Source organism: Coptis chinensis, chromosome 9, assembly GCF_015680905.1.
Source record: "Coptis chinensis isolate HL-2020 chromosome 9, ASM1568090v1, whole genome shotgun sequence".
Classification (NCBI taxonomy): domain Eukaryota; kingdom Viridiplantae; phylum Streptophyta; class Magnoliopsida; order Ranunculales; family Ranunculaceae; genus Coptis; species Coptis chinensis.
This window is the reverse complement of record NC_141464.1, coordinates 60851517-60923605: the sequence shown is the minus strand read 5'-3', so window position 1 is coordinate 60923605 and position 72089 is coordinate 60851517. Positions and strand designations below refer to the sequence as shown.

General features: G+C 38.1%; 2 protein-coding genes and 2 pseudogenes across 3 annotated transcripts; 2 read left to right on the top strand and 2 right to left on the bottom strand.

Moving 5' to 3' along the window:
* The first annotated feature begins 44238 nt into the window (after nt 1–44238).
* LOC147477134 (UMP-CMP kinase 3 pseudogene) lies at nt 44239–44871 on the top strand (annotated as a pseudogene).
* Nucleotides 44872–47622: 2751 nt separating this feature from the next.
* LOC147477133 (eukaryotic peptide chain release factor subunit 1-3-like) lies at nt 47623–51598 on the top strand (annotated as a pseudogene). Its single transcript, XR_015208592.1, has 4 exons — nt 47623–47735; nt 49191–49643; nt 50040–51069; nt 51178–51598. The product of XR_015208592.1 is annotated as a eukaryotic peptide chain release factor subunit 1-3-like (transcript).
* Nucleotides 51599–53082: 1484 nt separating this feature from the next.
* Nucleotides 53083–57157, bottom strand: LOC147477132 (uncharacterized). Its single transcript, XM_086583811.1, has 9 exons — nt 57002–57157; nt 56187–56939; nt 55886–56074; nt 55687–55795; nt 55513–55571; nt 55297–55435; nt 55084–55157; nt 53862–54459; nt 53083–53459 (listed from the first exon to the last, which is right to left on the bottom strand). The coding sequence occupies exons 2-9, from the start codon at nt 56553–56555 to the stop codon at nt 53350–53352; spliced, it is 1647 nt and encodes a 548-aa protein (XP_086439937.1). The 5' UTR covers nt 56556–56939; nt 57002–57157; the 3' UTR covers nt 53083–53349.
* Nucleotides 57158–67196: 10039 nt separating this feature from the next.
* On the bottom strand, nt 67197–68193 carry LOC147477131 (F-box protein At1g61340-like). The gene is made up of 3 exons (XM_086584536.1): nt 67858–68193; nt 67704–67778; nt 67197–67612 (listed from the first exon to the last, which is right to left on the bottom strand). Exons 1-3 carry the CDS (start codon nt 68044–68046, stop codon nt 67382–67384), a joined length of 495 nt encoding a protein of 164 aa, XP_086440662.1. The 5' UTR covers nt 68047–68193; the 3' UTR covers nt 67197–67381.
* Nucleotides 68194–72089: the final 3896 nt, after the last annotated feature.

Genomic DNA, 72089 nt, shown 5'->3' with positions numbered 1-72089 from the left:
GCCAAGTGGAAGTCTCCAATAGAGAGATAAAGTCCATTCTGGAGAAAACTGTCAATCCATCAAGAAAAGACTGGTCTCTCCGCTTATCGGATGCCTTGTGGGCATACCAAACAGCATTTAAGACACCTATAGGGATGTCTCCTTACTGCATTGTTTGTGGAAAACTTTGTCATCTGCCAGTTGAACTTGAGCATCGTGCCCTTTGGGCCATCAAAAGCCTCAATTACAATATCAACGAGGCAGGCGAGAAGCAAAAACTGCAATTAAATGAGCTTGAGGAGATTCGGAGTGATGCTTATGATCTCTCGAACTCCTACAAAGCTAATATGAAAAGAGTGCACGACAAGCACATTTTGCGTGCGGATTTCAAAATTGGCCAAAAAGTTTTCTTTGCATAACTCGGATTACATATTTTCCCGGTAAATTGAAAACACGATGGTCCGGTCCTTTCATTGTGTCACCGTGACACATTATGGGGCAATCTCCTTGCTTAATCCACAAGATAACAGCCAATTTCAAGTCAATGGACAACGCTTAAAAACATTACCACCTAATTACGCTCCCGGATGTTGAACGGACTCTTCTTCGGGATCCGGTCTACATAGACTAGATGTTTCGATTCGATTGTACTCAATCTTGTTTCTATAGAGGGTACGCCATTAGGGTAGTAGGGCCTTCTTCTATTTTATGATCTCAAAAGTTCTTTGAAGTGTGTGGTTGCAAGCTGGAACTGGAACCTTAGTCTACTTAAAACTCTATTTCGTAACCGAAGTATATAAATGTTCTTCGCAACGAGGAGCAAACGTGCTGCGAAGAAAATATGGGTGCCTAAAATTTCACTTCCTTCCTTCTCTTCCCTTTTCTACTCGCTGAACTTCAGCTAATCATTTGGTGTAAGTCTCACTCATCACGAATAATAGGGAATAATCGTAGTACTTTTGCTCGTAAAACGATGTCTTGCTGAAAGATGGGATGGTGTTTGCATTGTCAAACACCCTTACATCGTGTCTTGACTTCCTATCCGATACTAGCCGGTTTAAGGTATACTTTTGTCTGACACCAGCTGCGTAGGATAATCTTCGTCGCCGCGCCATTTCTCCCATTGGTTAGGAATCGTCTTGAGAATCTGACGTTAAAAGACTCACAAACGTCTTGAGAATCTAACATTAAAAGACTTGAATCGTCTTGAGAATCTGACGTTAAAAGACTCACAAACGTCTTGAGAATCTGACATTAAAATACTCAATTCGTTTTGAGGATCTGACATTAAAAGACTCGCCTTGTAGATATGTATATATTGTTGTCTTTTATAAACAAATTCCCCGTGCATTAAGTTGTGCACATAGAGATTCGTGTTCAACCTCGGATGTTGCATACTTGAAACACAAACGGGCAATGGATTCCACTAGACTAACCCTTAGAATTGGTTACTTTGAGTTCCCTTTGGGGCGGTTTGAGGATAGCCGTATGTAATAAGGGCAATATTATTAGACCGTAGCACGCACGGTCCAGGATGGTACCGTCCTACCCCTAACCCCATAATACATAGAGGTAAAGCCACAGTCTGGCTGGATTGGGTTCACTCCAGAGCCGACATGACAATTGCTTATGAAATTAGATGGTAACTCTTCTGGACATCCAGTGTTTTTCACGTAATCTCCCTTGTAGATAAATAAAACATTTGTTTATAAATAAAACAACCCTCCTTTCTTTTCAAAAACTCTTGTGACCTTTGAGAATGACTCATATAATTGGATGGCATTTTTTGTGCCGATCATTTCGATATCTCATTAATCCAATTCGGAGTCCAAACGAGTTGTGGGTGCGCGTTTAGATTTTTTAGGCTTAAATCGGGCTTTAGGCTTGATTTGGGCTTGGGAAATTTTTTTGGCCCAACCAAATCTCGAATTCTCGGTCCATTTAAACCCGACCACACGCGTCACCATCACACACTTCATCTTCCCCAATATCCGGATCTTGTCCCCTCTCGATTCAGTCTCGCACGAGACAGGCCCACGTTTTATCCAGGTCTCGCGCGTGACTCCTACAACTCCGATTCCAAATTCCCTTCCGTCAGCAAGTCCCATTTCTCCCCCTCATCATAAATCAATAGCCAGCCTCTCCCTAAGAGCAGTAATGGCCGGAAACAGGCGAATTTGTATGGAGAAAATTTTTGGAAATTTATTCAAAAATGGGATGTTTGCTCCATTCTTTGATAATGAAATTCACTCTAGAGGATGGGAGTACTTGTTATATTCTAATGGCGGGATTTACTCTAAGGATTTGGTGATGAAATTTTACGACAATGGGAGGTTTAATGGCGACCATTTTTGGGTTACCGTTGGGGGTGTGCGCCACGAAGTCACACCCATTTTGATCTCTGGGATCACGGGCATTCCTCTGGTCGACCACGTGCTGACTCAGCAGCATTCCATGTACCCACAGACTTACGACCTAATGCTCAATGACACTTCTTCTTTTTGCGTATGTGTGGTATGGTCGTTGAACAAAAGAGAAGCGTATCAAAACCTAATTATCCCTCAATAAGTAAAGGATGAGTAGGGTATCATTCCACTTTTAAGTGTATGTTTATATGAAGAACAGGACTGGAAAGGGGGTTTGAGGGATTAAAAACTAATATAGTAGAGATTGTAGATTCTAATGCTAAACTAAACTAAACTAACTAAACTTATACTAAAGTTAAGAATTGGAAATAAGGAGAGAATATGAGAGAGATAGATTCAAGAGATTCAAATCCACCATTGCTTTTTATTCAATGACCTTTTGCTTCATGTTGTTCTCCAAGTAGACTACAATCGGGCAATCGAAAGCGAAAGTGCCGATGCCTTTTGGGTGAAACATCGTTAAACAATTAACTCTACTTAAGGTTGTTCCTATGTTCATGTTACTAGTATCTTCTTTCCTTTTATGTGAGCTTGGGCAGCTATTCAATGAATCACCATCTAAGGCAAACACAAGGAATACTTCCCTTTACTAAAAAACACTACACAACTAGAAGAAAAGTAGAGAATAATAGTATAATATTCAATTACAATAAATAAAATCCTATTCTAGCATTATATTCAATTGCAATAAATAAAAGAATGTTACTAGCAAATATTCAATTGCAATAAATAAAACCCTACTAGCATGATATTCAATTGTAATAAATAAAAACCTTAATCTATACTTCCATCCCCTGGTGTGGGCAATGGAACTAATAACTAAAAACATAAAGAACTAACCTGATTGAACACCATAAACCGAAGAATCATTAAACCTTAAGATCGGGCTTCATCTCCTCCCTTGAAGGAGAAGATTAGCCTTCCATAAAGAAGGAAGAACACGAAGAGCGAGAAGAAGAAGAGTTGAAGAACATAAGACTAGAAAGACTAATTTATTAAGACTCGACTAGTTAAAACCGATCTTTTATTATTAATCTCGCCTCAAGTTCGAGACAAGAATATAAGTGAATTGGCCAATTACATGAGGCACTTAGGTCCTCTATTTATAGGGGTTACAATGAGTTCTAGAAGCATTCCAAACCGTCATTTGTTTCCTAATACAAATAGGTTTCTTTCAGAGTCCAACTTCATGTCCAAAACCGAGAAGGAATTGGCTGTGATGTCGATTCAGACGCGATTATCCATGCGTGCCGGACGCATTATCCATGCGTCTCAGACTCAATCAATGCGTCGACGGGCCGCTCGATCTATCGTCCCAGACTCAATCAATCGCCCGGGACTTTCGATCCCATCGTCCCAGACGATAAGCGATTTTTCTCTTCCGCTTCTATCCTTCTATCCTCTTTGCGGGCTTTGGTCCAAGCAACGAATCCTTTGGCCTTGGGCTTCCAAATAGACTTTAATATAGGTCCAAGTCGCATCTTTAACAGCTCCAATTCTTTGGCCTTCTCCATGATTGTCCACGGACCTCCCATGTGATCATTAATGCTCAATTGCTTCGTTTTACCCCATTTTCTCTAATATTCTACAAAACTCTCTTTTTCACCTGTAGAATCTTAAAACACAACTTATAAATACTATTAGTCCACTAAGATGGCTAAACAAGAGGCATAATCGAGGGTTAAATAGCACTTTTTGAGCACTTATCACTCAACACGCTAATCGAGGGCGAGTACAATATAGATGGGAAATGCGGTATCGGTATTTCGGTATAATGGAACCAAATTTAACCGTGACTCAATGGCTGGGACTGAACGTCATTAGCACCTCGAATCCCTCGGACATCAACAAGACTTTCCTCCACCTTCTCTGGATCCTCTAGGAGCGAAAGGGTAACTTCTACATAGTTACCTTTCTTTTTTATATTATTACGCATGTCACTCTCAGGTCAGCTTTTCTTGCCGTTCTTGTAATGCAAGTTATGATTAATTTGGGTTTCCTATCTGCCACCCCGCTACTCCCTATACCACTATATGAGAATATTCTTGTCTTCAAGAAATGCATCCCGCCCCGGGGAACCCACAAAGACCAATGGCTATCGAAAGCACGCTTAACGTAGGCCCATCTCACCCACCCTACTTTGATGAGACTGCTATGAGTAAGATGAGCCACCCTATGGATGCCTTACGTGCTATGAATAGTGGCATGAGAGACATGTACACTCGCCAGGTATCGATGAAACATGCCTTGGGCGAGTTAAGGACGGATATGACCACTCGCCACGGTCACTGACAGACAGCATGGGCGAATTTCAGCAGGAAATGCGAAGCTTCCATGAATGCATTTCAGGACCAAATGACTACTCGCCAGAACAAGTTCCAGCGAATGTTCATGGCAAACCAGCATCAGTTTTAGGCCCAGGTGTTGGATACTCTAGGTGATATCCAGGAGCAGTTAGCCTCCACAGGAGCTCGTCCCCGCGACGACGTCGCGCAGACTCCGGTTCTTCTTCTTCGAGCCCTCGAGGATTCTCCCACGCCTGAACATTCTCAGTAGACAGTTTATTTTCACCGTTCTTGTATATTAATTATGTCGGATATTTTATTTAGGTGTTTGCATTTTTATTTTCGAACTTAGGATGTCTGTCAATTCCTACATTCTCCAAAATTTCTGCCTTGTTAAATAGTATATTAGTTATCTCCAAATTATATAGGTAGAAACATACATAATAATATTAGTAATAAAATTATATACATATATTTTTAAAGTCACAATTAACGGCAAAATTTTACCGTAAACCAACGTTTTGCAAAACAGTTAGAAAACGGTCATGAAATCACATCTAAAAACGGTCATAAAATCGCATCTACAAACGGTCAGAAAACGGCTCAATTTTTTTCTATAAATAAGTTCAACACATCCTTCACATTCGCTCTCATCTTCTCCCCTCTACACTTCTTATTCTAAAAATTGTTTTTAGATCACTCCAATTTCAAGATTCATGGATGCACTAGAAAAGTTTGAGTAGCAGCAGATTGAATATGATACTCAAGTCTTCGTGCTCGGTTGCTTTATTATAGTAATGTTGTTAATATGGCATATAGTTCTATCTAATATTTAAGTTTGCATTTTATTTCCCATGTCATTATGGTGTGTTTTCACATCTCTGTACGTTGTTACATCTTATTGTGATATTATATCTACATTTTCCTTTGCCTTCTACTTACGCTATTTGTTTACGTCAAAAAAAAATGGGCACTCCTTGTAGTCACATGCCCCATTCTTCTCATCCACACTACATCTTTTGCGCCAAAATTTAGAAGATACACATGGTCTAACTACCCTGTGACACCTCGATCCGTATTTTTTACATCTTCGCATTGGTGCCTATTTATAACAAGGCTAGACACCTCTAAACACCAACTTCCCTTTTTCTGCTAAATTTTCTTCACCACTCCATTTTTAATGGCCCTCACTCAAATTTTCGTGCCTGAGCAAAATTTTATAGAAAATTTCCAAAACGGTCTTTTTCATCGATTTTTTGACATAGAAATTTTACGTCGAGGATGGTACCCTCTTTTACATCATAAGCAGGCATTTTTTTTTTCCAGAGAATTGGTCATGTTGTTCTATAAACACGGTTATTTCCAAAACGGGGAATTCTTTTTCCGTGCAAACGGATGCGAGCGTGAATTGACTATGGAAATTATCTCCGAGGTACTTCAAATTCCCATTACAAACCAAGGGGTACACCTTCAGGATTCACCATTCGACAATATCAGGCATCTGATGTTTGCAACTAACCTTCACGGTGAATACAACCGAAAAAAACGTGTTGTTTATCAGCGATCCTTGCAAAAGAACCAATTATCTGTGATCCAATGGCTAGCTCATAATGTGCTTGGCACATCTAAAAGTTTCGAAATAACAAAACCCCTCCTCCATCTACTCTGGGTCTTACAGACTAACTGCAATGATTTTTGCATTATTAAATTTCTCTGGAATGCTATCACACGTGCCAGGAAAAAGGCAACTCCTTTGCCAACCATTGTGACACTTATCATGATGGGATAGGGTTTTTCTAGTACTTCTCCTAATACACCTCTCAGAATAGCTAACATTCTTACCATTCACTCAGTTTGTAGGAACGGTTTCTGGAATCCCGACGTTGCAAAGAACCATGTCAATACAGAATCCGAAGAAGCTTGTTCCGCTAACAACATCTTCACTGAAAATGCATTAAGCAATGTATTTAATCCTATGGAAGGCCTTCATTTAATTCAACAAGGACTTATGACATTATACAAACGTCAAAACATTATCATCACCAGTCTTCTTGAATTTCAAGACCTACGGACAATATAGGAAGAGAAACAAGCACAATTCTTGCACAGTCACAACCTGTTCTCGGCAAATCACACTCTCATAATGGAGACCACGCCAAAATTTACCAGACACAAAGTGAAATTATGCAACGAGCTGTTGCCAGGATTGATGGCATCGAAGATCTTATAAATGGATTCCTTTCACAAAAGGATCCTCGCCGTTACTTGGGCCCATGACACAATTTAAATTTTGCAATTTTATGTTCTTTGTTATTTTCTTTTTAGTTTTTTTTTAAACTATAGTGAAATTTCCCTATAGTAATTTCCTTTTACTTAATTATTCTCATCATATTCTAATATTTGTTTATCTTTGTCTAACAGGTAGCATCTTTCTTCACACATCTTCTACAATGGAAGCTCCAAAGATGATTCCAAAACAATCCTTCCATTCGTTGCTGAATTCTCCTGCATATGGACATCTTTTCAGAGACTACATCACTCGAGTCGGTTGGAACTCCCTTATTCTACACCCGGAGCAGACATACTCCCCAGGTTTGGCAACTTATTTTTACGATCATATGGAAGATCTACCTGCTGTATAGGGTTTCCCTTAGAACAGATTTACAATCGGTATTGGTAACACCCGACACTCTTTTTACGAGCCAATAGTTGCTATGGCTCTAGACCTTCCTCCTTTACAGCCAGACATCCCCATCTAATACATGATAGAAAACAACTTTAACGACTATTCTTGGGAAAAATTTGTCGCCCGTTATGGCGATGGTGGCCTTGCCCAGGTCAATGAACGTGCCGTAGCTAGCCAATGGCCAGACTTTACTATTCCACTTTGTAAGATGACCATGAATGTTGGAACTGCCATGTTATTTATTCTTCTGAACATCATGGGGGATTGGTATTTTTCCACTGCATCAAAGTCAGCTTGTAAGATGTTCCATGCACTAGCCCAGCAACATACCGCCTTCGACATCACAGACCTAGTAATTGAGAACCTAAAGAGGGATCGGTCTTTTCGGTAGCACTATATCACCTTGCCAGTCACAGCATGCAGGATAGTGAGGACGGACTTCCCAAGTTTGCGGCCACTTTTCAGGACTGGGTTAAGGTTGACTCTATGTGTCCAACCAACAAGATCATTCGTTCTTTGTGATTTCGGACATGCCCTGTAAGGTATCTGATAAAACATAAAAATGATAGTTTTCCTACGAAATGAACGATGAACTCAAAACGTAAGTAAACTAAAACTATTTATGATGCTATAATTATCAAAGTTTCTACTCTCAATTCTATCGAAATAGAGTGGAGTAACAAATTCGTTCCACTCCTAGTTCTCTAGCATGGAATGTTTTCTAATCTAATTAATCAGTCTTAAGTCTAATGAGAGCTTTACGAAGGGTGTTATACTATGATACCTATATGAAATTGATTATGTTGAATTTAACTACGAATGCTATGGAATTATGATGGTTTTTGAATCTAGATAAAGGATTAGAGGGGAATTGAATGCACCTCGAATCCAACTTAATAACCTAGCATAGATTCTTGTATCTCGATTCTTACGTTCTTACGGCAAGAAATTCGAGTTCTAATCCCTAGTGTTCATGGCATTTCTACCGAATACTAACTAGCATGTGAGGTCGTCCACCCATTCTCATGGCGAATCACGACCTTCTAGAGTGGAATAGATTCTACAATGCTCCTACACTATACCACTAAGTTTTCATCAAGGCTTCATCAACCCCTCTAATGGAGGTTTTAGCCTTGAGTCATCAAACCATCATTTCCCATTGAATTATAACTACACATCATCTTAAAATTCTAACTTAACTAAATTAACTAACAATGTTTCAATCTATTTAAACTACGAAATGATAATCAACAAGAATTAAAACTAGATCTATAAATTGAAATGACAAAAATTGAAATTGACAAAATAACTATTTTATTTATCTAATCAATTAAGAACAATGATTCAAAGACTTAATCTAAAACAAGAATTGAAAATGGAACTTAAACTTAATTATTCTACTGAAAACTAGATCTAGAATTCTATCTATTTTTAGGTCTAACTAGCTACCCTTAACAAAGAGCTAAGCTTTTGTTTTTATATGTCCAGATCCAAAAATCGTGCATGGGCTTGGAGCCATGTTTTGGGCCAGAGAATCAGGCCCAAAACCCAATTCTTTCAGTCCAAAAAGGCCTCTTCAGCTATAGTTGTCTTCAATAGACTTTTCGTCCACTTCTGCTCCTCTGATTGGATCAAGGCTTAGACCATTGGAAATCTCTTTTCGAGCCGGTCGTTTTGACATAAGGTAGGCCCCATTCTGAGGTATGAGTCCAAAGATACGGCCTTCGGAAGTTCTCATTGACTTGGTCCGCTTCAGCCGTCGACTTTTCAGCTTTTGACCGGGCTTTAGAAAGACTTTGTCTTCTTGAATCTTGGCCTTTAATTACGGAACTCCTTAATAACCGACCTTAGCTCCTTTATCTCGCTAAAGTGGCACATTTATGCACATAATGGACTTTGAAACCTGAAATGCATAAAACACGTGAATCGGTGTTAACTCTTAATTATTACTCACATAAATTGGTCTAAAGGTATGATTCATATGGGTTAAAACTACAGTTTTGGGCTCTTATCAAACCACCCCAAACAGCATTTTGCTTGTCCTCAAGCAAAGATGAGAAATTAGAATAAGTGACCAAAATGGAGTTCTATCTACTCGCTTTGAGTCGCGATTGCATTGACCATATCATATGCAAGGCGCTTAAACCACTAGGAATTCCTAGTGGACGAAGTTATAGCCCGTGAGAGTTTTTCCAGTGAAGGTACTCACAAACTTCATCTATACTACAACGACTAAGAAATAAAACTATTGTTTCCTCATTCATGTCTCAACTATCTATACATCTCACTAGCAATTGAATAAGAATAACCAAGTCAAAACCTAAACTAATATATGCATAATAATCAATCATCTATGATACAAATATATATACTATGAGTAATACTATGAAATGCCTAGCGAGGGTTCGTTTTGAAAACTTCGAATAGCATCCTTAAGTAGGTCCTCACATAAATGTCAAGACAAAAACCACTCGATTTTTCTCGCTCAAGTTTTTACTCTCGGTAAATGCGGTGGGCACACTTTACCTTACAATCTCAATGACAAACAAGAAAGCGAAGTCGATCAAACACATCTGCCACTTACTATCACACTAACCTATTCCTAATTGAGCTAGAGGTCTTTATTAGGTGTTGCGGGGATTAGGAGATGGTTTAAGAAAGAAGGAAATGGATATTCAAAAGGACAAGTCCGAGATAATAGAGTATTTATATTATGTAACTTAGAAAAACCTTGTTATTTTCTTTTTGCTTCTATACTTTGTTTCCATCCTTAGCCATATTTTTCTTTTTCTTTTCTTTGGCTTTTGACTCCCTTTTATTCTATTTTTGGAGTTTTTATTTATTTATTTTTTTCTTTTCCTTGGATGGAAACTTCTTTTCTTTTCCTCAAGCAACTAACTAATTTTTGTTTCATAATGTGTTTTCTCTTCTTCTTTCTTCACTCATTCTATTCTCGGACTTATTCTAGATTGGGTAAGTTGAATTTTTTTATTTTGTTTTTTTTTGTAACATGGTAAAGGAATTGTGGTTTATGGAAGGCTAAAAAAGGCTCAGAGGGGCTTACTAGCGGAAAATAATTCATAGGTTTGAATTTACGGCTATATCGATCCAAAGAGGGCCTAAATTCTCGCTTAGGATATGACATAGTGATCAAGCAAGTGGACGTGTGATTTCTCTATCCGGATTTTACTTCTCCCTTGTGTCATTTCTCAAATGCTTGGCTCATATAAGGCTTTAGGGCTATATTCTCACAGGATTTGTAGAATAAGTACTCTAGCCTAGATTTCATAAACTTTCTTGCTAACAATCATAGATACTCATGTAATATATTTATAGATAGATGCAAAGATTATTACCTACATATTAACCTAAGTTTCTAACAATTATTCTGATGCAAAAGCTATGTGAGACTTCTAGATTGTTAAGAGCATAGAGAAAGAAAACAATACCAATATTCCTAAGTGTATAGCATAAACTTATTTATTTATATTTTTGAAATTTTTAACTTGAAAACAAATGCATATTATACATATCTATATCCTAACAGATGCCTTAATTACACGTGTTTCTATGCCCCCCCAAACAAGAAGCATGCTTTGTCCTCAAACCATTTAAATAAAGAGGGTAGAAAAATACCATGGAAACGCGTGAAATTCTGGCACATCTGCATAACAAGGTTAGAACATACTAATATAGGGAATTAAAAAAAACTGACGCAACTCTATAAGAGTTCCACCCATTATGGGGTTAGCCGAATTAAATTGCTTGGGACATAAGCAGACACTAACAAAACTAAAAACTTACCTTATCTCCCGCTTAAGCATCCTCCTCCTCGTTAGTGAGACGAGGTTCCTTCGCATCCTGCCAGTCCATTATAATTTGCCAAGCTTGCCGCCATTTATCATCTACTAATGCTAACCTGTTAAGTGTTATCATGTCTGATGGGATGTACGGGGCGACCAAATGAGGGTGCACCTGCCATCCCGGCCAAGTCATTATTCGCAACGAGCGAACCACCTGATTGGTGGGTCTCATGACTTCAACCCTTTTCCAATATGTGAATTGTGCACAGAATACAGGTAAACAACTACGCATGATGCGGCTTACCAGAACAGGCATAAGAAGATACTTATGCTTCATGCTTTGGGCTCTCTTAAGACTAGTGACTAAAACTCGGGGGATGTCATATCGGCGACATCCCTCAGCTAAAGCGAGGAAAATGTCACCAGCAGATCTTTGTTTTGCAGAAATGAATCGCCATTCCCCAAAATATTCATCAGGATGAATAACATGGTGGTGCCTACGTTTAGGGAAAAGCTACCAAGGGCAATGCTATATCGGCCCTGGTCCATTACTCAAAATACCCCTCCCCCATAATACTCGTGGAAATATGTATAATCATAAAGGTATGCATTATCAGTCATATATGCCCATGTGTGAACGAGGATCGGTATTGGTAATCCCGAAACTAAAGCGACCATTTTTTTTATTGAATTTATGTGTCGTGTCATCGATCACGACGGAGAATAATTGTTCTCCATCCTGATTACAATAGAATTTAACGTGGTCGTAGAAATAAGCAGTAAGCTGTGGTGAATATGAATCGTCATCACTTACTAGTAGATGACGCCATCCTAACTGCAGGATCCTGTGTCGGAACCAATGTCCATAGGTCCCGGTGCCCAACACATCTTCGAAAGACTGTTCAGGCATGACTATAGGGGATGTCATCTCAACTACTCTTTGAACAGGTTCCAAAAATCCGGAATGACCCTCACGAAAATTGGAATTTTCCGCTGACGTAGGCGTGGGTGCAGCGTATAGGGTGGCGCCGGGGGTTCGTGGGTTTTGCTATTACAGTGTTTGAGCGAAGAAGCGCAAGGAGGGAGCGGTGGTCGCGCTCGACTAAACTTTGTGAAATTGTATGTAGGCGCAGCGCTTCGTAGAATCTTGAAACAGAGTTTAGAGAAAAAAGAAGGAAAAGCTTGGAGTGGAAGGTGCGGGATGATGGTGGGGTGTAGTGTGGTTTGTTAGTGTAGAAAGAAGGGAGTTTAAATAGGTTCTGAACTTCCAAAACGAATCGGCAAGTTCCCAAATTGTTTAAAGGCAATTTCCGGAAATAGCAAGATTCCAAACCCGAAAATAGAAACAAACCATCTTCTTGATTTTCTAAAAATCCTGGTATCTTTTATACTGGATTTAGAATAGTAACTTCTAAACTCTCCTAGATTTCATGCTACCACCACACAAATCATAGATATGCCGATATTGGCCAAATTATCAACCTTTCCTCCAAGACAACTTTACCAAGAGATGATCATATAAACTAATTATGTTTCAGATAAATATTACCACCCCCAAACAAGTCTGGAAGGTGGGATTAATGATAAAACAAGCAGAACTCGAAAATAACCAATTATCTGAAAACTAAAATTTAAAACCAAACAACATAAAACAAACACCTTAATATTTAAATTTAACAACTGAATTAAAATCCAACTAATAAAACAAAATCATGAAAATAGCAAATAACACAAACCGATGGTGAACACCTAGTTATGTGATGAAGATGGACCCCGAGATGGAGATTGGCTTGAACCATTCGTTCCCGGCGACGACGCCCATGCTGTCGGACTCAAATTGAAACAGAGTCCTCCACGGGTGGCATGCGTCGTAGCATCTCTATTCGGAACAAGCGCTGTGCTTCCATCTCAGTCCTGAGTACTGCATACTGGGCTTGTTGATGCTGGTGGATAGTCTCCATGTTAGACAAGATATCGCCCCTGAACCCCTTCGAAAGCATTTCAAATCTCGTCGAAGGTTCGCTTGCTTCTTTTGAACTACAATCTGTCTATCTCGGATATTTTCACAAATACCATAAACGCACCGCAAGGCAGTTTGCAACACTTGCATGCGTTCTAAATTAGAACTACATTTATCTAATGCATCTTCATCCAAACATGTCATATCCTCCCTTTCATCCTCCGACTCAACCATTTTTTCTTCAGACAACGGCCAAGTCTCTTGGATGCAATCCGTATAGATACTTGCATTAGAATGCAATTTGATCTTAATAGGAGCAGATCTTGCGATAGCTCTAAAGGAGAGCATGATCTTAGTGATCAATATGAGAAGAGGCGCCAAGCTCTTCCCCACTCCTCGAATCACATTAAACATTAAATCGATGATGCAGAAATTATACTTATTTGTTTGCAAAATCCAGAGAACGTGCGGACATTGCAGCCGATATCATCGACTTTGTCTTTCAAGGGCGTTCCTACCAATCCACCGAGCTCTGGCCGGTTGATTGGTTCTCATGGTGGATCGGATGACGAATGAGATGTCGGATTGTATTCACCCTCCACGACGCGGTATCTTTCATCAAAGCAGAACTCCGAAGATAATCGATTCCTGAATTGTCGCTACTGTGTTGCTTTCAAAGCCGTAATTCCTAACAGATTTGACCAACAACCGCCTCGTTACTTCCCTCCTCGTTCCTGCTACATTTATGAAAATCCTATCCCCTTCCAATTCTCGCTTCTTGTAAAACTGTTCTACCAAATCATAGTGATAGCACTCCTCAGTCGAGTACCACAGTCCGTTCCAATGCCTCCTAATCATCTCCACATCGTAAAATGGCGCGAAGCTGTCGGAAGCAAACGCGTGCTCCGGCAAAATTCGTCGTCGTAGCGCCATTGAAGTTTCTGAGACAACTAATGGTTTTGTAGATTGTGGGGGAGGCGAGTTTGAAGAAAAACTACTAAAAACAACGGTGGTGGCGGTGGTTACTTGAATTGGTGGCTGTTTTTTCGGAGTTGAGGTGGTGGTGGTAATGGTTTAGAGAAGATTATAGTTGGATTTGATTATCTTGGTGTGGGTGTAGTTAGGTTTTCTTCTCTCTCTCTTTTTTTTTTTTTTATTTGGTGTTCAAGGTTTGATTTAAACTTGGTAACCGGCGGGATTGAAAAGGGAAAGAACTGTGCATTTTTGGGAAGGAAGGAGACGCACAGTTGTGCGGCGGTTTGGGCCCAAGCCCAATTTGAATTCCAAAATTTTCCGATTTTTCGCGCAATTTCAAATTCAATTTGCCGCTTCGTTACTAGCCCGATTTTGGCGAATGAGTTATGGAAATGATCAATAGAGAATTTCCAATCCAATGATCCATAAAACACTCAATTCTAACCATGGGTGACATATAAGAGGGTGGAAAAAAAACGCCTCGAAGTGCGTGTGTGACGTAAGTTATGCGAATGAAGGAAATCTAAGTTTAGATTACGTCAACCCAATTGAACTACAAGTAATGGGCCTACGCAACACAAATGGAAAGTTCGAGCAATCCAGATGGAAAGACCGATTGCCCACCCCCAAACAAATTTTTAAACACAAAATTTGTTCTAACGCGGGTCGTTGAAAGTCAGCTTCCCAAGACTTGTTGGATTGCTATTTCTATGATTAAGAATATTTTTATTATTATTTTTTTTATTAGTTTATTATAAGAAAAACGAAAACAATAAATACATAATTCACCCCATAGAAGAACATGACTCAAAAACCGAGAAAACATGCAAAAGTGGAAAACGTGAATTATGTTAACCGTAGACTTAGGATCCGATACTTACAGCCACACACTCCATAGGGAGGGACCGGTTACCTGAATCGTGCACTTACCACTATATGGAAGTGAAAGGAAGTACACCAATGACAAAGGTCAATCCTCATAGATAGGGTCCTGTAAAAGGACTTCCTCTACATTAGGGGATAGAAGTTTGTGAAAATGTTTTAACCGTTGACCATTAACTTGAAAGGTACTATTGTCATTTGGATTTACCAAGGTGATTGCCCCGTAAGGGTGACTTGATAACTGAAAAGAGCGGACCAACGGGTTTTTAGTTTTCCTGGGAAAATATGTAGACGGGAGTTGTAAAGCAAGACCTTTTGACCGACCACAAACTCTTTGCGCAAGATTTGCTTATCATGAACATGTTTCATGTTAGCTTTATAATCCTTTCGAGATCGTAGAAGAATCGCCACGGATTTCTTCAAGCTCATTCAATTGCAATTTCGTTTGACACTGCCTCATCAATATTGAAGTTAAGGTTTTTATAGCCCACGAGCCGCGGTGCTCTAATTCAACGGGCAAATGACATGGTTTCCCAAATACAAGTCTAAAGGGAGACATACCTATAGGAGTTTTGAAAGCAGTTCTATCGCCCATAAGGCATCCGATAGACGCTTTGACCGATCTTTCCTATCGGGGTTTTACAGTTGTTTCTAAAATCTTTTGATTTCCTATTAGAAACTTCTACTTGTCCGCTAGTTTGTGGATGATAAGGAGTTGCTACTTTGTGTGTAACTCCATACTTTTTCACTAGGGATGCAACAACTCATTTGCAAAATGTGTTCCACCATCACTAATGATGGCTTTAGGAATGCCAAACCCGACAGAAAATATATTCTTTAATAAAAAATACAACGGTCTTATGGTCATTGCTACGGCAAGCTAGGGCCTCTATCCATTTTAGACACGAGTCCACGGCAACTAGAATATAAATGAAACCGGGAAACCGGAAAGGACCCATGAAATCAATGCCCCAAATGTCAAAAAATTTCTACTATTAAGATTAGATTTAATGGCATCATATTACGCCGTGATTAAGCCCAAATTGTTGGCAACGAATACATGTCTTGCAATGCACTTGGGCATCCTTAAAAAGGGTAGGCCAATAAAATCCCATTGAAGAACTTTAGTGGTTGTTTTCATCCCACTAAAATGGCCACCACACTCTTTGTCATGGCGAACGATAGAACTTCATTATATTCCCACACCGGGGAATACAACGACGAATAATCTGATCCAAGACAATGCTAAAAAGGTAGGGCTCATCCCAAAGAAGTAATATAACTTAACTCTAGCCAAAAAACTTCTTACGTTCATTTCGGACCAATTATAAGGCATAACATCAGCCGCTAAATAATTTACAATGTCAGCATACCATGGTGCTGAAAAAATGGCATACAGATGCTCATCAGGAAAAGAGTCCGGTATGGACTCAGAATCACTCTGATCGTCGTTTGTGAGTCTAGATAAGTGGTCGGCAACTATGTTTTCGACCCCTCTTTTATCCTTTATTTCTAATGTGAACTCTTGCAGGAGAAGGATCCATCGGATTAATCTCTGCTTAGCATCCTTCTTTGCAAGAAGGTACTTGTTCTGGCCCCCACAAATGTGGCCCAATATAAGCCCAATTCAATACAAGCCCATGCTCAGAGCCCAACTATAAACAAGCCCATGCTCAGAGCCCAACTATAAACAAGCCCACGCTCAGAGCCTAACTATAAACAAGCCCATGCTCAGAGCCCAACTATAAACAAGCCCACGCTCAGAGCCCAACTATAAACAAGCCCACGCTCAGAGCCCAACTATAAACAAGCCCACGCTCAGAGCCCAACTATAAACAAGCCCACACTCAGAGCCCATGCTCAGAGCTTAACTATAAACAAGCCCACGCTCAGAGCCCAACTATAAACAAGCCCACACTCAGAGCTTATCTATGAAAAAGCCCATGCTCAAAGCCCACATTCCACGAGCTGACAGATGTCCCGCCAGTTCTCCAACTTCATCCCACGAAGTGCCAGTTCTTAGTTTCATCCCGCCCGGTTCTCCCCCAGATTCTCAACTTCATCCCACGGTGACAGTTCTCCCGCGGTTCTCAACTTCATCCCACAAGCCGACAATTCTCCCACCCGTTCTCTAACTTCATCCTACGGTGCCGACAGATGTCCCGCCAGTTCTCAACTTCATCCCACGAAATGACACAGTTCTCCCGCGGTTCTCCAACTTCATCCCACGAAATGGACGGATGTCCCGCCAATTCTCAACTTCATCCCACGGTGGACAGTTCTCCCGCCCGATTCTCAACTTCATTCCACGAAAGCCGACAGATGTCCCGGGTTCTTCAACTTCATCCCACGAAGATGTTCCGGTTGTCCCCCCAACTCTCAACTTCATCCCATGATTGGGCAGTTCTCCCGCCAGTTCTCAACTTCATCCCACGATTGGAATATTGGATCCAGGAAGTAACTATCACCAATGCTACCTATAAAATCCAACCTTCGTCATTTTTCCAGAACTACACAATCGAGACTTGATCCCAAGCAATATCTTTGGGTACGTAGGCAACTTCAAAACCGAAGTCCAGTCTCATCTTTCCCCAATCACCATCTCCTTCACCATCTCCAAAAAACATTACTTCCAACCCTCAACTGGTTTGTTTTGGCAAATCTTGCTGAAACATATTTGGCGCCGTCTGTGGGGATACTCTCAACCACAAAAAAGTTGCGTCAATAGCTTCATAAAGAACAAACAACTGTGAAGGCTCTCCTCTTGCCGCTCAAGTTCAACACTTAACTTCTGCCGAATGAGAATTCCCTTTCCAAGTCTGATGGTTCTCAGCCATCTGCGACTGGGAGAGTGAGTATTCATATTGCAGATCTAATAACTCAAGTCGACCGTCGTCTCCGAAAATTGAAGAAACATATACATGTATAGTTGTCGGGCGAAGTAACTACAGAATCAAAGCACTTCCTCATGCACCAAAAAGAATCGTGCGATTAAAGGAAGCAAACAAAACTACAATATGAAGACGCATAGTTTCAAGTGTGATCGTGAGTGAGTTCAAAAACTCTTCTGCTAACTTTAATGTCGACCACTCATGGAGGGGTAGACAACTCATCGAAGATATGAAAAAAAAAATGTTAGTGTAGCCAATCCTAGCCAAAAGGCTATAAGAGATCGGCTCTTTCCTAGAAGAAATTATCTGTATGTATCACTTACCATGCTTTAGTAGTCCAACCTCTTTGAAAGGTCCCTCTCCAAGTCGTGGTCCCAACCCTCGAGCTCATTATCGACCAATGCATGTTTCACAGTTCATTGTCGACCAATACATGTTTAACATTACATGGTCAAATGACAGTAGTAGTTCTGTAGATGGTGACTCACTTACAAAGGACTACAAAAAGAGTGATTGGATCCCAACCTTCCGTCCATATACTCCAAATGTTCACCCTAGGCAAAGAAAGAACCAATCTTCATAATTGGCTCGGTCTTTTCCATTGCCAATTTGCAATATCTAATTTTACCTACCTTAAAAAAAAAAAAAAAATCTATCAATTTTTTTTCAATTTTGGCGCTCCAAGAATTTTATTTCTAAAAGCTCTTTGAATTTGGGCATCAAGCAAAAAGATTCAATTTGATGACCAGTACACTAGTTCAACAATTCCGATCTATTTGCCATCAATTCATATTTAGCTCGATCATCAAGATATAACTACGAGAAATTGGTATACAACAAGGACAGTAGTTGACCTCGTCATGGAACTCACACAGTTGATAGTAGCCCAAACATTAGGGCTCATCGACGTGGCTGATCTGTTCCATATGATGATGTCGATAGCATTCTAATTGTAGCCTCACTAAAGAATGGATCGGCATATAACAAGGAGTGGTTGACTTGTCATGGAACTCGCACAGTTGATAGTAGCCCAAACCTTAGGGCTCATCAACATGCTGATCTGTCCATATGATGGTTAATAACCCTTCTATTTGTTGCCTCATTGAAGAATGGATTGGAATATAACAAGGAGTGGTTGACTTGTCATGGAACTCGCACAGTTGATAGTAGCTCAAACCTTAGGGCTTATCAACATGCTGATCTGTCCATATGATGGTCGATAATCCTTCTAGTTGTTGCCTCACTGAAGAATGGATCGACATATAACAAGGAGTGGTTGACTTGTCATAGAACTCGCACAGTCGATAGTAGCCCAAACCTTAGGGCTGATCGACATGTTGATATGTCCATATGATAATGTTGATAACTTTCTATTTGTTGCCTCACTAAAGAAGGGATCAACATATAACAAGGAGTGTTTGACATCATAATGGAACTCGCACAGTCGATAGTAGCCCAAATCTTAGGACTGATCGACATGCTGATATGTCCATATGATGATGTCGATAACTTTCTATTTGTTGCCTCACTAAAGAAGGGATCGACATATAACAAGGAGTGTTTGACCTCATAATGGAACTTGCACAGTCGATAGTAGCCCAAATCTTAGGACTGATCGACATGCTGATATGTCCATATGATGATGTCGATAACTTTCTATTTGTTGCCTCACTAAAGAAGGGATCGACATATAACAAAGAGTGTTTGACCTTATAATGGAACTCACAAAGTTGATAGTAGCCCAAACCTTAGGGCTCATCGACATGCTGATATGTCCATATGATGATGTCGATAACTTTATATTTGTTGTCTCCCTGAAGAATGGATCAACCATACGACAAGAAGCGCTTTACCAATTGCTGATACTTACAATCATTCTGCCTCAAAGTCATATTGATTCACTAAAAAAAAAAAAAAAAAAAAAAAAAAAATCTTGCAATAACAAGTATCACTTTGTCATCAAATAAAAGACCTTCCATTCATACATGGGGCGTCTTAAATATCTTTTACATTTATAATTCATTTGTCATTCATACATACATGCATACATTTAAATTAGCATTCATAACATTTCATTATATTCATACATTTTAACCATTAAATTAAATCATTATATTATCATTACACTTTGGGGGCGGCGATACCCCAAATTTCATTACGTTATCATTATACTTTGGGGGCGGCAATACTCCAAATTTCATTACGTTATCATTACACTATGGGGGCGGCAATACTCCAAATTTCATTACGTTATCTTGGGGGCGGCGACCCCCCAAAATTCATTACGTTATCATTACACTATGGGGGCGGCGACACCCTAAATTTCATTACGTTATCTTGGGGGCGGCAACCCTCCAAATTTCATTACGTTATCATTACACTATAGGGGCGACGACACCCCAAATTTCATTACATTATCTTGGGGGCGGCTACCCCCCAAATTTCATTACATTATCTTGGGGGCGGCTACCCCCAAATTTCATTACGTTATCATTGCACTATGGGGGCGGCGACACCCCAAATTTCATTATGTTATCATTACACTTTGGGAGCGGCGACACCCCAAATTTCATTAAGTTATTATTATATTATGGGGGCGGCGACACCCAATTACGTTATCTTTAATTCTTATATCTCTTTTGCCGATCTACCTCAAGGCCAGATTACCAGACACTTATATCTTTTGACCGACCCCTTATATTTCGATCTATTTTGATTACCAATCTAATAAAAAATAAAATAAATAAAAAATAAATAAAATCCAAATATCATGAATACAGTGGAAAAAATAATCATAATCGGGAAATAAAAAATCGTAACCTAACGTCACATCATCCTAACAATAAACAAAAACTTCACTCAAGAAGTTGCGGCATAATGCTATCCTCCAATGGAACTAGAACACCTTTTAGATCCGACGGAGATACATCTTCCAACTTCCTATAACACATAGTATAATAATCTAACAGCTGTTGCAATTTTTCCCGTTTCTCAGAATCTCTCGATTTCCAAAGTCCAGCACTTGCCGATGCTTCACGTAACAACGGCCCAGATTTCTTAGTTTCAACTGCATGCTTCTCAATCATATCATCATTCTCTTCACACCCAACCCTAAAATAATCCACCTTTTCATGATATTCATCTAATATATGTAACAAGAAGCTGGTCTTGGAGGCAAGCCGGATCTAGTATATGTAACAATTTGAACCACCTTCTATATCAAATACCTTCTCCACATCCAATTAGTATTGTTAAACTCGGACCAAATTTATTCAAAAATTGACCGACCGCTTCAAGTTGCCGACCAACAACGCATTCAAAAACCCAACCTACTTTATGGCCTTGTTTGCCGATCAAAGATAATGATCTAATGTGAATACCCAATTCCTAACAGATTTTGGAAACCACTTCTGCCCCGATCACTTTGAATTACCACCATCAGATTTAAATGAATGGCCGCTACTCGATTTGCTGCTGGCTATAGTTAAATTTGCCGCTGGCTGTACTTGACTTACCGCTGCTTTATTTGCCCTCTGGAAATCTTATAGCATTCTCTTGAAAATCGGTGTCAGTCACCTCTGAAAATTGTAGAAGTTTAATCATTGTACTATGGGGGATATAGCATTTCATTCAAAGTATTTTAATCATTGTACTATGGGGGCGGCGGCACCCCAAATTTCATTACATTATCAATACATTATGGGGGCGGCGACACCCCAAATTTTATTACGTTATCATTACATCATGGTGGCGGAGACACCCCAAATTTTATTCCGTTATCAATACATTATGGGGGGCGACACCCCAAATTCCATTACGTTATCATAACAATACTATGGAGGCGAAGACCCCCCAAATTCCATTACGTTATTGTTACATTATGGGGGCAACATCACCCCAACTTTCAATATATAATCATTACAATCTGGGGGCGTCACCTCAAATTTCATTATCATTACAATATGGGGGTGGTGACACCCCAAATTTCATTATATTATCATTACACTTTGGGGGCGGCGACACACCCAAATTTAATTACGTTATCATTACACTATAGGGGCACCGACACCCCAAATTTCATTACGTTATTATTACACTTTGGGGGCGGCGACACCCTAAATTTTATTACGTTATCATTACACTTTTAGGGCGGCGACACCCTAAATTTCATTATGTTATCATTACACTATGGGGGCGGCGACACCCCAAATTTCATTACGTTATCATTATATTATGGGGGTGGCGATACCCCAAATTTCATTATATTATCATTACACTATGGGGGCGGCGACACCCCAAATTTCATTACGTTATCATTATATTATGGGGGTGGCGATACCCCAAATTTCATTATATTATCACTACACTATGGGGGCGGCGACACCCCAAATTTTATTATGTTATCACTACATTATGGGGGCAGCGACACCCTAGATTTAATTACGTTATCAATACATCAAACTAGCCGAACAAAATTAATGGCCCATCAATACAATTACATGCCCAATCAAATTACTTGCCGATCAAATAATTTTCAAACTAATCACTATTGACCGATGAATTCAATTTTGGTAACTCAACTTCCTATTCCAATTGGTAGCCAGAAAATTTTAGCCGATCAATAATATACAACTGATCAATTTGATTACTTGCCAATCAAATTCAAATCCAACAAATCAAATTCATCTTGCCTATCAAACTCAACTTGCCGATCAATCACTACACACTTAATCATCAACTCAAATAGCCGATCCCGATTAAAAAAAAAAAAAAAAAACACCCACGTCACTATTTCAATCAATCTTTTCAAATTGAATTTGAATTCCAATTCTTTGTTTTCTACCCGATCACCTTTGGTTGGTTGCCTCTATATCTCTCGACCAAAGCGGCAGAGTCAGAGAATTGAACTTTTCTTTTTGAGCCTTGCAATTTATATAACTCATTTTTGCCGATCAATTAATTTTCTGCCGATCCTGTTTCTCCCTTTCTTCATTGCGGAATTTTGTCTAGCAAAAACACCGATCCTTCAATATATTTAGGCTACCAATCTTTGTATGATAAAGCCCATTAACAAAAAGCCCATTTGGCGACCCCTTTGATTTTAAAGGACCATTTCTAATTCTCTATTACACCCCCTTAAATTATTTACAAAACTGTCATAAAATTTTACTCATCCAAAAGAGTCTAAAACCCACCTTTGCTTCTTTAACGTGCCCAACATCTAAATTTCCTATCATTTAATCTAATAACTCAAATAGCCCTTGTCATTTCTATCAAATTACCCGACTCTTCTATCTTTTGGCCGCCCCTATTTTTCAACAGACCCTATTAAACAAATCACTACACATAATTAACTTACCACTCAATTTGCCAATTCAAGAGTTTCCTATCCAATAACTTTTCGAACTATTAAAAAAGCTAAATAACCCCAAGTCCCAACTGATACAACACTGATCAATTATAAACAGCCGATCCACTCAATTCAATTCGAAATGGTCGATCAATTAAATATGGCCGATCCTCTTTGATATTAATCCTATCTCGATCGTTTGCGCAAACAATTTGAGTATGCTGGTCAATCCTTAAATAGCCCGATCTATATAATGCCGATCCTTATGCCAATTAAATCTGAAATTCTTGCCGATGGTTATTCCTTTTCCATTTTAACTTCAGTTAGCTGCATAAAGTATTATTAAACTTTATATACAAATCAGCTTGAAACTTGGCTTTAATACAAGCTAAATTCCGAAGCTTTGAACTGCCGAACCCTTTGAACCGTTGTGCATTTAATTAATGAGTGTCGATCCTTTAAAATTGCCGCTCGAGTTACCGATCCTTTGATTTGCCGCTCGCGATCACATAAATGCCGCTCGTATTGCCGATTCAATAAATGCCAATCCAATTTTGTCAACCCTATTCTACAATAAAAGAACAAGAAAATCTATTCTAGCAGATTTGAATTGCCCTGTTGCCGATCTTCTAGCCTCGTACTGTTGCCGATCCCTTTGAACCGCAGCTCGATAATGTTGCAAATCACTTTGAATGCTCAATTTTGAACTTTCAAAAGTAAATTTGCCGATCGATCAACTTACCAATCAAGTTAGCTTACCCGAGACCCAATTGGGAATTTATCAATCTCGATGGAAACTGATTCCAACCCGATCCTACACTCTATATTGCCCAAACCCGACCTACCTTATGGGCTTGTTTGTCGATCAAGTTGCAAATTAAACTGATCTTTGGTAACTAGCTCACTTTAATTTGCCGATCAATTTTCTGCCTGCTCCTGCCTTTTCTCCTTTGCCAGAATTAAGAACTGTCGATCCTTGTGTTATGACTACCGATGCTCTTATTCTTTACATCATATCAAAACCGATCAAAGGCCTATCAAGTTACCGCACACAACCACCTACTTCTTTCAAAATAAATACCATTTTCATTAAGGTATTGAATACCCAGGCAGTTATCCCGATCAATAATTCATTAACCCACCTATATTCAGTTTATAACCGATTGAAAAATCGAACAAGTTTTATACATACCTCAATCAGTTTTAATATTGCCGATCACTAAAGTCATAACCCGATCATCAGCTTGAATGGAATCTTACATTACCAATTAATAACATATTTCTTGCCTGCAACACGAAACTTGATACTAAAAACTACAACCGATCTAATTTAATTACACAATTCCCTACTATTTTGAGAACCAGTAAGGCATTTGCCGATCCTTTCGCCGCCCAGTCCTGTGATATTCTTTCATTTCTTTTTTGCCGATCCTCTAAATAAGCCGATCAACAAATCCAAAGGCCCATTAGCAAAGCCCAATATACCATTTTCTTTTCTTTGATATTTACCAAACTACCATCACTAGCCTAGCCAATATTGAAAAAAAAAAAAACCTACCGATCCTTTGATATTTTCTTACCCACAATTTACCCAACTGTTAATTACATTTTATTAACCAACTTTGATTTCACATATCAATTAATATCCAACTGTTCAGATGTTTGTTTACCATTTCTACTTCACTAATCAATTTAATAAAAAACCTACCATTTACCAAAAAAAAACCAATACTTTCTTTGCCACACAGGCTGTGCCCATGTAACAAAGAGAGGGCGATGTTCTGGCCCCCACAAATGTGGCCCAATATAAGCCCAATTCAATACAAGCCCATGCTCAGAGCCCAACTATAAATAAGCCCACGCTCAGAGCCCAACTATAAACAAGCCCATGCTCATAGCCTAACTATAAACAAGCCCACGCTCAGAGCCCAACTATAAACAAGCCCACGCTCAGAGCCCATGCTCAGAGCTTAACTATAAACAAGCCCACGCTCAGAGCCCAACTATAAACAAGCCCACGCTCAAAGCTTATCTATGAAAAAGCCCATGCTCAAAGCCTACATTCCACGAGCTGACAGATGTCCCGCCAGTTCTCCAACTTCATCCCACGAGCTGACAAAGATAGCTAGTAATTAGCCGAATTATTTCTCAACTTCATTATAAGGTTTGGCTTAATAAAACTAATAATTCGAATTTTTCCCGGTTTCCAGTCGGGCTTATAACTATCATCCCTTTAATTATAAGGTTTGGCGAATAAAATGACATTTGTATTATTTTTTCATGAATAAAATTGTAAAAATAAAAAATAAAACGTTATATACTTATATATTAAAATTTTCTGTAAAATTCATCCGAATTTTAAAGAAATATACATATGTCACGATATCGAGATTTTTTACCGGTTTTCGAATATTTCATATTATTGTTGAAAATTTCAATCTTAGGCTTAATGTCCGAATTTACTAGCTATCTGAGTTCTCCAACTTCATCCCACAGATTCTCCGAAGTTCTCCACTTCATCCCCAAGCCGGTTCTCAACTTCATCCCACGAAGCCGACAATTCTTCTCCAACTTCATCCCACGAGCCGATGGATGTCCCGTTCTCAATTCATCCAACTTCATCCCGGTTCTCAACTTCATCCCACAAGTTGATTCCCGCCCAGTTCTCCAACTTCATTCCACAGATGTCCCGCCAATTCTCGATGTCATCCCACGGTTCTAACTTCTCCAACTTCATTCCATGAGCCGACAGATGTCGCCCGGTTCTCAACTTCATCCCATGATTGGGCCTCTTCAACTTCATCCCATGATTGGACAGTTCTCCGCCCGGTTCTCCAACTTCATCCCACGATTGGAATATTGGAGAACGAGGAAGTAACTATCACCAATGCTACCTATAAAATCCAACCTTCGTCATTTTTCGAGAACTCATTTAATCGAGACTTGATCCCAAGCAATATCTTTTGGGTACGTAGGCAACTTCAAAACCGAAGTCCATTCTCATCTTTCCCCAATCACCATCTCCTTCACCATCTCCAAAAAACATTACTTCCAACCCTCAACTGGTGTGTTTTGGCAAATCTTGAAAAAAAGATTTTAAGGCTGCATGGATGGTCCGTGTAAACTAAAGTTTTAGAACCAACCAAATAAGGACGAAACTTATCTAAAGCATAAATGACGGCTAAGAATTCTTTTTCGGTAGTTGAATAATTCCGTTGAGCATCGTTTAAGGTTTTACTAGCATAATAAATAACAGTGGACTTATTATCTAGTTTTTGTCCCAAAGGCGCACCAACTACATAGTCACTAGCATCACACATGAGTTCGAAGGTTTAGACCAATCGAGAGGTCTGTATAATTGGTGCAGAGGTGAGGGCGGCTTTTAAAGTTTCAAAAGCCTGCTTACAGTTAAAATTAAAATCAAATATTGCATCTTTCAAAAGCAGATTAGTTAAAGGCCTAGCTATTTTTGAGAAGTCTTTAATAAACCGCCTATAAAACCTCGCATGGTCTAGAAAGGCTCTAATATCGCGGACAGTCCGTGGTTTTAGGTAGGGTCGCTATCTTATCTAGTTTGGCTTTATCTGCCGATGCCATCACTAGATCTGATGTGACCTAGTCTTATGCCCTTTTCACCATGAAATGACATTTTTCCCAGTTTAAAACGAGGCTCTTTTCTTCACACCGTGTCAAAACCTTAGACAGGTTAGACAAGCGATGCGTGAAGGAATCTCCATAGATAGAAAAATCATCCATGAAAACTTCCATAAAGCACTCTACCATGTCACTAAATATATGAAGCATACATTTGGAAGGTTATTAAAAGGCCAAAAGGGTTTTTCGGAAGGTTCGGGGAGATTACAAAGGCCAAAAGGCATTTTTTATTACGTTCCAAAGGGACATGTGAAGGTAGTCTTTTTTTTTTTCTTGGTCATCAATATCATCTGAAAATCTTTTCTTGGTCATCAATATCAATAATAATCTGAAAATAGCTGAGTAGCCATCGAGAAAACAATAAAAAAGCATGACCCGGCGCGTTCGAGCATTTGATCTATAAAAGGTAAAGGAAATGAATAATCAATCTGAGATCCTCCATTTCATAGGACCTTGTGTGACAACATAGTCACCCTTTCCGTTACATACCATGGTAACTCCCGATTTCTTAGGAACTACATGAATGGGGCTTACCCATTCGCTATCAGAAATTGGGTATATGATACCCGCATCGAGTAATCTTAAAACTTTTTCCCTAACCACCTCTTTCATGGCAGGGTTCAAGCGACGCTGAGGGTTTGCGAGAAGTCTTGGCGTTATCCTCCAAATGGATATGATGAGTGCAAACATTAGGGTCAATTCCTTAATGTCGGCTAGGGACCAACCAATCGCCGACCGATGTTCCCTAATCACCCGGATTAAGCGTGTCTCTTCATTCTTAGATACTTGAGAGAAGATATAATTACCGGATGACTACCATCGGATCAAGTTGAATATATTTTAACTCCGGGGAAGAGGTTTGCTAATGGGGTGGAAGGAAAATTAATAGATGTTTCGTCGGGGTCCTCATTTTGCATTATGAATACTTGCTTAGGTAGCAAGTCTTCATACTGAGTATATGAAGCAACCGAAGGGTCTATAATTGCTGTGGACTCAAGGATGGTGTTGACTTCCTCTAAGTAGGAGTCATTTACAAAATCTGAAGTTCCAAAAGAAATGAATTTGTACATATTGTTTTCGGGAAACGTGTTGTTAAAATAATCTTGAGCTAAACTCTCGATCATGCTAACCTCCCCATCTATAGACGAATCTGGTAACTGTTTCACCATTTTAAAAACATTTACCTCAACTGTAAGATGGCCAAAAGATAAGGACATCTTACCATCGCGGCAATTTATAAGTGCGTTGGCAGTTGCCAAGAAGGGGCGCCCTAAGATGATCGGTACAGAGTCGTTGGCGACTTCTGTATCGAGGATAACAAAATCAGCAGGATAGTAAAAATCACGAACCTTAACAAGCACGTTTTTCCACTACATCCTTAGGATACTTAATTGACTCGTCCGCTAATTGCAACGTTATTTTTGTAGGTTGCATTTCACGTAGACCTATTTGTTTATACAAGTAATATGGGAGTAAGTTAACACTTTCGCCCGTGTCTAATAAAGCGGTCGTCGTGTGGGAATCTCCTAAGGTGCATTTTCTGATGGGGCGACCGGGGTCCTTGTACTTAACAATTCCATTATTTTAAGATAAAGTTGGGAACCATTCGGTTAAAAAGCGTCTTTAGGTATGTTGGTCTTCGCCTAGTAGTGCACAACTCTTTAAGAAACTTAGCGTGGTTAGGGAGCTTTTAATAGCTTCGAGAAAAGGAAGGTTTATCGTTAGATTCTTGAAAACGTTCCTAATCTCCTCAAAGTTGGTATCCCGGTTAGCATGGCTAATTTTTGAGGAACGGTGGTTTCGCTCTATATTTAGCGTAGGGGCTCGACTTGATGTGTAACCTTGGCTTTCGTTTCTTAGGTTGTGGTTTAACTGGTACCTCTACGGTGGTAGGCTCTTCGGTTTCTATTTCGTATCTAGTTCGATATCCGGTGTAGGGAGTATCTTGATGGGGTAACTATAGGCATAGTTACTTTGTTATCAACCACTCTTCGTAAGCGGAGGGTGGTGATGGCATTTAGATCACCTACGATTGTAGTTTCGTACTAGTATTACCGTTTACCTCAAAGGTGTGTTTGTTGTTTTAGGGTTTGGTATCGCTTGTCCCCGAAACACGCCCTTTTGGTTGGGCTTTCTCTTGGGCTAACCGTTGTATGCCCCGATTTATGGATTGTAAGATCTGTTGGTTTGGTGAGTCATTGATTGGAAAAGTTGTTGGGTAACCTGTATAAAGGCGTCTATACGATCCGGATGTGATGGTGTAGTAGTCACAGGTGGTGCGACTAGAACTATCTCACGTTGATTATTTATGGGTGGGTTGTGATAGTTACTATTGTTAACCGGAATGATACCTCTGTTGGTATTATAACTATTATAATTACCCTGACCTTGTGCTAAACCTTGTCGTGGTTGCGCTTGGTTGTTATAATTATTATAATTTTCCTGACTTAGTCCCTGTCCTTGCCTAGGTGGAGCTTGATTATAGTTGTTCGCTTGCCTAACATTTTGGTTATTAAACCCTGGAGGTGAAACTTGTTGATTGTTTCGCCAACTAAAGTTGGGATGTTGTCTCCATGGGGCATTAGGAATAGGATAGTTATTAATGGAGTAAACATTATCTTGCTCTAATTGTTGTTGTTCATAGGCGAGAGGACAATAGGAGTTAGGGTGCTCAGGACTCAAACAGACATTACATGGGTTGGAGTTAACATTCATGACAGGGGTAGGCTTTTGTTGCACAGAAATAGCCTCAACCTTTTTAGTTAGAGATTCGATTAAATTTTTAAGTTCTAGATCGGGTTTCATCTCAAACATACCGGCGGCCTTAACTGTTGAAGAAGAACTAACAAATGGCGGGGATATCATCACTACCCCCAATTGTTATTACGTTTAGTTTGATCTTCTAAAAATTTGTAAGCCTCCGAGGCTCCTTTACTTAGGAAACTACCCCCATTCATTATGTCAAGGACTTCTTTATGGTGATGTTGAAGTCCTTTGAAAAAGGCACGAACTAACGTGTCTTTTGCTAGGTTATGGTGTGGACACTCAATAAGCAGATCGGTGAAATGGTTCCAAGTCTCAGAAAATGATTCATGAGGATTTTGTCGGAAAAAATGAATCTTGGAAAGCATCTCATCCGTCTTTAGGGGTGGGTAAAAATGTTCCATAAACAGCTGAACAAGTTTAGCCCACGAGTCCACAGAGTTAGGCGCTTGGGCAGTTAACCAAGACGCTGCCTTATCGGCTAAGGTGAAAGGAAATACCCACAGTTTAATCTGTTCCGTACCAACCGTAGGATGATGGAATGTTGTAAGGACTTGTTCAATCCTACACATGTGTTGATAAGGTTTTTCATGGTCTAAACCATGGAAAACGGGTAACAAATTAAATATGTTTGGGGGAATTCAAAAATCCCCCACTGGGTCTGCTAGAACGATGCAAGATTTAGGGCTATCGCTCAAGGCTTTGTAAAAAGCCGGAGAGAGGAGTCTCTCTTTTCTTCACCATTATGTCGGTGTGGTTGGTGGGATAGTAGTTAGAGGTGTAGTGATTGGTATACTCGATAGATTTGTTTGTTGACGTTGACGGTTAATTACGTTCGGTGTTTTTCTCCGACCAGACCTTAATCTCATGCAAGTCTAAGTCTAAACACGAAATCAATCCAAACAATCTTGATATATTAGTATGAACCTCTAACTGGAGATGCGAGGTATGGAAGAAAGGAATACCTGATAGCGTCCTTGCTTCGCTTATGAATAGCGTCTTGTTTACGTGTGTTCAGTGTATATAACAAGTTAGAACACTGAAAAACTTGAAAAATCGAAGTTCGAAACAAACCTGTAGAAATCTGGAAAAGTTGGCTTAGGGCGCGGGTGCGCTCGTATAGGGCGTGGTCGCTCTCCGTGTAACTTGAAATTCCAGTGTTTTAGGGCGGGTCGCGCTCAAGATGGGGGCGGGTCGTGCTCAAGGGTTCCAGCTATAGAGTAGCAGCGCTCCTTATAAGCCTTGGTCGCTTCGAGTGTAATTTTGTCGCGGAATTTTTCAACGCTGAAACGGATAACCACAGTATGAATCAAACAAGGGTGGGTGGGTTTAATGGGACTTAAAAATGACTAATTCTACTATGAAAACAATGCTAAAGTGCAACTAAGATGGCAGCGGCGCCATTTGATAAAACATAAAAATGATAGTTTTCCTACGAAATGAACGATAAACTCAAAACGTAAGTAAACTAAAACTATTTATGATGCTATAATTATCAACGTTTCTACTCTCAATTCTATCGAAATAGAGTTGAGTAACAAATTCGTTCCACTCCTAGTTCTCTAGCATGGAATGTTTTCTAATCTCTTACGGCAAGAAATTCGAGTTCTAATCCCTAGTGTTCATGGCATTTCTACCGAATACTAACTAGCATGTGAGGTCGTCCACCCATTCTCATGGAAAATCACGACCTTCTAGAGTGGAATAGATTCTACAATGCTCCTACACTATATCACTAAGTTTTCATCAAGGCTTCATCAACCCCTCTAATGGAGGTTTTGGCCTTGAGTCATCAAACCATCATTTCCCATTGAATTATAACTACACATCATCTTAAAATTCTAACTTAACTAAATTAACTAACAATGTTTCAATCTATTTAAACTACGAAATGATAATCAACAAGAATTAAAACTAGATCTATAAATTGAAATGACAAAAATCGAAATTGACAAAATAACTATTTTATTTATCTAATCAATTAAGAATAATGATTCAAAGACTTAATCTAAAACAAGAATTGAAAATGGAACTTAAACTTAATTATTCTACTGAAAACTAGATCTAGAATTCTATCTATTTTTAGGTCTAACTAGCTACCCTTAACAAAGAGCTAAGCTTTTGTTTTTATATGTCCAGATCCAAAAATCGTGCATGGGTTTGGAGCCATGTTTTGGGCCAGAGAATCAGGCCCAAAACCCAATTCTTTCAGTCCAAAAAGGCCTCTTCAGCTGCAGTTGGCTTCAACAGACTTTTCGTCCACTTTTGCTCCTCTGATTGGATCAAGGCTTAGACCATTGGAAAGCTCTTTTTGAGCCGGTCGTTTTGACATAAGGTAGGCCCCATTCCAAGGTCTGAGTCCAAAGATACGGCCTCCGGAAGTTCTGCTAACTTGTGTGTTGTTTCAGCCCGCGTCGACTTTTCAGCTTTTGACTGGGCTTTAGAAAGGCTTTGTCTTCTTGAATCTTGGCCTTTAATCACGGAACTCCTTAATAACCAACCTTAGCTCCTTTATCTCACTAAAGTGGCACATTTTCGCACATAATGGACTTTGAAACCGAAATGCATAAAACACGTAATCGGTGTTAACTCTTTAATTATTACTCACATAATTGGTCTAAAAGTATGGTATTCTGAGGGTTAAAACTACAGTTTTTGGGCTCTTATCATTATCTAAAGAAAGATCGTTCCTTCCACGATGATGATAAAATGATAGCTCATCTGGACACTGCAAAGAAGAGGAAGTGGAACGAAGTCTGGAAAGCTATGATAGATTGGCGGGACGCAAAGGAATGGCATTTCTACAAGGACGAAGCAAGGATGGACCATCCCCCAGTTCGTGGTTGGGGCAATGTGAGTTGATGCATGTACATATTTGTTTTACGTTTTGATGTGAGATAAATAAATAACCTAACAGTGTGCCAATCTAACAGTGTGCTTTCACTTTTATGATGTATAATATATAGTGTGTTACAATAAATTTCTATGAAAGATATCAGCTATATTTTTGCTCAAAGCCTCTCAGGTATACTCTTTCTTCCTCTTAACACTTTGAGGACACAGCGTCCGACTAGTTGGGGGTGGTGAGAACCTTTCGCAAAAATTAAGCATGCATAGTTTACTTTATGTCTAAATAAACATATTTAGTGAGAAATTCTTGTTTCCTTTTCGGTGATGAAAAATATTTAGAAATCTCACCCTAGCATTAGAATTAGAACTTGTTCTTAGAAACTTAATTTAATACGTATGCAATAGTTTTTACATCTTTTCATGAGCATTCATGCACTAACTATCATTAAATGTACACAGCAGTAAGTTTTTGGGACCCACGGTTAGACAACTTAGTTTTCATATCCTGTAAGAATCTAACCAAAAAGCCTCAAAATGTGTGATATGTGAGTAATGATAACAGAGGAGTAGTTTTTCCGAATAGAAAAGTTCACACGTCTACTTACTTGATCACTACCCAAATCCTAGGCAAGAATTTAGGTCTTCTTTAGATCGATATAACCAAAAATTCACACATGTAAAAAAAATTTACCACTAGTCGCCCCACTAAACCTTTCATTAACCCTTACTATTTCACCAAAAATTCATTACCCATCTATTAACCACAACCAAATAAGCCTACCTAGATGATGAGTATGAAAAATAGGATGAAGTGCGGAAAAATGAAGAGAAAAACTTGTCACAATTCAAAATCAGTTACCTATTTCAAAAGAAAAGAAAAAGAAAAATAGAATTATGTTTCCAAAAATCAAAAGAAATATCAAAGTTAGAATTTTTTCCCCCAAAATCAAATCAAAGGGGAATACAAAAGCTTGAAAAAACCAAGTATGGAAACCCATGTTAGAAGCAGGAAAGAAAATAAGGATTTCTCTAGTATAAATATCTCGAAGACCTTATTCTCTCATACTTATCATTTTTTGAATTTTCTATTCCATTTTCTTCTACACTACCTCCTAAGCCCCATAACACCTAATAAAGACCTCTAGCTCAATTAGGAGTAGGATAGTGTGATAATAAGTAGTAGTTGTGACTGCTCGACCTTGACTCCTCTGATTGTCATTGAGTATGTGAGGAAACGTATGCCCACTACATACTAGAGATAGCAAAACTTGAGTGGAAAAATAAGAGAGAAATTGTGTTTCGACACATACCTGTGAGAACCTACTTAAGGACGCCATCCAAAGGATCTGGAAACGGCCCTGCTCGTACATTTCATTATAAAATCACTGCATGCATGCTCATACATAGATGTTTTGATTATTGTATATATATTAACTTGAATTTCGAAAGAATTAAATCCTTGTTTCTCCCCAGTGAGATGTCTAGATACCTGAAATTAATTAAGAAAATAGGCCTTTGTTACTGAGTCATTGTAGTATAAACGAAGTTTGTGAGTATCTTCTCTGAAAAACTCTCACAAGGCTATAACTCGTCCACTAGGGAAGTCCTAGTGGTTCAGGGCCTTGTTGCATACGGTCAATGCAACCGCACTCGGCGAAATAAGATTTAACTTAGGCAACACATTTTTTACCACTTATCCTTTTAATGTATCTTCTTCGCTTGAGGACAAGCAAAGTACTGTTTGGGGGTGGTGTGATAAGCGCCCAAAACTGTAATATTAAACCCTGAGAGACATAGCATTTTGATCAATTACGTGTTTAATAATCATGTAATAATTATATTTTCGTACTTTTGCAGGTTTCTGTAGTTAACATGAATATAATGATAAAACATGCATCAAAGTACGGGAATACTAGAATATTTGAAGTTCCCCACTCAACCTCAGTGAAGCCCAACAAAGCCTGACTAGAGCCTAAGTTTCCAAAAGAACAAAACCAGTGCAGAACGGGCCTACATATAAAGAAGCAGTAAACTTCCGAAGCTCACATCTAATAAATCTGGATGTCGATGTTGGCTAGTGAACTGCCAGAGCGACCAAGGCAACGAACTCTACACAAAGACAGAAAGTTGTAAAAATGCCAAAATCAGCGCCGCCAGTGGACACACTAAATGGATACACTCTGCGGGCCCAAAAGGCATGACGAGTCAGCATAGGCAGGTGGCAAATGATGGTCACAATTTTGTATCACCTCGCAATATGGAAGACACGTACCAATTCAAAGCAGGTGATTTGAATTGAAATTGGCTAAAAGACAAAACCTTAATACGGAAAAGACAAGGCAAATTAAACAAGGTAAAGACAAAACTTTGATTTTCAAAGTTTTGAACGTCTAAATTTACTAAAAGACAAAACCAAATAATATCCCTTCATGAGGGTCTCCATCCGATATATATGAGGGGGTCTTCAGATATTCTTCCTTCAGCATTTTTATGCTTTAGCTTCCGCTAAGTAGTTAGTTAGTTTTCATTCCAACAGCTTAAATTCTATCCTTTTCATTTCAGCAGCTTAAATACTGCAAGTCATTTCTTCTTAATAATAGTCATTTCTTTTCAAGTTTAATTCCTATCCTGCATTTATTTATTTAATGTATACAACAAGTTTAATTATTCCTTCAATGACCATGAGCTAATCCCCCCCCCCCCTCAGGGGGAGGGTTATGCTGCTCATGTGAGAATTCGGATTGACTCTTTAATATTCTAGAATCACTGCTTAGGAATTAGGTGTAGATTAGACATCCGGTTCCAAAATGACTGAGACTGTACAAATTTGGAGTGCTGATGCTCCAAAACAGTCTCGCAAGAGACCCAAAATGTCTCGCGCGCGACTCTCTGGTGTCAGACAGCTCTTTAATTTGTCGAGCTGATGTATAATCGAGCCAGGAGCTGAAATCATATTCCAGAGATAAAATATTAGTTCAACTTTTTATGCTAGTGCGATGCAACTCAGATATATGCACGTTTCGCTAGGGATCAATACTCGACGTCGTCTCGGGTTTGTCTATGAACTCGAGACGAATTAGAGTTGTAGTGATGTGGTAATATAAACTGTTAAAAAATTATTCTTGTATGAGTAGGATTAACCCTCTTCCTGTTTCTCTATCTTTGTTTATTCACATCGAAATCATCGTTAGTAATTTACATTATTTACATTACTGTTACTTTAATTAAACCAACTAAAAAACTTAAAATCCTACTCACTAAAAGTTGTAATTCCAGTTGTGAACCTTGTCGAGCCCTAAGGTTTGGACGATCCCTTACTCGACCTATCTTACCAAACCCACGTGAGTAAGGTAACTTGACTAAACGGACGACTATACGGACTTTGGACTTTGGTCTTCGGACTTCGAACTTTGGACTTCGGACTTAAGTATAAAAAAGCAAAAACGTACAAATTTAACGTTTTATCAGAGGTCAAAGGCAAGGAGCACCTAGTATGCAAGCTAATAAATAGCTTGTATGGGTTGAAGCAAGCACCGAGGCAGTGGTACATAAAGTTTGATTCCTTTATAGCGAAGCAAGGATACAAGAAGTCTACTTCCAATCATTATGTGTTTATTTAGAGATTTCCAAATGGGGATTTCATAGTGTTATTGTTGTATGTGGATGATATGTTGATAGTTGTCCCAAACATCAACAAGATATCCAAACTAAAGAAAGACTTTAGTAAGTCCTTTGAGATGAAAGATTTGGGTCAAGCAAAACAGATACTTGGGATGTGGATCACTCGTGATAGAAAGAGTGAAAAGTTGTAGCTTTCTCAAGAAAGCTACATTGAGAAGGTGTTGAAGAGATTCAACATGGATCAAGCGAAGCCAGTCAGTTGTCCGCTTGGTGGCCAGTTCCGCATGACCAAAGAGATGTGTCCAAAGGGTCAGCATGAGCATAGTCAGATGGAAAAGATTCCTTATGCATCCGCAGTGGGCAGTTTGATTGATGTACGCAATGGTGTGTACAAGACCGGATATAGCTTTCGTCGTGGGCGTTGTAAGCCGATTTCTGTCAAATCCGGGGAAAGAGCATTGGGAAGGTGTTAAGTAGATATTGAGATATCTCAAAGGCACTTCCAAATCGTGTTTGTGCTTTGGTGGAAGTAAGCCCTTACTTGAAGGCTACACTGATGCAGACATGGCAGGTGATGTTGACTCGATGAAGTCCACCTCCGGTTATCTGGTTACTTTTGCAGGGGGAGCAGTTTCTTGGCAATCAAAGTTGCAAAAATGTGTTGCCCTCTCCACTACAGAAGTTGAGTATATTGCAGCCACTGAGTGTTGCAAAGAGTTGCTATGGATGAAGAGGTTCTTCGACGAACTAGGGCTAAAGCAGAAACAGTTTGTAGTTCTTTGTGACAGTCAGAGCTCCATCCATTTGAGCAAGAATCCGAGTTTCCATTCTAGATCCAAGCACATACACATGCGTTATCATTGGATTAGAGAAGTACTCGAAGACAAGCATTTGTGTATCGAAAAGATCCATACTGACAAAAATGGATCGGATATGATGACCAAAGTCTTACCGAAAGGTAAGTTTGATGTTTGTTGTGCTATTGCCGAAATGGCAGCACACTCCTCCTGTTGATTTGGAAATTGCATGGAGGAAGCCCCCCTCACTGTTCAGGAGGGGGAGATTGTTGGCTTTATCCCTCACATGAGGAGGAAAGGAATTCATTCTGCGTTGAGATGTCAGAGCGTGACCCGCGCCCAGATTGGCTTTAACCAAGGCGCGACCCGCGCCCATGCCGTAAAAGACCTCCAGTACTTTCAGCGCGACCTGCGCTCAGATTGGTCTTGACCCGAGCGCGACCCGCGCCCAAGTCTAATTTCGTGGGCTTCGCTGCAATAACCGCGAAATTTGTTTTTTCCTATAAAAACAAAATCAAGGTTTTGGAAAACCAGGACTAATGTAAGCAAGCAACCAGAGAGAGAAAACCCAATCTTGAAAGCTATCAAGATTGAGAGAGATAACCTTTACAGAGAGATAACCCTGTAAAGATATAAGAGTGATTTAGTAAGGTGAGAGACTGAAAGGAGAGATTGTAATCTTTCTTCCCACTTTATAAAGAACTAGATCTTGTGGAAGTAGGCATCATTAGCCGAACCACGGTAAATCTTTGTGTTGTGGTTTGCTTTTACTGCTTTACATTATTATCTGTTGTTAATAGTTGTTTAGCGTTTTGGGCATGTTAGTATAGGTTGTAGTTGATATTTAGAATTTGTCTGGAGTTGGATTGTGTTCAAATACAAGTTATCTGTGTAGTGGGGGAATCGATTGGCATTGGTATAAACCCCAACAGATGCTGCAGCCACAGTGGTCCTGAGTGAACAGTTCAACGATAAATCAATTCAGATTTGTTTGTTTGTCATGTTGTGTTTGTGATATTTTGCAGGCAGCTTGTCTAATTCATGATATTCTTATTTATTATACCCTGTGGTACTATTGTGGTGTTACCTTCACAGGAGTATCTTCTCAGTAGTATACTTTATCAAATACTAGTATTGTACTATTTTTTCTTTTACTTTAGTCGAATTCAATCCATTCCTGGTCTGGTAATGCCTTTCACTACACCATATCTGTTGAAAAAAGACACTTTTGGATGTCATTTTTCCAAAAAAAATACACTTTTGGGTGTTGTATGGTGACCCGTTTTTTTTGCAGTCTTTTTTTTTATACAACACTTGACAAGTGTCGTTTTTTGTTTTTCATTTTTTTTAAAAAAAATGCCGAATCAGGGCCAAAAAATGCCCCTACAGTTTTGTAGCATTAATAGCATCAGTAATAAATAGATACTTGTGCCTTTTGAAGTGTGTAGTAATAGACTAAGCCCAGTCCTCATCCATCATCAAATGGCTAATAGTAACAATTGTATAGCCTACTCAGCGTCTCAGCCTAATAGCAACAGTTAAAGGTTCCCATCAAGAAGTTACTCAGCTCCTACTAACAAACCATTGCAGCTTTTTTTAGTACTTTTACAACCCACTAACACTACCACCGATTCTCATAACATATTCAAGTTGAGGGTATTCCATCCATAGAAACTCAACCAAAACTCAAAACAGAAAACTCAACCAAAACATCTAGTCATTAAATGGTACTAAGTTCCTAAAAAGTCCAGGATATCCATCCATAGAAACAAAACAGAAAATAGTGACACTCCTCCAATAGGTGAATCTTACTGCTGTCCAACTTCGAGCTTTTTTTTTTGCCAAAGCCTATCAACTGCACTATCAGCATCTCCCTGGAACAAAATCAAAATCAATCATTTCAGAAACAAACTCTTCCTCATTGTTTTAAAGGCCTCTAGAAAAACAATTTCTTTGGCAGCATGCCAGAATGACCATATGGAAACAAAAACAAAGTAAAAACAGGTCTGAAACTTTATTGTTACTAGTACTTTTTATTATGGTAAAGCAATTGGTAGACCAGACAAGGATGGAAAGAATTGAATGCAGCCCATTTGCCGTTCATAATTAGCCACAGATTGTACTGTTCAACATATCAACGAAACTACTAATATAAAAATCACTACTCACAAAGAAAAGCATATCTAGATTGATTACATTACTGATCACTCTTTAGAACCTCAAGAAAACTAATGATATCTAGCATGTAAAATAAAGCAAATTAGACCTAAAAAGAAGCAGCTAGACAAGCAGGGCATTCTGATTGGGAATTACCAGATAATGTAGGGGTGTGCAATGACAAGCTTGATTCCACGGGGTTCTTCAAATCAACTGGGACATATCTCACTGACAAAGGGAAGCTCTTCCTGACATGGTATTCAAACAAACTGCTATTCCATGGTGATCAGATACTTGATGAAGCCAACAAAATTTCACATGCATTGAGATGAGAAACTCTGAACAAAGTGCAGATGCTAAGAGTGGACCTGAGGAACTTGTACAGCAGGTAAGAATCTTGACTTTTGTGAACAGCTGTCATATGCCAAATCAGCAGACAACACATATGTCAAAAAATTTAATAAATTCTCTCCCTGGCATCACTGTGGATGTTCTCACATAATATTACAGTAAACGAACCATGATGGGACAAAATCCAAGTCGACTTCTCCCTCAAGAATTGTGGAGAGTTCCAAGTACACACGCTCAGCATCCAAAAGAATACATAGCCGATGGATTATCAACGCACCACGCCTGAAAAAAAATTAAAGCCTTACATTAGAAATAGAAACATGTGTAAACTCATAAAGGGAAATAACGTTATCCAAACCGATTGGTAAACATAAAAGGAAATTAACTCACTTCTCGAGAAGCGAGTGGTTAACCCATAATTTATGCACTAGGAAAACAACAAGTTGGCGGAATTAAGGTGCATCCCTCGCTATGCATGCATGCACATCAAGCACCAGGAGAACTACCTGTGAATGATAATCTCATTTTAACTTACTCCTTAATTCAATAGGGAAGTAAGCCTTAAAGGAGCAAATAACACATAAAAATTCAAACACGAAAAAAGAACCTTATCAATAATAATAAGATGAAAGACATGAAAATCTATAAAACAAATAAAAATTTTCAGACATGCGTCTATATATACAGTCTATAGTAGCAGTATCTGTCAATTCAATTATCAATGCTAGATACTGAGTCAAAGGCATACACACTCATATATTCCGGACATAAAAAGGTTCCTTCTTCGTTTCCATATTGAGTAGAAAGGGCATGGAAAGACATAAAAAAATAATCATTTCTCAGGAAGATAAGTAATGTCATTTCATATTATAACACTATCTACTGGTTTCAGAATCTAATGAACTTGCAATTTCAACCCAAGATTACCTGAACATGTTTTTTATAAACAAATAATATCCCTACACCATCTTTACAAGCAATCACAATCCCTGAGCGCAAATTGATGGCTACAATCTTACTTTTACAAAGAAGAAAACTGTATAGGACCTCCACAACTCCTCGCAAGTTATATATCAGGCCAACTTACACAGTTCAGTTCAGAGAGATTAAACTGAATTTTCGCCTCTAACGAAGAAGGAGGTCATGCTATCCATTTCTTAAAACAGTCATACCAAACTTAAACTAGATATATCAATATCCCTCGAACATAAGTAGATTGGCCATAGGCGAGATATGCTTCGATGTTGTTCATGCTTACAGTTCTAACACATGAATGGAAGCATTGATTGCCGCTTAATATATCCTTCTACCCTATCTTTTTACGCTCAAAGAAAGAATGTCATCCTCAATTGGAGGGAAAACATGACTTCCATAAAAAGCACATTGAAATAAGTAAATAACGATGGACCATATCAAATGAATATAACAGCCCTTCAATTTTACGAGGGAAATCTACAAATTCATCGCAAAGACTATGAATGTGGGATATAAAGAAGAAAACACTTACATAATGGTCAATTAGCTGTGGAAAAGAGAAATACAATTTGGGCCTTTGGGGGCATACTGAATTTTGAAGTAATGAAGTTGGGACTTCTTGAAGGCTATTCTAGAACATTAATTATAAAAGTATTAATTGCAGTTGAAATTCCCACATACGTAATGGACCTGCCCTTTTCGAGAAAAATGAACATATATTAAGAGAATATCCTCACAAGAAAATTTAAGTGTATATATAACATGTTAGTGGTTGAGTGAACCAACCTCCACCATCTGTTCTTAATGCGGCCGAACATAATCTAGAAGCTACAAGTGTTGCTGGGCCTGAGGAGGATCCACCATTATAACGTTCCAGAGCATGTGGATTTCTCGTTGTTCTGTTATACAATTAGGTTTCATAAATGTTAGCACACCAAAAACAACAGCTCCAGAAAAATGAGCATTCAATGCTATAATTGTCCAATCAAACACGTGTTTCATCATACCCTGATGCCATCACTATCTAACAACATATCAAATCATACATTCAAATTTTCAACAACATTAAACTCAAATTACATAGAATAACAAGATATTAAACCTATTTTACCAGACTACAAGCTTTCTCTCGTGAATATTCCATAATCGATATTCCACTGTGAGATTCAACTTAGTATGTGTATTAATTCTTCTAGGTCTTATATAAAAACTTGAAAATTTGATTTCATTGAGTTCCATTCAATCACAAAATTTGATTTGTAATTCTGAAAATGAGACAAATAAATTTAAACCAAACTAAAGGTTATAATTAGGATATATTATGCGATTCTTCGTTCTAAATAATATCTTAACTAACATTACTTGAACAAATAGGTGAATTGACGAAATTGATTGAAAGAAAACAACCATGGAAAGAAGAACACTTACCAGAATCGAGAGAAAACAACGCAGTTCAGAGAGAAAGAGTTTGGGAGTTTGGGAGAGAAGATGAAGAATTGAGCAGAGGGAAAATAAGTGAATCAAAACCCTAGGGTTTTCGCCATTTAAATCTCAGAGAAACTTGGAAAATGAAAACGAGGAGGAAGAAACCGTATTTCCTCTTTTTGACTACTTTTGAGTAAATTCCAAACATATCTTCTAGATGTACAATCGACGGTTTTAGACAGGACACACGCTTATTTGTGTTGGAACCGCTCGATAGATGATAAGTGTCGTTTGGGGTTAAAAAGATTGTCGTATTTTAACAGTTCTGGTGTAGTGTTTGTGCTTTCTAGTATCTTATGGCAAATAGCCAGTGAATAAGGTATTTGAAGGCTATGTTGACTGCCTGATTTCTGCATGTGGTGATTGCTCGGTGAATCTTACACATATTTTTATAATGGTAAAATCATTGATTTATATGGAAGTTGATGTGGCACCAATTTGCTTACAAGATTACTGATTCATGTTGTCCTAATTGAGTTGGTTCGGTACAGGCTGCATATTGTGTTTGAAATATATTCCATATATGTTTGATGTCTCTTTGCAATATGAATGATCTTTGAAATTGTAGCCTGCCACCGGGTCTATCCCTCCATTCCAATACAGAGGATCACATGCAATCATAGACGGATGACAACTTTGATGTAGGTAATACCCTGCTTCAGAGGGCAGATAGTTTTAAGGAGCTGAGTCATAACAATTCATCAACTTGAGCTACGTACATGCCGTGAAATATAAACAATGATAAGCACAACATTCTTCTTCAACTTCTCAACCAAAAAGATTATCAGTGCTTTTGTAGTTTGGAAACCAGAAAGATATTTAGAAAGTTTTACTAGTTGGGATAGCGTCTTGGTAAAGATATAACCACATTGACATGGTCTTCAGTAGGACAACTTTCCAGCTGCAAATGTTTAAGGCCAGTAGGCCACCACATGCCGTAGGAACTAGGAATATAGGCTGATAAATCTGAATCCATACACAGCAACTGGGTGCAAATCTCATAAGTATAAAGTCCCAATACAAACACAGATTGTTTTTTGAATATTTATGATCTAGAGGAGATTGAATGAACAATACTGTACCTTCGTAAAGGAACCACCTAGGCATAGTGTGGACACATTTTACAACACCATCAGAACCCTACTGGTCGCATTTGTCAGGAGTATAAACTGCCCAAAAGTTTGTAAAACGTGCATTGATCGAAGAGGAAAGGGTCTCCGAACTAATGCTTGGGTATGAACACTGTTCCATTCGATTTGGGGAATAAATATTGATTTCACTGGAATCAAAAACTTCAAAAAGCATCAAGTTCTTAAAGGTTCAGAGCTGAAATAATTGAGGCTCTAAGATGATTCAAGAAACAACCAGAGAGGATCAAGTCTTCAATAGCGGGGCGGCTTGAAAAAAGATTTTCAGCTACATTGTCATTGCGAAGTTCGACAAGATCTAGCTTCAAAGTTTTGAGCATAGGCAATGGAAAACATTAGTCAAACTTAACATATGATTGTTAGCTCTAATTTTACCATTATTTTAAAAACGGAGATTGAACCTTTGTATGTCAGAACCATCATGATTACCATCTTTAGAAGTTACTGGCTTAATAAGCTTCTTTGCAAAACTAAATTGATCTAAATCGAAATTGGTGAGAGAAAAGCATACGTCTCTATTGTGTTGAAAGGATGCTGGTCCAGACAGCATCATCTATCCAGGGGAAGGAAGGATACTAAGTGGTTACAAATTGGTTCCGGCAGGTAGCTAATCCAGTCCATCCTCCTATTTGATGAGCAGCACTTCTTCCTGAGCAAAATGAGGTGCAAAAATTTGATGAAGGGCGCCCACAATTCAATCCATATATCTCACACATTTTACTGAATAAGGAGAAACTAGTTGTTGCAAAACAGTTGCAGATAATATGGTGCTGCTTAATAGAGTGTCAGAATAGTTCACAACCACAACAGTTCAATCAGATATTAATGAAATAACCGCAGGTCTAAAGTCCTAAACTGTGCATGTAGTCTGAGTCATGGCGCTCCAGAGATATATTTTCTACTTTGGGTCATGCACATCTGTTTGTCTACCAGGAGTCCAGGACTACTGGTAAACATATTTTAATAAGAAGTGCTGATAAGCAATGGAATTCCTCTGTCCCAAGGTAACCAAGTTCAAATAGGATTCATTGTTTTCGACTTCTATTACGACTTGAGTATGTTTGCTTTTGGAATATAAGATATCCTTGGATTTTGGATTTGAGTACTAGTTTCTATATATACATATACTGGATCTCAGAAATCTCTTCTTCTGTAAAGTTTTGAAGTTGTTGGTTCTCATCATAAAGCTATTGTTGAACCATGGAAAAAGGCAAGCATGTTGCTCCTACTGACGACAAGGAGATGAATGTAGGCGTGTCAACTATGAACAAGGTCAGTGCTATCTTTGTTTTGGGTCCTCCTGGCAGTGGAAAGAGCACCCAAAGTCGACTCATCGCTGAACAATTTGGATTATTTCATATCAGTGCAGGGGACATTCTAAGAGCAGAAGTTGAATCGGGATCCGAAGATAGTATCATGATTAAAGCCAAGATAGCTAATGGAAAGCTTGTACCTTCAGATTTTATGACTAGGCTTTTGCTACGCGATATCCAGAAAAGTGGAAAGAAAAAATTTGTGATTGATGGTTTCCCTCGTAGCATGGACAATCTCAATGCACTAAGTTCAACTGCTATTGAAACAGAGTTTGTACTACACTTGGTGTGTTCAAAGGAGGTTGCGATAGAACGTCTTTCTAATAGGAACGAAGGAAGAGACGATGATAACATTAAGACCATTGTTAAGAGATTTGAGTGTTTTGAATCTGTTTTTCCAGTTCTTGAGTGTTATGAATTCAAGGGTAAAGTATACAAGATTGACGCTGAAAAATCTAAAGAAGGGGTCATGCAGGATATCAAATCTGCTTTTACCATGCACCCGAGATTGTGTTCTTAGAAGTTTCAAGTTCCAGCACCATTAGTACCTAGGGAGATGATATGCGTTATATGAAGTCAGAAGTCTAGGGTATAAATTTCAATTTTGGTTGATTGTCTAATATTTTGCTGATTCTGTTGAATACTATTATGAAGAGTGTGAAGGTGCAAGTGTATATGATGTAGAACACTAGTCGAGTCTGTCAGTGTCATAGGTATGCGCCTATGTTCCCTCTACATGTTATGGGCATGAGCCCCTTAGTTGAGTCCAAGCCTATGGTTGAGTCCATTAGTTAGTTGGACGCATGTCGTATGTGTTCCTATTGGTTTATGCTTTCTAGGTTTACTTTAAATAACGGGCTTGTAGTTAGGGTTTTAGTAGTTGTGTTTATGTGTGTGATTTGTGATTGAGAGATTCAATAAAAGAGTGATTTTTAGGTCGTCTTTTAATTGTGTTTCAATTAAAGTGTAGATTCAATCATTGTCACCAAGTACGGTACGGGTTTAAAACAGTGTACTTGAAAAAAAAACTTAGTTCGTGTTTTAAACGGAACATCTCGGGAAAAAAACGTAAAAAAACGTGGGGCAGGTGTTGAAGCCCCCCTATTGGGCGCTCCACCAATCTTTGATAAGTATGAAGATGAGTCTCTTTTTTATAAGTACGAAGATCTGATTTGGGAAAATTTTGTGACTCACTTTGACAAACGAAGTGATTTGTTTTTCAAAAAAGCACGATTGCAGATTTGGATTTTCTTAAAGAAAGTCACATATGTTGGTGAAGTTACAAGCTTTCAAGATGAGCCATTGGTACCGAAATTTTTTGGTGCATCTTCTGGTTATTGTTTTCATAATCTGTGTGCAAGTGCATATTGTGGGTTACTGATTTTAAGCCAGGGAAACTGCTACAAAAGAAAAATTCATGGTCAAATTCCTTTCAGCTGGGGTATTGGCCGATTTCCTAAAGCTTGTGGATGTGGTTCTCTTTACCTGAAGTTTTTGTTGATTAGAAATTCGATAACGAATTTTTTTCGGTTGGGGAGAGTGATGTAGAACATTAGTCGAGTTTGTTAGTGTCATAGGTGTGTGCCTATGTTCCCTCTACATGTTATGGGATTGTAGTTAGGGTTTCGGTAGTTGTGTTTATGTGTGTGATTTGTAATTGAGAGATTCAATAAAAGAGTGATTTTTAGGTCATCTTTTAATTGTGTTTCAATTAAAGTGTAGATTCAATTAAACTGAAACTTCTACCAGTAAGATCTACATTAGTATAACTAACAATAACATAAAAAGAAGAGTTAAAAGTGCGTTCATGAGTCTGTCTTTGTGCATTGTGCTAACCATTAACTAATTTAAGATCCTAAATCCGCCACTCCTATGATACAAACCAAAGTAAATGCACTTTGTTCTTCTCTTGGTAATCCATGTCCTCGCATTGTTTTTTCAATGCCTCCGATTTTTAACTCGATATTGACACACTACTACCTTTTACAAGGTCTTTTCTGAAACGATTGTGATTCAAAGTTGTTAAATGTCTTTATATACCCTACAGCTTATATTCTCACTTCAGATTTGAGAAAGATGCGTTCCTTACACAGCTAAAAACTTACAAATAGTAAAGAAACTAATTTATAAAATAAAAATGTTTGGTTTGGGGGATGTGAGGGTTCTAACCTCGTGTACCTATCTATACACTATATGATAGTTGGGTATTTAGAAATCCCTCTCCATTGTTCAATTTCGAAACACCTCCCTCACAAAAATTAGAACAAATCCTCTATTTATTAATAATTTAGAAAAGCCTCCCTAATATCACTTAAATTATATAATTATTCTCAATTTCCCTTTCTAATATTAGAACAAGTTCTCTTTTATTAATAATTTAGAAAAACCTTTGTAATGTCACTTAAATAACATAATTATTCCCTATTGAAAAAATAGATAAGCCTTTCCTATATAATTACAATTACCAATTAGAATTAGAATTCAAAAAAATCATGTTAACTATCAACTCGAGGGACAGGTTTTAAGACTCTAAGACTTTTGGAAAAAAAAAACCCAATGCCCAGCACAGTTTGCATACTTGTATTGAATAGGTGGGTGGTTGAGCTCCCACGTAGAATTACAAATTAAATTAGGTAAACGGTAAACCCCATACTTCATTGCACGTATAAGATATTAATTAAAAGCCTTCTATAGTTCTATCTTACGTGGTTTCAGGATATTAAACTGATCATAATAACAGATACTACCCTTGATCATAGCCCAAACCAAAAGGCCACGACTTTATATGTGGTTTTAAGATGATTAATTCAAGAGAGTGATTTCTCCAATTGACCAATTCACAACTTCAAGGTGAATACCATCGAAATAACATCTGGTCTAGGACTACCAGCTCCAAGCTTTACCATTCTAAATTCTAATTGTCACTTTAATTTGGGTGTTTAACTTGATTCATTGTGAACTTATGCACCCTTTTTTCAATAGCTGAAATTGAATTTTACCAGTCTAAAGTCTAAACGTATTTGACCAGATTTCATTCTCTTAAATTTGAGAGTTATCAACTTGTTCAAGTAACTTCTAAATCTCACGACACTTTCAACAATTTATCAAATCTCACCTTGCCAAATGCCAATGCATTTAAAAATATATATCTGCCAAAAATATCGGATTTTTCAGCAATCCGGTATATTACCCGGGCACGATATTTTGTCATGCGACAAGATAAGAAAAAGTCGGTAGATATTATTAGAATTGATTTCCTATAAATGCTCCACTTGGCACACCTAGGAAAACTGTTATACACACACCTATAAACCTGGTCTCTACATCTCATTAACTGCCATCGAGCTTGCACCTTTACCCTATCGAGGATTTCTCCTCGAACCTGTAAGTTTCCACTTTTCTTTATTGTTCTATTTATATGGTTTAAATTGTGAATACTGAATATTATATTAGTTTGTATATTCATGGTTTCTGGCGATGCTTGGTGAACTTACCTTAGAAAATACTTACCAGTTTATAGGCACCACAATTCTCTGTCTAGGGAACATGATCTGTTAGCTGAATTGATCACAGTCCCAAGTTCTAATAGATTTGATCCTGTTATTAACTGTTCACTGATGTTACACCAAGAAATGCCAGCTCTCAGAGCAGTTCGAAGTCCGCTGATGTAGCCATCTTATGTGAAGTACATTTGACAGTTTTTCCTAATAATGTGTAAACAATCACCTAAACCTCACCCCATTCTGATTACACAAAGTGGATTAATCATTTCAACTGAACCTTAATATCAATCATTATTTGGAATAGTGCATATTACACGTACAGATTTGAACCTATGGATATATAAGCAAAGAATCATAGCGCTAAGCCTGGAGATAGTGGGATGGGATCCATGTCTATCTTGATTGTTTTTCCAGATACTACTTGCTTATTGACCTAATTCGCAAGCGGTGTAGTATAGTTCCATTTAGTCCTGTGCTTGTTGGTTTCAAGATCAGTCTTGCTCCATCACTTGCTTGCATAATGAATTAAACCACTCCCGGCCGACTATCATACCGAGCAGAAATTGCTCTGTACACAGAAATGACATCAACTTATGACAACAAAAGGAGTTCTTGAAAAGAGAGTAGGAAAGAGCCAAAGAGTTTTCTTCTCTTATATGTCAGTATAAAAGCTTACAATGAACAAGTCAGGTGAACACAAAGAGCTGAACTTGTTGCGCCTTCAAGCTCATGTGACCTAACATCATTCGCTTGCAGTTAGTCATGTGTATTTCCAAAGGCTTGTCCAATGTATGACAGAGAAATGAATTTGAAGGCGTCAAAATCTGCTCAACCTTAAAGATGCCAGTTATTTTTTATTTAATTTTTTTACAGAACCACTAGATCATGTAGTCCATCGGTCCATCCCCATCCTCCCGTTTCTATTAGAAATGCAATTCTATCACTTTCACCTAAACGTCTAGGGTCAGCTAATTCTGTGTTACAGTTAAGATATTCCCAAGCCATAGCTCATTATAGTTCAGCTTTTTCGAATATTTCCTCACCAGTGATGTTCATTATCTTTCCTCTGTTCATAATTCATTCTTCTTATCAATACATGTTTGCTCTTTCGATAATGGGCATACGACTAAGATCATTATTTCACAAGTTATGTTCATTATCTTTTATGTTCACTGTTGTTATTCTGTTTACAATTATGTGTTAAAAAATGGCAGCATGTAGTATTTTCAGAATTTATTTATCACCGTTAAACGTGACTACTGCTGTGATCGTAGTTTGTGGTTAAAAGAACATAAACAATCCTTGTTCTGGTTTGACTATATATTCCTTTTTGCAGGTTGGTGAATTGCTTTTCTTCTTGTGCTTTTTACTGTGCCTCTCACAATGTCAGACGCTCACGAAACTGACAAGAACATTGAAATATGGAAGATCAAGAAATTGATCAAAGCTCTGGAAGCTGCCAGAGGCAATGGTACTAGCATGATTTCTCTTATCATGCCTCCACGTGATCAGATAGCTCGAGTCACTAAGATGCTGGGCGACGAATTTGGTACTGCTTCAAATATCAAAAGTAGAGTTAATCGTCAATCTGTGTTGGGTGCCATTACATCAGCTCAGCAGAGGCTGAAGCTTTACAATAAGGTTCCTCCCAATGGTTTGGTTCTATACACCGGAACCATTTTGACTGATGATGGAAAGGAGAAGAAGGTTATGATTGACTTTGATCCTTTCAGGCCAATTAATGTGTCACTATACCTCTGTGATAACAAATTCCATACAGAGGCCTTGAATGAACTGTTGGAATCTCTATGAGTATTTCGAAATACTAGTGTGTGTGCAAAGTGGAGGAGATGAACTAAGTGTGTTCTCTCCACTTTAGTGCATTGTGGATAGTCCCACATTGGTTAACCACCACTAGCAAGTGAGGTATATGAGGAATTCCTCTACCATAAGGGCGTCCCCTTAGAGTACAAATGCTTTTGGCTCTCTATATAAATCGTGCCTTTCTGCACTATTGGAAGGGGCGAAATCTTTCCTTAAGGACAGCCTAATCCGCGCCTTGGTTATTACCTTTTATTCTGTCCTTGTCTCTCTTATTGTTTTCTTTATTCGCATACAACATGAACTATTGGAATCTTTTATTCTGTCCTTGTCTCTCTTATTGTTTTCTTTATTCGCATACAACATGAACTATTGGAATCTGACGATAAATTTGGCTTCATAATTATGGATGGGAACGGAACTCTTTTTGGGACGTTAAGTGGCAACACTCGTGAAGTCCTCCATAAGTTCAGTGTAGATCTCCCCAAGAAACATGGAAGAGGAGGGCAGTCCGCTCTGAGGTTTGCTAGGCTTCGGATGGAGAAGCGTCACAAGTATGTGAGGAAGACAGCTGAGCTGGCATCACAGTTTTACATCAATGCTACCACCAGCCGGCCCAATGTCCGGGATTGATTCTTGCTGGATCTGCAGACTTTAAGACTGAGTTAAGCCAATCTGATATGTTTGACCCTCGTCTCCAAGCTATAATACTAAATGTTGTTGATGTTTCTTATGGAGGTGAGAACGGTTTCAATCAGGCCATTGAGTTGTCCGCTGAGATTTTATCCAATGTGAAGTTTGTTCAGGAGAAGCGTTTGATTGGGAAGTACTTTGAGGAAATTAGTCAGGACATAGGGAAGTATGTGTTTGGCATAGACGATACTCTGAAAGCGCTGGAAATGGGAGCTGTGGAGATACTTATTGTCTGGGAAAATCTGGATATCAACCGGTAGTTATTGAAGAATAATGTAACAGGTGAGACGGTCATAAAACACTTTAACAAAGTGCAGGAGGCGAATCAGAGCAACTTTCGTGATTCTGACACCTCCGCAGACTTGGAAGTTCAGGAGAAGACTTCTCTTCTGGAGTGGTTTGCTAACGAGTACCGCAAATTTGGGTGCAGTCTTGAGTTTGTCACCAATAAGTCCCAAGAGGGCTCCCAGTTTTGCAGAGGGTTTGGCGGAATTGGAGGTATCCTCCGCTACCAGCTTGATATGAGGTCGTTTGATGAGCTCTCTGATGAAGATGTTTATGAGGACTCTGAATAGCAATCAACCAATATTTTCTCAGTGCCGGTGGAGAGGGAAGAATCCTGCACTGCTGAAGCACAGGGTCGTGCTGCTTGTGCTGCCCGAGAGGTGCTGCCTGAACAGTTCGAGGAAGAATTAATTAGGGTACGTTTACTTGTCCTTTGTGTGGGTGTTCTTGTGTCTGTGTGTGTGTCTTTTCTGTTACAGCTAATCTAATCTATTATTCTTTTCTTTCTTTTATCTTGTGAACAGAGCAGCGTATTAAGGATGGGTTTGTCGATTTCCCACGGAAAAATGTTTATGAGTGAAGACCAGGAATGTCTTCCTTGTGCTCAAGGAAGATAAGCTTGCTACTCGTATTGTCCAAGACGAATGCAGTTGGCAATATCTCGAGCACACCACGTCACCACTGGTAATATATTAGCTACTATGGTGTAGCGTAGCAGGAGTATCTACTCAGTGATATACTTGGTTACATTTTAGTATCATCCTTTTACATTAGGCACAATGGATTCAGTCCTGTCTGGTTACGCATTTGTGGTTTCTAGTAATTATGTTCTGGCATATAGCCACTGAATAAAGTTTCTGAAAGCTGTTTAAACCTCGTACTTTCTGCCTGTGGTGGTTGTTTGGATGATCATAAACATTTGATAATAATAAAATTCTTGTTTTATTGATGTTGAAAATTCTAGTTTTATTGATGTTTTTTTTTTTTTTTGAAAAAGTTATGGGGTTAAGGCAGACCCCACCGGTTTATATTGCAAAAGGGTAAACCTTACAAGCCTCCCTAAGAGTTAGATCATTAAAAGGAGGCACACAAAGACGCAAATCGACATACTATAAGCCTAACATACCTGAGATCACTAGACATGCTACAATCGAACCCTAAGAAAGTAGAGCTAGGAATCCCACTTCCTAGTCATGATTTCCTTTACAATCTTAGGATGATCTTTCTTAAAATGAGTCTACGTTTTCTCATAGTTACAAAAGAAACATTCGCAAGCACAACACACATAAGTAAGTCCCGAAGTGTCATCCCAAAACTCTTTTGTGTAGTCCTCAAGATGTCTCATCTTTTTGTTTTTGGTTAACGACTTAACCTTCTTCATCATTGCAAGTGTAGGCTCTATTTCTCCTTAAGAACGCCTTTGGATCCTTTTGCTTCTTTTTGGCTTCACAGTAGTCCATTGATTCTCAGAAGACGCTGATCTCAGGGTTAACGACTTATTGATGTTGATCTGCCATTTATTTGTTTACCTAAATCGCTGATTCATTTTGTTGTGCTGGCTCTGTTGTGATGTACCGCACATATCATCGTGTTTGAAAATAATTTTCAACTTTAATGTCTCTCCGCAATATTGATTTGTCTTTGAAGGCCAAATAGTAGCGTGCTACTAGGTCTCATCGAACTAGTGAACAAATGTAACTTTGAAGCGCTCCAGCTTCAGCGAGCTGGTACTTCTAAGGCACCATTAAAATAAAAACTTGAACATAGGGTGTTTTATTTGGACTTGCCTGATCATTCAGGTAGGACTGATGATATAAACGCATACAAATGAAAGAATTAATATCTTCTGCGTATTACAACACAATCATTATGGAAGACAATCCACAAAGAACTGATTGGAAGAGTAAATTTGAAGCGTACTTGTTCGACTGTATGAGGAAATTTGTTTGTTAATCAACTTTTTTGTGGAGAATCTTCCCGATTCATATAGCAGCACATGTAGCCATACTGTAACACCCACAAAGAGCGTTCTCAAGTGCATTCTCAATTAGACACTGCCTTTCCACAGGAAAAGGAAAAACAAAACCTTCTCGACTCGTTTTGAAAATCAGTCAGGAGAGAACAAGATACTGTGAGTTTGTGACACTGCATCTGATAATTCCGAAGTTAAATGGCTAACTTGGAAAGGTCTGGACTTGTGGAGTCTTCTGTAACCAAGTAAGAGGAATGCTAGCTTCTGAGTTGCCTACATGCCACTCGCTAAAAACACTCAAATGAGTTGCTTGCTAGCATTCCTCAACTAAATACACGAGGGACAAATGCATTGAACAGTGGATCAAAAGCTACAGTAAGCATCAGGTGACGTTCATCAACATTACGAAAACAAAACAAAAGGAAATTAAACGAACAAAAAAATATAAAGAAAAACTTGAGAAAAGTACATCAAATATCTAATGATGATATAAGAAACTTCAGTTTGTTGTTACATCCAACAGAAACACACAAGGTTCCATTGTTAGTTAGTCCAATAAAACATCACAAACTCCAAGCGTATTAAAACCAAATGCCCTTGTTTATATAGAGATCTTGGCATGTCCATGTGAACCAGATTTGCTTGCGACCAAACATTAAGGTATAGCTGCTTCAGAGAGTGACATTTACATTCTCAGTACAGGCATGAAGATTCTAGTCTGCTCTCAGTGGTACCTCGGACCAGGAGGAGTAAAGAATCCTCCAGATTGTTGCGTTCCAGTTGGTGGAACATTTCCAGGCGGAAGTCTGGGATATGGAGTTCCACAATATGAGCCTGATGAGAAGATTTTGACATGAGTGATGCGATATCATCAAACACAATGAAAGGAGAGAGAGAGGTAGGGAAACACACACACACATGAACAAATAGAGAATCTATGGCTGAAGATACTATCTCCACATAGCCACATAGAGAAAAATTAACATCCTACTAGGGTCAGAGGATAAGTATAATGTACATTTAACATCTTCAAAATGTGAAATCACATTTGAATATTTGATGAATATCACATATTTAAAAGATACCTAGCAAAAATATGCTCTAAGATTGACTTTGTTGGTTCATGTTTTCAAAACACACATACCACACAAATAATCTGGAGTGTATAAACCTAACAAACTAACAGGAAAATTTGATATAAAATAAAACATATGGATGGAGGCTAGAATATCGTACCAGAAGTGCTTGACAGGTGACCATGTGGGTTGTAACCAGATTCTCTTGGTACTTGCAGAGCAACTGGAGGATGCACAGGGTTGCCATATGGGAAGGGATCCCTTGGGCTACTGTAGTTAGAACTGAAGGCACATGACGGCTGAGGATGTATGTTAATGGCAGGATTTCCTGGGACTTGTACAGCATAACGAGGATCTCCAGGATTACTGCATGACAAGGGAGTACTTGGGCTACCAAAACTAGATGCATAGGAACTTGATGTCTCAGGTGTGTTATAGTATGAGTGAACCACTCCATTGTTCCAACCAGTGCTGCTTCCAGTAGAGGGAATCCTACTTTCATAGTTTGGTCTCTCAGAACTAACAATTCCATGGGTCTGATAAGGTCCGCCATAGGGATAAACCTCTCCAGAGTTTGGATACACGCCAGTAGTACCTCCAGGAAAAGGAGGACTCCTGCCATCTGAACTAATTTTAATATTTTGATTATTCACACCATAATTGCCATAAGATGCAGGGACTGCTCCAGAATGGTACTGTCCAGATGCATATTGTGGTTGCCCCTGTAATCCCCCACCTGGATATGCTGAGCCCATGACCTGCAATGTCAAAAATGCCGTTGAGTTTTCACTTCCCTCCATTTATTCAGTCAAGTAAAACGCCCAACTAGAACACACAAAAGTGTCATACAACAACAAATTTTAAAATTTATTATTGGGAGTTAGGATTATTGAGGTGGACAATACTCGAAATGGTACATCTACTAATTTAAAAGTACAACTATCTCCGAATTCTCCAATTAAAATATATTGTATCTCTATGAAAGGAAGATGCATATTGAGGATTCAGAAGAGTAAGATGAAAAGCAAAGAGGATTGATTGAACAGAGGAAACTGTGTCTTATTGAGTTGCATGGTTTGAGACAAAATTTGAACGGGAAGCAAATCATTCATTCAGGTAATCTCAACAGTTAGTGATATTCCAAATTGTTCCATGGAAATTTACCAAGTTTTTGCACAACTCATATGGAAGAGATTAATTACCAATGTCTGCAATATAAATGCCTATACATACAGATTTAAATCCAACCAAAGACCCTGGAACCACAATGGTGCTTGACACTTGAAAATGCTATAAAGGGAGCAAGTATACAAAGCAAACAACGTACCTAGCTCATCCTAATGATACAGTGAAAAAATAAGATGAGCTCAAATAACACTTACAAGTTGTGGTCTCAAATAACCATAGGCCACTTGCGGAGCAGGTGAATTAGGATTCTGCTGCAGTCCAACATTGGCTGTAACATGAGGAGGACAACACCATCAGAATATAAATATGCACGAACTGTAGCAAGGTCATACAAGGACTAAGCATCACTTATATATCCTCTAAACAACTTTTAACACAGCCTAGTAGCTAAATATGGGAAGCCTCGCCTTTTTGTATTAAAGGGCTAGCAAATGACTGGACAGAACTTTTGCTAGAATAAGGCAAACTAGATGCAGACTGTAGTGTGAGCTTCATCTCCTCCAAATACCTCTGTGAGTCTTCCCTGTTCAGCTCGGGAAACCACACCTTGAAAATGACAGATATGGCCATCACTAACTGCTATATTACAATACTAAAATTCGAGGCCTCTCCAATGTTACTACCTGGTCGAAAAATTCATCTGAAGCAGGCATGTCCTTGCTTGTAGGCAAGACATAATTGGCTGGCAATGACAAAAAAAAGGACAGGAAACAACCATTAGTAATCATCTAAAATCAGAGACATCACAATAGGCAATTACTACACTACTTCAAATGATGTTTGTGGTTGATAAATACCTAACATTTCATTTACTGCTTCTACAGGCACCTCCTTCCCCATTTCTTTAAACCGCTTTTCAGCACGGAGCTTCACCACATCTGGTCTTGGAAATACGACAACTGCAATCTGATTTTTTCCATGTAACAATATAAAGAATTAGCAGAGACTTCTTCATTTAATTCGGTTATAAAGGAACTATTAAAGCAGTAAAGCTACCTTGCGATATTGAATAAATGGTCTCAGTTTACGTTTACGGGAACTCTTGTAAACATTTGTTTGATCAATAATGCTATTACGTGGTATCTTAGCAGCCCTAGCTAACAGCGTGTTGAAAATCTCTGTTGCTCGGTCCATTAAACGGTCAAAACGTTCACCATAGTTCTGCTTTCTTAGGAGCCCTTGTACCTGCATTAAGCACCACCAATCATTCAGTAGTGTTACACAAAATACTAATATCTGCCACATGTCCAATTAAGATTTGTTATTTACTATTAAGCAATAAATGAGTACTGCGTACCTTCATTTGATCAAGAGCAAGGTTCGTTCCAAGCAAAAGATACCGCTTTTCAGGATGCTCCTTCACCCATTTCTCAGCCCACATCGTCTTTCCAGAAGCCGGCAATCCGACCATCATCATCAATTCGCAATCCTTAGTATTGCCAAAAGCAGGTCCCATAACAGCATTTCCATGCTCAAATGCACAGTCCCAAACCTTAAACCCTTCATCAGGAACCAAACCATCTTCAACACCAAACTGCATTTCAACCACAACATTCTTCAACAAAACATGCGGAAATATAGCAGACTCCCATTCTCTCCCTCCTCCCACTGGAGAATCCACCACCACCAGCATAAAACTCCTTCGCAATACCCAACCATTTCCCATTCTTACTAAACCCAATCGAAGCCAATGGCTTACTCTCAAGATTAACCACACAAACAATCGTATCCCCAACACCAAACGTCTCACCGTAATTCATAAACTTCCCCGCATTCGAAATCTTCCCAGTTCCTCCGTACCCGAAACTACACCACGTCTCACCAAGATTCCCAACAGCATCATCTCCTCTCGAAACGCCAAGTCGACACACATGTTGCTGATCTAGTGGAGTATCTTCCATCTCAACAGGTTGCGCCGATATAATCTTACACCCAAAAATATACTTCCCCTTTTTAATTCCAACATTTGCTCTTGCCCCAGACCAACAATACGCAAACCCTTTCTCATATAATGCTTGCCCTCCTTTCCCATTTTCTTCTATATCAAAATCTAGTACAACAAATCAAGAAATGGTGAAATATTAAAAGAATGTAATTAAAAAGAGAGGATACCTAAGTTGCAATCAGCGGGGTTGAGTGTGACGTGTTGCATTGTGATTGGTTGTGTTAGTTTTGTTTTCTTTGAGTTTGGTGAAAGTTGGCGCTTAATTGATGCCATTGAAAATAATGAGTGGGTGGGTTTGGGGTTTATATATAGTTTTGGTTTATGGCGCGATCAGAGGGAAAATGAGGTCGGTTGTTTTTTTTTTGCGTGGTGTGAAAGAAAATCTAATGGTGGAGATTTAGTGATGACACGTGGAATGATCTGGTGAGGAGGATTGTTTGATGGATTTTAGAGGACTGTGAGTCTAGATTGGGCCTAGTAGTGATATTGTATGGGCTCTCTTATTAAGTTTCAGAAGACGCAATAACAGGTAAAAAAAGGTGATTTAATCGGGAACTCATCAAATTGCATTGGGCAGCTTTCGATCCAAACCCGACAACTAAGTCCAACAACAATAGCCCAATACACCCATCCATCTCAACTCATACCAGCTATCTTTTTTTTCAAACCTTTTGTAGCCGATATCATCTCTCTCGCGAGATTGCACCCCAAAAAAAAAAAAAAAAAAAAAAAAAATCGAGTTTTCTATCGTGTTCATACTTTGAGTGTTGAGTTGTGAATCAACAATGGGAATTGAAGTTGGCGACTTCACCCAATTCGAGTCATGTCTCATTTGAGTATATACTCAAACTTAGTTGGGTTGATTAAACTTGATTAGGTTGATTAAATTTGATTGGGTGGAAGATTGGGTTGATTAAACTTGATGATTTTAACTCATGGAAAGGAAAGGAAAGGAAATGGGTGGTCCACTATGGAATGGAATGGAAAGGAAATAATTTTAAATGGTATGTGTTTGGTAAACTGGGAAAAGGAAAGTAAAAACTGAGGAAAGGAATAATCATGTTTGTTTGCAAAAGCTATGGAAAGGAATAATTGTATTGTTGAGTGGAGTGTATTAGTAGTAAGTCCCTATCTATCTATTTCCTTTCTTTTTCATTTCCACAAAATTTTCAGGGGTTAGCTAAGGACATAAAACATTTTCCATTTGTTTCCATATGGAAAAGCTCATTTCCTTTCCATTGGTAAACAAACGCCTTAAAAACTATGGAAAAGGTGGACACTCTTATTTTCCTTTCCTTTCCATAGTGTTTCCATCATAACAAACACACCCTTGATGTTTTTTTAGAGTTTGGGTGGAAGATTGGGTTGATTAAACTTGAGTTCGAGTTTGCCAAAGCTTGATGAAGTCATTTTCGAGTTTGAGTTCGAGTTTGGGTTGATTAAGTGGAAGTTGATTTTTAAAATGAATATCGTGACAAACAAATCGAATTTTTTAAGTTCAAACGACCCAATCATGTCGCCCAAGAGAGTCCCCAAACGACCCCGCCATGTCGTCCAAGAGAGTGCCCAAACGACCCGCCATGTCGTCCAAGAAAGTCCCCAAACGACCGCCATGTAGTTTAGCAAAAAACCAAAAATTTTGTCTCAAACAACACACGCAGACCACTTGAGTGTACACTCAAACTACGCGACTGAGGTCGTTTCAGTGTACACTCAAACTACGTGGTGAGGTTGTTTCAGTGAAAACCAAAAGTTTTGTCTCAAAGTTTTGTCTCAAAGCGACGTGGTGAGGTCGTTTGAGTGTATACTCAAACGACCCGAGAGGTTCGATATGGGGAGACCAGTTGGATTGGTTGTTGGGCTTGGGCTTTGATGGCAAACTTGTAATATGGCAAATTTATAATATTTCTTTTTTTTTTTGGAGGTTGCCCAATCCAATTTCATGAGTGCCCAGTACTGGACCCGGTAAAAACTTGCCAATTTTGAAACCATAGCAAAAAAATGCAGTCGAATTGCTTCTATATTCTTAGTGTTTTTTAGTGGTGGCCTACTGGGCTTGATGCTATACTTTTGGAGAAACCAGCAGAGCGGCAGAGCCAATACTTCACAATCAACAGAGCTCATGAGTTGTGAGACCAGACTCCTAATCTCCAACACAATAATTTTGCAGTTGTTTATTGGATTACTTTTCATAGTTCATTAGTTCTCTTTGCTCAACTTCTACAGAGTACTCAACAAGCTAGTTACAATAATCTGTCTAGTCTAGTAAACAAATGGCCCGTTCAACTTGGATATACATGTATTCCCTATGGCTGAGTACATACAAATGGATAATTTCACCAATAACATATATTATACTCCCTCTAATGGAGTTCAACTTGCTTCTTTAATTAAGATAACTTCTACTAAGTAGATATAATTACAAACCAAAAATCACCTACCAAAGTGCCAACGCAATATTCCATAGGGAAGAAAGAAAAGGTTCCTTCTTTCAAAAGAATGCAAAGTCATCATAATTCAGAAATGAAACACTAGTCAACAAAACAGAAGGCAGAAAATCCTTCGAACTTTTCATTAATTTTGGTATTCGCCTACGGGTAATTTCCATTTTGGGTTGGGCAGACATAAAAAATAAAATATTTAGGTAGTTTAATTGGGCACTTATCAAATTGGATTGGGCAACCCCCAAAAAAAAAAAATATTACAAATTTGCCATAGTACAAGTTTGTCATTAAAACCCAGGCCTAACAACCAATTCAACCGGTGCATCGATATGTTCATAAATCTCATAGCACTAAACTCTCGGATCGTTTCCGTAAGTTTTATAGGCGATGTACACTCAAATGGTCTCATTAAGTTTTGATTCTAAAATGTCGTTATTTTGAGTTATACACTCAAGCAATCTTGCCATGTCGTTTTAGTGTACATTGAAACGGTCTCGTCATGTCGTTTGAGACAAAACTCTTGAGTTTTTAGCTAGATGATATGCTTCAAGAATCACCGCGATGGGTTTCGAAAAGGAACTAGTGCAATAGCTTGATCGCTTCTCCATGATGACATGATGAGGTCGTTTGGACTTAAAAAATTCGATTTGTTTGTCATGAGTTCATTTTAAAAATCAACTTCCACTTAATCAACCCAAACTCGAACACAAACTCAAAACGACTTCATCAAGCTTGGGCAAACTCAAACTCAAGTTTAATTAACCCAATCTTCTATTCAAACTCCAAAAAAACATCAAGTTTGAAGTCATCAAGTTTAATTAACCTAATCTTCTACCCAAACTCGAACTCATCAAGTTTGTATTGAGTTTGGTATGAAGTCATCATGTTTGTAATATTTGGGTTGAAGTCATCCAAAAAAACACTTTGTATTGAGTTTGAAATCATCAAGTCTAATCAAATCAATCTTCCACCCAAACTCGAATTCAAATTTTGTATTAAAGTGGTTAGATTGGGCAGCCAAACTCGAAATTTCTTTGGATGCAAACTCAAATTTCTTGGATGCGAAACTCGAACTCGCAAGAGAAATGATACTGGTACTAGCGGTTACAAAACAAAACTTCCGGTATGCGTTGAGGTGGGGGGTGTATTGGGCTATTTCTGTTGGACTTAGTTGTTGGGCTTGGGCCGAAAGCTGCCCAATGCAATTTCATGAGTACCCAATACAATACCCAATATTTATTAGGGTTAACCAATATTACCCCCTACTAGATGAGCCAATTAGGATTTCCCCCCTAGAGGGGAAATTAGGGCCTCCCCTCTAAATACACAAAAAAAAAAGTCAAATTGGGTTGACCAAATTTTTTTTGTGTGTATTTGGGGGGGAGACCCTAATTTCCCATCCGAGGGCTAATTGGCTCATCTAGTGGAGGGTAACACTAGTTCACTCTATTTATTACAAGCTAGTCATTGCCCTAAAAAACATATTTTGTGTTGGGCACCCCCTAAGTCCATAACTACGTCAAGATAACCTGTTACAACCTCCTTTAGCCCTTCACCCTCAAATACTCCACTTTCAAAATGACAAATTTACATAAGTGGAAAATAAATATGAACCATCTTCAATTAACCAAACTGAAGAATGGTGCATCACCTAATTCAATTCATTCAATTATTCTTCACATACATACAAATTAGTTGAGATCCACTCAACACCAATTGTGTGATTTAAGTACTAATCACTAAATTTCTCCTCCATTGTTGTTTTTCAAGAGAATGAAACAAAGCAACATTAATATCACCAAGTTTATTTCCATCAATTCTAGACTTCCTATAATTCTTTCTATCTTGTTTCGGTGCATTTGGTGCTTCATCCTCAATTTCCATATCACCAAAACATCTAAAAACCGTTTTCGATGGCGTACTATAATAGTACGCGAAATGATCCCGTTTCGCAATCAATGCCTATAAAATCCATAATAATAATAATAATAATAATAATAATAATTAGACACAAGTTGTAAAGTCCTGAATTCTTATTAAGGGTAAATTAGTAAAAGACACGTGAACCTTAGGGACGATTACGTATGTGGCCAGTCGGATAGACGTTTAGCCTGACATAACATAAATTAATTTAACACCGACTGAGAAACCAAGTTAGTTCAGGAAAACCACTTGAAAAATTCTAAGGTGGTAAATTCGTGTGTGCATAACTAAATACTCGCATAGTCAATACGAGTCTGTCGTCTGTAAACCCAGAAACTTTAGAACTGGACAAGTCATTTGACGACAGCTTAGTAATTACTGGATAACGTGTGCTTACTTAGACCATTACACGCGCGAGCATGGGAGCAAGCCTTGATTGATAATAGCTAACAAAGTAAGGGTAGGATAGTCTTATAACAACAACCTTAGCTAATACTCATAGAAATCGCACCAAACTTATCGCACCAAATTTCTTTTCTTCTCCATTTTGCCAACTTAGAACCCTAAGAGAGAGAAAACCCAATTCGCCCAATTTCCATTGATCCAAACCTAAGGTTTTCACACCTAATCCTTAGAAACACTAGATTCAAGTGTGAAGATTCAAAATTTCTTGGAATTGTATCGTATCATAGTGAAAGGTGAGTTAAATTTCATCTCAAATAGATATTTAGACTCAATTTTGATGGATTTGGGTGTATTGATGAAAATAATTGAACTGGGTGTGTTGAATTTCGATAGTAGCTAGTTGGTGAAGATAGAGTGGATTGAAATTGGTGGAGCAGAAAGCTAAGGAGCTATTCTTACTGACTTGGTAAGAATTATTATATATTCACTCTAATTTAGAGAAATTTATGTTAGTTTCACACTTTGTTTAAGATCAGGTTGATTAATGATTGATTGAGAAGGAACACACCCGTAATTATTACTAGATTTAATGTGAATTGAAGGATGTGGAATTGGTTTGTAGTTGGAGTTGGGAAAAATCTTAATCGTCAGTGGAATGGATATGATGGGTGTTGGCATAAGGTCCTACAATAGCTGTAAATGGACTGCAGAGACCTGTCGGAAGAATAGGCTAAAAATGACTTGTAACTGCTGTTAACTGTAGTTAGAGAAAAAGTTGCCTGAAACCAAATTCTCAGCGTCGAGATTTCTTCTCGGCTTACGTTAGATAAGAATTTCTCGTTAGTTTGATAAATTCTAATAGCCTACTTATGTATATGATGTTATAGGAGTTAAATAAGAGTGGATTCGGTTAAATGGGGCTTGAGGAGAACGGAGCTGGCTAAGGTAGGAACTTACATACCAATATCTAGCATGCTTATTTTCATGCATGATTTGATTGGTTTAAATTGGTAAAATATAGTTGTTTATCAACCATGCATATATATGTGATATTCATGTTTTGCATTCATATTTTTCCTCGATAAAAACTAGATATATAGATAGCTTTTGGGTGAAAAATGAGTTTTGTGAAATCTGGGTAGTGGGGATTGTTTTCTTTCGTTAAAAGAGCAAAACTGGTTTTGGGAAGGCCTCTCGTCTCTTGTCTCAGTAAGGAGACAGAGAGATGGATTTTGTAATGTGGGTAAGGATTACCCGGGTGTTTGTAACTATGTGTGAGGTTCTGAATTGTTCCATGGATATAGTTCGTTGTTATTTTTTATGATTCGCCGTTTGGGAATCATAGGTTGTCATTTGCTATGACTGGCCCGTTTGGGAGTCATAGGTTGTATTTAATCGATTGTTGAAAATCCAGGAACTCACACATACAGAACCAGCAGTTTTAAAGGAAAAAACTAAATATGTATTTATAGTATTTGGAAATAACCGGTAATACGAGTATATATTACTATGCTTATCACGAGGGGATTTAGAAAAGAAATTGTGAATTCCTATAAAGAAGGAATTGTTGTCGCATTTTCGGAGACGACAGTTCATTCTAGGATTACAACTGTGGTGTACACCTTTCGAGGTGGTGGGCCATCTTTAAAGGGATGCATCACAGGATGTAGTCCGGGAATTCCTTTTCTACTTTTGTAGATAACCATGCTTGTACGTGTCACGTTGTATGGTGCTTGGCTTGTGTGAGGTTACATGTTACCTCGATGAGGTTTAGACGCGAGGAGTGAGAGTTTAGTCCACTCCTGAACATGTGTCAAGATCCTAAGCAGTCTGCAGTCGTCGAACGGTTGACCACCGTAAGTTAGGTGACAGCCCGTATGGGGGGTAGGGTCACAGGCCCACCTGAGCCCTAAAAGCTTGGGTTTTGTGTGTACGAACACAACAACGGCATTTCAGCTCCCTGCGGTAAAATCAGGAAAACAATGGTGCATGGTTCACACTGGGAATTACTGAACTGAGATATGCCTGGGACTGGGGCCCTCACCATTCTAATAGGATGCAGTGCCACAATAGTTGTATATATGTTGATTGTGAAAACTCTATTTTGAATATTAAAGAAGCATGCCGAAATGATTTCTGCTAGTTAGTGATGATATTTTGATATTATTATGAAAACCCTGCATGTTTTAAATGGTTTGCTATAAGTAGACTATTTATTGGTTATGTGCATTTCTACTGGGCATAGTTGTTTTGCTCATCCTACATTAACATTTTCAGACGAACCAGTTCCGGAGGAGACTATCCCTACCACTAGTGATGATGGTTATAGGGATTTGGGTGATTTTCCTTATGCTTGACGAGGGTCAGACTCAAGTTATTTTGTTGTATAGGGCGAATCTAGCTCATTTTGTTGTATAGAGAGAGTATAGTTCATTTTTGGTTGTATAGAGAGAGCTCAGTTCATTTTGATGTAATACTCAATGTATTTGAGTAACAGTTAACATTTAAACATTTTGTGTATATATATATATATATATATATATATATATATATATATATATATATATATACACATCACTGTTGTGTATAAAGTTAGTTTAATATAGATATGGTTGTTGGAAGGATGTAGTATATGATTCTAGGTTATGACAGGTTTTAAGTATACGAAACGTTGATTAAACAAAGAAAACTCTGCCGAAATTTCAATAGAATTGTGATAGTGACTGCCTCGAGATTCATCTCCACATCCTCGGGATGTGTGATGGGTCTCGGGGCGTGACACAAGTAATAATAATTAAGAGAAAAATGAGGAAAAGATTTGTGTCTGTTGCACTCCTTGTTAGCAATTCGCCGAATTATTCACGGATTGAATTTTTGAAGGGTCATACATTTAATAATTCTGAATGTTTGAAAGATTCGGAATTTCGTGATTTTTTGCCTTGAAACGTATAATACGATTTTTGACAAATTTTTCAAAAATTCGGCTAAAAAAAAGAATGAAAATTCGATTGCGCTTTTGTTATTTTTTATGTACTATATGTTCTCCCTCTTACTTTAAGTCCCCCACTCTTACATTTTTAGTGATAAATTAATCCAAAAGTTTTTGTTTTTATATTTTTTGGACAATATTTAAATTGTCATGCCATGGTGTGTGTATTTTGAAGTTTGAGCTGTAATTTCAATCCAAAAACAAATAAATGAAGGTACCGGCCTATACGTGAACCATTCAATTGGTTTCAATGTTTTGTAGCTAAATTGCTTGGATATATTTGCTATATTGTAAAGAATGACAACTATTATTAATAGTTATTAACATAATATCACAAATTTTTGCAACCAAACTTTTAAAACGCGTATTAATTAAACACCGCATAATTGCCGTATTACGAATTTTTGACCGAATATTTGACCGTACCATTTTTTTGAGTCACCGAATAATTCTTGAATTATTTCCATATCGTATTTTTACCGTATTCCGAATTGCTAACAAGAGTTGCACTCTTTTTAAGTTCCCGCTTGTTTTTGGGCGTTTGGCGGTTAGGTAAGGTAGTTATGCTCTACTATTAACCTGAAGTTGGGACCATGTCCAATTCAACTTGCCTACGGCTCGGTGAAATTTGGTGATGAATACTTGAATGCACACTTCAAAACTTGTGCACCTTTTTACATTTTACACATCACAATATCTTTATTAAACCACATCCTACCCATTTCACTAAATCATACCTTCTTAACCACATTCTGCTCATTATCTACTTATAATATCAATGTTGATTTAACTGAAAATTCTTAGTTGCTTTGAATGTTGAGTCTCACTTTGTAGTTTGTTTATTTAGTCTTGCAAAAAAAAATAGTTGAGATTTATGTTAGGTATCTAATTAATGATGTACAATATTCAGTGGCGGAGCCAGGGGGCCAAGATACGCCCTGGCTCACCCTCAACTTTTCGGGGAAAAAAAATAGTATCAGTCGAAAAAAAAAAAACAACAAATAAACAAAAGAAAAAGAAAAAGAAAAAACTCTAGAAACCCAAACAAAAAAAACCCTCACTCATTCCATTTCTCCTCCCTAACTTTCTCATTATTTTTCTACTAAAAAATTTCTACTCTTCTTGACTTCTTGTGGAGTAACTAGATAAGACTCACATTATTTAATTTCTTGTCTTCTTTTTTATCTTTTTGTACTGATTTCTAGACCATATTATTTAATGACAACTCTTACTTAATTTCTTGTTGTGAATTCACTAAATACTTAGGTTTGCAACTGTAAGGGCAATTTGTCGGTTGTCTATTCTGGTTAATTAGATCCATTTCTGGTTGTATTTAGGAGTTTTTTTTAGGAGAGTCAATGTGTTCTAGTGTTACTTATGGTTGTCATTATTGCGACTGTTGACTAAGACCTGAGGTGTGTTTAATTAAATGGTGGATTTTACTTTTTTAGTCAATAGAGGTTGTGTTAGAGACTTGGGGATGAGTTTTTATGGCAGATGCAAGATCCCATATTGGTATCCTTATGAAGATTGAAGATGTTCCAACCCATGCTAGGGTGTTGGAAAATAATGACTGCAAATAGGTCGTTATGTGGATATGATGACTTTTGGTCAAAGGTTGTGGAAATGGACTCGTTACTCATTAGTGAAACTGGTAAACTCCGTATGTGATCTTGGTTAATGGGACATTTGGTAGATGTTTCTGTAGGTGTTCAAGAAGGAATTTGCACCGTAATCTTGTTCTACTAGTGTTTTCATTATATATTTGTTCAGTGGTGGGTTTTAAAATGTTAAAATGCTCCTATTAAGATCTTTTACTCTCGCAACAATGCTCTGTTTGCCAGTCTCCGCCTCAAGTTTCTGTAGAGGGTTGCATACTTTAGTGTCGGCATTTACCCATTCACTTCAATATTTCCACGTTGTCTAGTTGTCTATTGCTTTCTACCGGCTCTTGCCCTCTCTAGACATTGCATTTTAGAAACTCTTGATCCAACGTTCCTATTGAATCGTTTTATAAGATATTTGATGTTCGAAATATATTTATTTTGTAGTTGGATTACGTTTGAATTATTAGTTAAAGGAAATTAGTTATTATTTTTATTTTTATTTTTTTGTACGTTTGGTTGGTTGGGTGGCTCACCCTCACTCAAATTTCATGGAGGATATTGAAACTTAGTTACAAGTAGTTAAAAAAAAGGTAATATTTTAGTCACTAAAAATATTTCAAGGGACTGCTGCTATTCCTATAAAATTGTGGCGATAACTAATCGCAATGATTTGACCGGAGCACTATTCTCAAATATACATAGGTCATGAGTTGTGTGAGCTAGTTACAATAATGCATGTATTCCTTATTTATCTAAGATGAGTACATACAAATGGCGCTCTAATGGAGTTCAACGTGGCTTCTTTAATTAAGATAACTTCTACTAAGTAGGAATAATTACAAACCAAAAATCACCTACCAAAGTGCCAACACAAAATAGGTAAGAAAGAAAAGTTTCCTTCTCTCTAAACTTCTAAAGCCTTCTCTCTAAAGAATGCAACGTCATCATAATTCAGAAATGAGACGTCATCATAATTCAGAAATGAGACGTCATGTCAGCAAAACAGAAGGCATAAAATCCTTCCAACTGAATTTCATTAATTTTTGACAATTTTACATAAGGTGGAAAATAAAACTGAACATCTTCAATGAACCAAATTGAAGAATGGTGCATCACCTAATTCAATTACTTCACATACATACAAATTGATTGAGATCCTCTCAACACCAATTGTGTGATTTAAGTACTAAACACCAAATTTCTCCTCCACTGTTGTTTTTCTGGAGAATGAAACAAAGCAACAGTAATATCACCAAGTTTCTTTCCATCAATTCTAGACTTCCTATAATTCCTTCTATCTTGTTTCGGTGCATTTGGTGCTTCATCCTCAATTTCCATATCACCAAAACGTCTAAAAACCATTTTCGATGGGGTACTATACGCGAAATGATCTCGTTTCGCAATCAGTGCCTATAAAATCGAAAAAAAAAAACAATATCAGACACAAGTAATCATAATTAAGAGAGAAAAATGAGTAAAGGCCATGAACTTAATCACTTACAGCTTCTTTAACTGTTTTTGAAACTTTAAAAAGCTGTTTTAAATCATCATGATCAACACAGCATAGAATTCTAATCTGTTAACAAAAACAAGCCATCAGCTTAATTCTTCAAAAGCTATACTAGAAACTACTTAAAAGCTAAATTTAAACTTACCAATATATCTTGAGGTAATGAATCAAAAATTGATCTATTGAAAACAAATTTCCCACCATTTTTCATCTTGGATGGAGTTTTGAGAGATGAATTAAGAGAAACCATAACTCTCTTTCTTCTTATTTCTCTCGCTCGTTTAACATACTCAATATCAAATTCTTCAGTAGCACCACGTTTTACTCCTAACATTATTAATTCTTCTGCATCTTAAAAATAATTTAAGCAGAAATAAAAAGTGCTTAAATGAAAGTTTTGGTGAAATGTTTCGGAAAAGAAATGAAGTGAATGAAACAGAGAACTACCCTCGATTAAACCGTCCACGTGGATTTATAGAATGGAATTTTTTGGCTTTCCAATTTTTTTTATTTGTTTAGTTGGAATGTCTATCCTTAACCATTGGTGGTGGGACACGTGGGGAGAAATGGGGCATTATGGACCGTGGATTTTAGCAAGTTTAGTGTTGGTTGGGAGGATTTAGATTTTGAGGTTAGGAGTGTGGGTGCATGGGAATGTTAGTTGTTGGTAGCCGGCAGTGGTCAACTTTTTAGACTTGGACTAATTTTGCAGTCCTCTCGTTCCCATGGGCGGCTTTGAATTCGACTTCCATCCGTGAAGCTACCACCTTTTATAGCCGTTTGAGCCTTTAAGCCTTTGTATCATTTCTACATTGGGTGGGTATTTGGGTGCATCTTATTATATCAACGAAAATAAAGAAAAAGGAAACATATGGGTTAACTTAGGGGTGTAAAACGGGCTTGGCCGGCTCTCAAACTATGAAGCCCGTATGACTTGAGGGCCAGTCCGGCCCTCTAATGTAGGTGAGGGGCGGGCCTATGAGGGCCAATGTTAAAATTGTGAAACCCTAACTCTCACATCAGCCCTCTCTTTAGAGAATTGATGGCAGGGCTAGAGGGTCGGGTTTGATTAGTATAATATTGCTAAATTAATACGCAATAAATTAGTTATCACATTTAAATAATATGTTTTCTCAATCTTGACTTTGGTTAATATACTTAATTAATAATTTGGCTAAAATTTGTAAGATAATAAAATTCAAAAGTTTCGTTATTAGGTTTTATGTGCCAATGTATTCCATAAATCAACAAGAAATGTGTATGAGACCAAAAATATGATGTGGTGTTGTAGGTTGTAGAATAATTTGTGTTTGATTAGTTGAAGTTGATTATAAACTTCATTACCATATACCAAGGATCATATCACATCACTTTGATTTATATTTTATTCTTGTTTATACATAGAGAAGTGACCTGGGTTTATATCCCGACAATGGAACAATTTGTTATTTTGAACTAAAATTTTCATGAAATGTTGGATGAGCTTACACAAAGCACTAACTTATGTAAAACATATTTTTCATTTTGCTATTTATATAATTATGTATTTTCTAACAAAATATAAATAAAATTATATAGAAAAGTTGTAAGGGCCTTAATGTGGGCCGCCCTCATGCTTTAACATCTAGGCCCTTACCCTCCCATCAAAACGTTAGGGCTGGCCCGACCCTCAAATTACATGAGGGCTTAAATTTGAGGGCTTTTTGGTTGTGTTGTATACTAATTAAGTTGGATTTGTTATAATGTGAAAAAAAAAGAATAATGTGAAAGATGGGTTTGAGCGTAGATATTCTTTCTGGGGGTTAAAATACAATGGAACATATATGTATTAGTAGAGTACACCATAATTACTCTAGACATTTAAATTGGACCAGCTTTTTTTTCTACCACTAAATACCCTTGGTAAAATATTCAAACAAATTATTCAATGCCTTTATAAAAAAGACTACTTCGTCATTTCAGTTTTTACTTCCATTTATACCTTTAAGTTGAAAGAAAGTAAAACACACTCAAACCGGCCATTTGTGTCAATTCAAGTCAAAACCAAATACACGCAGATATTGAATTGTACTCCCCTATATTTATTACTCATAAATTATGACTTTAATTACCATAAATAAATAAACTACTCCTTTTCCCCTTCTGTCTCAATCCCCATTCCCACTCTGCATCTCCCACTTCAAAAGTAAAATTTTTGCCTCAATTAAACCGCCCACGTGGGTTTATAGAATGGAACTTTTTTGCCCTTTCCAATTTTTTTGATTTGTTTAGCTGGAATGTCTAGCCTTACGCAGTTTTTACTGGAAGGATCCGGGTTGTCTAGTTAGTTGTTTAGTTTGTTTTATGTCGGCATGTATTCATAGATTGGGGGGGGGGGGGGCGACTGTCATACCCTCTGAGATTAGAAAAGCTCCACTACCACATAACTAATTGCCTAGAAAAATCTTCAAATTATAAGGACTCGCACCCCCAAAATTTTCATAACCATAGTAAGAATATAATCAACAAAAAAAAAATAGTATGAAAAAAAAAACTAATAAACTTTGAATGTTTTATAAGTCTATATAACAATGTTATATATAATGATATAACATTATAAGTTTATATAATGTTATATAAACTTATAACATTATAGGAAATTAACAATTTGTTGAATTGTTGTAGACTTGTGGACTAGATTATGTAGATATATATATAGACATAGTAGTATCAATTAATAGCTTAAGTGATTAAGTAGTTAACTTCATCAGTCCATATTAAATTCTTAATAGTCAACGCACTTTAGTTTTGTGAATTGAAATAAATGCATAATTTTGTTGATTTTTATTGTTTAGACCTTTTAACAAAAAGAATTTAAAAAAAAAATGGTGGGGTGGGGTGGCCGAGGTTGTAGGAACCGTTATAGTTGCACCGAGTGATTTACTACGAACTGTGAAACACCCACGCGTAGCGGAATAAGGGGTGTCACGGTTTGGTTAACCTTTAGATCGGCTAAGATAACTCTGAGAATCCAATAGCTATGAAATCAGCAACCACCTCTTGATCTTCTGTTGTATTCAATTCCTTTCAATAGATTGGACGTTGTGTGGCCAACGATCTACCAACCCCCTTCTTTCTCACAAAGCTAGAATCGATTTTGGATCTATTTTTTCTTGCCTCTCTTTTCAATCCAGATGAATAGTGAATTCGGCCAAGAGAGAAGAGTTTCTATTTATAGGCTATAACAGGGACCATGAGGAGAAATTAGGATTGGGCCTCCTGACAGGCTTGGGCTTCCCATGTTCGCCCAGAACATACGGCCCAAGTCCGTCAACAAATGGCTTATTCCACTAAAGGTCATTATTGCACTACCGCCCTAATCCCAAATTACGTGTTACGTTTATGGGCTCTATATTATATGCTCATTGATCTCCCCGTGTTTAAGATATCGAATGTCCATTGATTAAGTCAAGTTACTGACAACTACATCAATCAACTTCTTATGTCCTTGAGTAGTACCACTCAACCTCATTGTCATGTCGGAATAAATTCACCTGCAGGGTTTACATGACAATCCTTATGAGCTCCTCAAGGGGACATCATCAACCCGACTTCCTGCGGGTCACGGATTCCTTCTATAATCAACAACACACCTTACATACAATGTCATTATCCAATCCATTGAGTTTGTTAATTCACAAATGAATCTCACTCATTGATGATTTAAAGCAATGTACAATGCAAGTAAGTGCCCGTTATTATATCCGGATTAAGAGGACAAGCATCCATAATAACAGAGGCGTTTGTTCTCTTATATAGTCAGTATAAAGAGAAACAACCTCACTTGGTTCTGTTCAATACACACAAAGTGTACTAGTGTAATCTTATAGTCAAGATAGACTAATACCAGATTATACTACAACCGTACCAATAGTTTATCCAAATCCATCTAGGTTGTGAACGTTTACTTATACTTTATAAGGTACTGATGATATGATCTTCTCTGTGTCACCACACACCATATCATCTACAACATAAAGTATTAGACACATGCATATAACTAATAACATAAATAATATGCATAACATTTGCCCATATGATTCTTATTCAAAATATAAAGAATTAGAGTTAATCCAAAAGTAATGCTTTTAGTAAATAACCCTATCAGGGGTGTGCACATAATCTCGCACCCCCTAGCTTATAATCCTGGCTCTGTCCTTGCAATTTATTTGCCGCGTGGTGTGTTGCCCGGGATTGTTGAATAAACCGTTGGTGGTGGGACACGTGGGGATCTTTGTGAGATGGAAAGAGAAGTGGGGTATTATGGACCGTGGATTTAGCTGGTTTAGTGTTGGTTTGGAGGAACTAGATTTTTAGGTGAGGAGTGTGGGTGCATGG

Excerpts from the sequence above, each read along its gene's own strand:
- LOC147477132 (XM_086583811.1), bottom strand. The coding sequence starts at position 56,555 with ATGGGAAATGGTTGGGTATTGCGAAGGAGTTTTATGCTGGTGGTGGTG. Across the intron at positions 56,075-56,186 it reads TTGCTCTTGATCAAATGAAG|GTACAAGGGCTCCTAAGAAA; the intron begins GTACGCAGTACT and ends TGCTTAATGCAG. Across the intron at positions 55,572-55,686 it reads AGCAGTAAATGAAATGTTAG|CCAATTATGTCTTGCCTACA; the intron begins GTATTTATCAAC and ends TGTCATTGCCAG.
- LOC147477131 (XM_086584536.1), bottom strand. The coding sequence starts at position 68,046 with ATGTTAGGAGTAAAACGTGGTGCTACTGAAGAATTTGATATTGAGTAT. Across the intron at positions 67,779-67,857 it reads CATTACCTCAAGATATATTG|ATTAGAATTCTATGCTGTGT; the intron begins GTAAGTTTAAAT and ends TTTTGTTAACAG. Across the intron at positions 67,613-67,703 it reads CAAAAACAGTTAAAGAAGCT|GCACTGATTGCGAAACGAGA; the intron begins GTAAGTGATTAA and ends TCGATTTTATAG.